Source organism: Macaca mulatta, chromosome 6 (assembly GCF_049350105.2).
Source record: "Macaca mulatta isolate MMU2019108-1 chromosome 6, T2T-MMU8v2.0, whole genome shotgun sequence".
NCBI classification, from domain to species: Eukaryota; Metazoa; Chordata; class Mammalia; order Primates; family Cercopithecidae; genus Macaca; species Macaca mulatta.
In genome coordinates, this window is record NC_133411.1 from 95,812,851 (window position 1) to 95,884,939 (window position 72,089).

A 72,089-nucleotide genomic window follows, 5' to 3' on the forward strand; every position below is an offset into this window, starting at 1 on the left:
GGAAAATGTGACAGGCTTCCAAGACAAGGAACAGGCACAAAAAAGAGTACAGCGGCACAAACAACAGGGCTAGCGGGAAATGCAGCTTTTGCAGCATACCATGGTAACTCATGTGACCAGTGAGGGAGGAACACATTTAACATTATGCATCATGGTAGGAAGTAAACCCAGTGGGCTGAGGTATTGAGACAAGGCTTGAATTAAATAGGTTTTCTGATGACTCATGAACTTTGGGTATATTTATTTTGATCACACAGATAACGAATTGTCAGTGAAGATAAATGGGATCAAAAAATACTTAGAGACAAAGGTGTAAAACCAATATAGTAGGTTGGGGAATGTACATGCCAGTATGGTAGATCTGCTAACTTTCCATTCTGACGATCAGTTGTCATATACAAACTTGAAGCCTGTTAATCACCTAGAGACAATCCACCTCTAAAATTGTAAATTTCACTCCCTGGCAACAACTTCTTAACTGTCCAGGTTTTATTGTTATCCTCATTCTCCAAACTGACCAAGACCTTTAATCCCTTAATCTTCCAATTTATTTGTTTCTGTCAACCATAAACTATTTAATTCCTGACTGGTTTTGACTCCCTGGCCCACCCCTTAAGCCACTCCTCTTGACTCAAATTCCTTGCCTAATTTTACTTTTAAATCACACATTCCTGCAAAAGCTTCAAGATTGGATCAATTCATTCTTATTTCTCTAGCTCTCTTTTCCATTATTCAAAGAAATGATTTTCATGACCATTTCTCTCTATGCCAGTTACCTTCTGACTCTCAGCTCATTATCTCTTCACAGAGAGAATGGAAATTATCATCAAAGCACTACAAACAAATGGAGATAGTGTCCACTGCGTCCAATCACAAGTGTAGAGGTATTATTCCTTCAACATGAGGTCAATCTTTGTATCTGTGCTTTGGATTCTCCTTCCTTTGTCACCTGTCTTTCTTCCCTTTTTTTTTTCTTTTTTTTTTTTTCAGATTCTTACATATTTACTAGCTCTTTCTCAAGAATAGTTTCTACATATACTTAAGCCTTTTCAATCACAAAAGCAAAAAACACCCCTTTCCTCAAGTCACTCTTTTGCTACTGCCCTATCTACCTCTAGCATCAGCAAACATCTTGAAAAAGTGGCCTAGAGTCATTGTTCTATGCTTCCTTCATTTACAATGCATTCTTCAACCCATTGCAAACTGGAAAACACTGCGAGGAGTTCTCTGAAACTGTTTTTGTTAAGGTCATCAAAGAATGCCTCGTTTCCAAATCTCTCATAGGTATTCTCACTTTACTTTACTTGTAGGACTTGATATTGCTAACTAACCTCTCCTTTTTAAACGTGGTTTCCTTGGTGTAATTATACCACTCTCTCTCATTTGCTTGGCAGACTTCTTGCCCACTGCCATTTCCCTAAATATTTGTGTCTTCAGGGATATCACTTAGGTCTTTAATGCTTATCTTTCAATACATTCTTCCTGATTAATATCATTTATATCTTTAATCATAATTTACACACCTATACCATCATTTATCATTTACACATGGGAAAATGTGATCCAAGGAATAAATCCTCAACTAATGTCTTTTTGATGAGTTTTAGTTAGTCCTATATGTTTAAATAATTACTCAATTTCTACCCTTGGAGAAGATGATGCATCCAACTTTAAAACCGTGCCTTTCACACAGCCATTGAAAGGCCACAGGTCCAAAACTGGATGTATCATCTCCTTCTCTCCTTCTTCCAGCCAACTTTCCTAAATATTCTCAAATCCATGAACTTCTTTTCTAATAACGGTATTCTAGTAAATGACTAGAATTTGACTAGAATAATGTTGCATTTACTAATGTAAAAAAAGAAACCTAATCACTTAAGACATCTGTAATTGAGTATGAAATATGTAATCCAGGTGAATAGCAAAAAATTAAATTTAAATGAACTAAAAATTATACCCCTTTTAATTAAGTTGAAACAATTGAGTGAACTACACTTAAAATGCTAAATTTCAAAAGCCTAACTCATAGAAACAAATATTTTAACCAAGTTAAGAACAGAAAGCACATCATTTTAATATTAATACTCCTAGTTCCCAGCATCATGAACTATAACAGAGTTGCTGGTCAATTGATATTTGTTAATAAATTAGTCTGTTTGTTCTTCAATACTACAAAAAAGTGAAAAACCTTACAAGATTTTCAACCAAGTAATTCATACATGAATACGATAGTTATAATTTATTCTATATACTAAATGGATAATAAAATAAGAATGTTACAACTGTCCTGATTTATGTCTGACAGAATTATATATTTAAGTAGAATATGGTAATAATACAAGGAATATCAGGTATTAAAATGACTAGTCAGGTTAGCTTTGTATTCAACAAAGCTCTATTTTACAGCCTTAGTTTCAGTGCAAAAGGGACCACTATTCATGGGGAAAAACATTTTGACCAGCTTGACCCCACTATAAATGCAAAACTAGTATTTTATACATCCTGCTAAGGAAAAAGGTTGACTCTTCTTCAGCCAAAACAAACTTTATATATTTTTTCCTCAATAAAGTCATTTCCCCCCTGAGCAGTGAGTATGGACTAATATGCTGATTAAGAAATTAGTAAGTCTAGTTCATATTTCAGTAACACTCTGGACTTAAAGCAAATAGGAATGAATTTTACTGTTGATGTCGTTTGGTTTTGTGTCCCTGCCCAAATCTCATGTCAAATTGTAATCCCCAGTTTTGGAGAAGGGGTCTGGTGGGAGGTGATCGGGTCATGTGTGCAGATTTCCCCCTTGCTGTCCTGGTGACAGTGAGTGAGTTCTTACAAGATCTGGTTGTTTAAAAGTGTTTAGCACCTTCCCCTTCTTTCTCTTTCTCCTGCTCCTGTCATGTAGAATGAGCCTGCTTCCCCTTTGCGTTCAACATGATAGTAAGTTTCCTGAGGCCTCTCCAGGACCTCTCCTCACACCTGTGAGCCAATTAAACCTCTTTTCTTTATAAATTACCCAGTCTCAGGTATTTCTTTATAGCAGTGTGAGAATGGACTAATATGACTATGGTCCCATCCTCCTTTTATTGTAAAATACACAAATACAAATGAAGACATAAAAAACATAAATGCACAACTTAATGAATTACAATAAAGCAAACATCCATGTAATTCACAAAATAGAATTTTGCCAACAGCTCTACCCAATTTTAACACCTTTTCTCCCACTCTTGGATACTATTGTTTGGATATTTACAGTAATATTTTCCTTGCTTTTCATTATAGTATTATTATGTGAAAATCTATCATTAAATTACATAATTTAGTTTTACTTGTTTTGAACTTTATTTGAATGTAATAATATAGTATGTATTTCTTTTGTGTGACCTCTTCCATTCAATGTTAGGTTTTTAAGATTTGTCCATGTTGCTAGACATAACTGTAGTTCCTTCATTTTAATTGCTGGTGAGTAATCCCCTGTATAAATACACCTTAATTTACTTTTCCATTCTATTGCTGATAAATATTGGATTGCTTACAGCTTTTGGCTATTATGAATAAGGATGCTATCACATTTGGGCATATGTATCCTAGTGTACCAAAACATGCCTTTTTGTAACATATACAATTAAAAGTGAATTTCTGGTCTGAGAGAGAGTGTGTGTGTATGTGTGTGTATGCATATATATATAATATATACATATATATGCAAATAACTTTACTAGAATCAAAAACAATAAAAATAGAAGAGAATTTTGAAAATTAGTTATATCAGTTTAATTAGTTTTATTTAAGAAAGAGTATCTTAAATTCTATAGCTAAATTCCATCTAGTATTTCATATTTTACAAGAAAATAAGTGAATAGTCTGATTGAATTTTCAAAATAAGATACAAATAAAGTATGAATGTCTAAAAGAGATTAGCAAATACAAGTGCCTTTTTCCTGATTAAAAATGCATATTTTCTCACAAAATTGGCAGGAATGCATCAATCACATTTATCCAAATTCTTAATCAAACAATAGTGCAAGAAGAAACAGGTAGAGCCTGTGAAGATTCAGAAGTAGAATATAATGATTAGATTTTCATTTTATGGAATCCACGTTTCTCTTATAATTTCACAAAGTTTGGAAGCCTTGTCCAACATACAATTAAACAAATATCATATGGGCTTATTAAAGAACTGATTCTTAAAATATAACTTCTACTTTTTTTTCTATTTATAAAAGTTCGAGCATGGGAAGCTCTGCACTGAAACCAGTATATCAAATCAGTGCTCTTGGACCTGGGAACTAGCAGCTAGTTCTCTTGAAATGGAAAAAATAAAAAGTCCCCATGCTTTGATTTACCATGAAACAAAATCCCTTTTCTTAAATTACTTCAGAATTTTTGGAACCAGTGTAGGGGAGATTTAAAAAAAAAAAAAAGGATTATGAGTGTATAAGTATGAGATGTTTATAAGCATGAACTTTTCCTGTGAATAAAAAAAAGGGAGGAGGCAAGTAATAACAACAACAAAAAATTCATCCTGGAAGTTTCCTCAGGGCCTGGGACTTCAGAAAGTATGTGCCCTGGGACAAAAGATGTCACCAAGGAAAGGCCGATTGGTCTTTGCTCTCACACATCTTACAGTCTACAGGGAGATGAAAAGAAGGAAAAAAACAGAGGTACTGTATCAGAGTGAAAGGCCCATAAAAAGGGCACTTGATTAAGTAGGACTCGAATGATGAGAAAGTTATGATAGAGAAAGAAGGGCATGATTTGTTCTAGGAAGAGAACAAAAGCCCAGAAATGAGAAAGGAGGAACAGTAGGATCAGACATTAATAGAAGGATCTTTGAAGTTGGGCAGCCATGGGATAAAATCCTAAGTATTCCAAGTAATAACTGTGTGACTTTGGTTAAAATCACTTATCCTCTCCCTATAGAGTGGAGATAATACTACTTAACAAATAAGATTTTCGCAAGGATCAACTAATAGAATGTTTATAAAGCATGCATAAAAATTCTTCCACAAAGGTAGGTAACTACATTTATAGCAGAATCAGACATTTTGGGTGTGGGTGGGGGTTCACGTGAGTCAAGAACATGCAGAGAGAAGCAGTTTATGTCACCCACAGCATTTGGGCTATATGAAATAATTCAGTCCTTATGCTAAAAATAAGGAAGAGAGCCGCCAACAGATCCGTGTTTCAGAAAGGGTGCTTGGGCTGTAGTAGGAATGGTTGGAAGAAAAACAGAGGCAGGAAAACTAGTGAGGATCTGAATGCAGGTAATGTCAGGGAAGAGGACTGGAATTTGGTGTATTTAAAAGATGTTGGAATGCAAGACACCCATTTCTGTTCGTTTGGCTGGCAAGAGGAATAAAACTTTTCCCCAACATACCTAAGTAATTGTGTATGTGGGTATGTATGCATATACCTATATATTTATGTCAGTATTTGAAAACAAGTTAATTTTTAAGTAAGGAAGGGAAATGTAAATAGGGCCAGAAATAAATCATTGGATGAATTGAAGGGAGTTAGTAAGCTCTGAGGCTAATGGTTGTCATGAGTATATCTACTGCTCTTGGGTAGCCTAGAGCTTAGGTTTCAATGACAGGCAAATGTGGAGTACAAGAAACAAAGCCTTGTCCCCACAACCCCAGCACTCCACATGGATTTTGCACTTATAGAGACTTAATCTCAAAGAAAGGGTGACCTAGAAAACAATTCTGTGCAGTATTAATATCAGACAAATAGTTCTAAAGGCAAAACTATTGTCATTGGAAATGAAGAAGGTAATAATATAATGATAAATCTTTTAATATATCAGGAAAATGTAGTAATTCTAAACTTGCAAGCACCAAATAATATAGCTTCAAAATATACAAAGTGATAGTTGACATCGAATGAGATATTTCAACATGGTGCTCTCACTATTAGAAGAGGAAGATGAACTAATAAGTAAAAGCATGAAAGATTTGAAAGACACAATTAAGCAATTAGTTATTATTTAATAAATAAAATATATGTTTAAAGCACATATAAAAAACTGTATACATATAAAAAACTTTTGTGGTGTATGTATTCTTTTGAAGCACATATTGAACTTATTGTTTCATAAAGTCTCAAAAAATTCCAAACAATCAATAACACACATACAAAAATTGCTTAGTATTAAATTACTTAACACATAAATTGCTAACATTTAGATGCACTTAGAAATCAACCAAACCAAAAATATGTTAAAATTGTTTACATTGTATGTGTAAACCACTAACGGGACGAAGCAGATTTCAAAATGGAACTTAGAAAATATTTAAACTTGACTAATAATAAACAATATTTCAAATTATGTAAGATGCAACAACAAAAAATAATTACTAAAAAGGAAATCTATAGTTTTTAATATCTATCTCAGAATAAAAGAAAGGTTAAAAATTATTTATCCAACTTAAGAAGTCAGCAAAAAGCATAAAAAGCCTTAAAAGTACATAAAAGAAGTAAAACTAAGAAAATAATACAGTTAAGATTAGAAATTGATGAAATAGAAAATAAAGCTACTGTATTAACAAAGCCAAAAATTCAGTTATTGGGGCAACTGAGAGATGACAGAATTCTAGTAAGTTTTCACTACTTCGATTTATCTTATGCTAGATGTCTTGGACCTCTCTGTTAAATAAAAATAAATAAGCATTGGAAAGAAGGAAACCGAGCTATCATTATTAGCAGATGACATAATTATCTCCATGAAAAACTAAAAAAAAAAAAAAAAAGATATCAAAATTAATAAGAAAGTTTAGGAAGTTGCATATATAAATAAAGTACATCATGATCAAAGATAGGTAGATTTGATGCTGTAAAGTTGTCAACTTTGTGCAAATTGATTTGTATCTTCAATACAAATTTAATCACAACCTCAATAGGATTTTTTGTAGATTATGGTAAATGTTTTTAAAATTTATTTTTTAAAGAAAAATGAAAAATACTGTCAGGGAATTCTTAAAGAAAAACAAAGTAGGAGGAATTGCTCTACTGCATGTACAAACTTATGATAAAGCTATAGTATTTATTGGGAAAAGAATATAAAATATACCAACAAAAGAAAGTTAAGAGGTAGACCTACCTAGATATAGAAACATGATATGAAATGGGAAAGGGACACATTGTACAATCAATGGTAACAGAATGGTTTGCAGTTTTAACAAATAATTTGTTCCTTACATCACATAATACACAAAAATCAATTCCACATGGGTTAAAATCTTAAATGCTGAAGATAAGTTTTTATAGGAAATTGTGGGATATTTTTATGACTTCTGGGGAGTGAAATTTTTCTTAAGTCAAAATACCAAGTAAAAATATTGTTTATGTAGTTTACATTAAAATTTAGAAGTCCTGTTGATCAAAAGAAAGAAACAACTTTTTTTTTTTATTGGTTACAAATAAACACAAAATAGCCATCAACTGGCAGTAAGAAATTTGCACATGCAAAACTGAAAAATGATATCAAGCTACATATATAAAGAACTTCTAAAATTCACTAAGAAAAGGCAAACTACCTAATGAAAAATCGACAAAAATATAAACCCATATATTTCACAGAAGAGAAAACAGATGACCAGCAACAAATAAAAATATATCTACCTGCATTAAATTTCAGAGAAATTAAAACTAAACCACAACAAGATACTATTTATACCCTCCATATTGACAAAAATAAACGTCTTAAAAAATCAAGTGTTGGCCAGTATACAGAGTAATGGGAACTCTTAAACACTGCAAGAAAAAGTTTAAATTTTTGTTTATATACTTGGAAATAACTTGGCATTAATAGTAAAGTTGAAAATATGCATGTATAAAAACCCAGAAACTCTACTTTTGGGTATAAACTTTACTACGACTCCTAGTCATGTGGATTGAGCACATGAACAATAATTTCATAGAAAACAGTGTAATAGTAAAAATATTCTATTTGAACAAGTGACCATTGTTAGGAAAATTTACAAATAAATTGCTATATATTCAGAAAATATTTTTCTATACAAAGTTCAAGTAAACTCCACCTACAAACAACATTATAAATATTAAACCATAGTGTTGAGTGAAAAAAATCAAGTTGTTGAAAGCATAGATACATTAGAATACCATTTTTACAGATTTTAAAACCAGATAAGGCTAAACATTATATTGTTTGGGAACACATATAAAGATCAACAAGACAATGATTAACACAAAATTTAGAATAGTAATTAAGTCTGGAGGAGTGAGGAGGCACTGGAATGCTTTTAGATAAGCACAAAGTGAAATTAACAGAAAGTAATAGTGAGTTTTATTTCTTAATTAGAATACTGGGTTAATGAATATTAATTTTATAATTTTGCTACAAATATACACTGTTAATAACTCAAATTTTAAATGTTGTGAAGTTGAATGCTAGTATTTGATTATTGTAAATGGTAGGGAAGAGGAAAGAATGAAAAATCAGCTCCACATAGGTATTTCTATTTAATGAGAGAACGAAGAGGATCTGGTAAAAATGGGTATGAGCTGATGAGAGGGCAGATGGTGAAGAATACAGTTTCCAATTGTTCAGATTCGGATAACTGAGGTTCATCTTAGTAAAATGTTGGGGAATCAATTTAATGTAGGACTGAATATGGCACGAAGGCTCTGGGCCTTAAGTTCTGGGTATCACTGACATTGTCTGAAGCCTGAGGAATGAATGAAATTGCCCGGTAATGGGGACAGAGATTGAATAGAAAAGATAAGAGAAACAGTTAGTATACACCTTTATTAACGTTACAAGTTGGATGTTCCAGTGAGCTCTCATCTCAGGAGGTTAAAGATCAATAAATGTAGGTTCTTGAACTGAAATTTATGTTCAGTAATTATGCAGGTCCTTCTTTGAGCTCCAGAATACAAGTGATGAAGAGAGATTTACTACAAGGACAGGAATCAGCAATTCCTGGTTTCGGACTGGCTGCAAGAAAATCTTTGATGGCAAATGATTATCTTTCAATAAGTTTCTTAAAACCAGAGCCCAGAGTCTTCTGAAATGTTCCACTTTCACTCCTTTGCTGGCCTTAATGAAGCAGTCATGTTGTGAACCACCTATGAAGAGGCCCATGTGTCAAAACACTGCAGGTAGCCTGTATGACCTCTGGGCCTCAGCCATATAGCTACAGGGAAATGAATTCTGCCAAGATGTAAACGGGTTTGGAAGCCAGTTCATCGCATCTTCCAGATGAGACCCCAGACCTGTTGGCATCTTGATTGAAATGTTTGAGATCTCAAGAAGAGCAAGCTAAGCCTGGCCCCAACTCTTGTTCCATAGAAACTCTGTGATGATAAATGTGTGTTGTTTTAAGGTTCTAAACTTGTGTTTTAAGGTTCTAAATATGAAGCAATAGACAACACATATAATATTGTGTAGGTGATATATGTATATTGGATATATTCATCAGGATGTATCTGGTCAATGAGGAGAACAGTGGAAAATATGGCAGTTGGAGGCCTTCATCCAGGTAAATGATTGAGTCAGAAACATCAGTTTCTTGATGGACAAAGGAAGAGTGCAAAACTTTGCTTGCATATTGATTATTCTCTGAGCTTTCAATTTGATCATTTTGGGTTTCTGCCCTTAACTTACATGTACCTCTCTTCTAAGATATGCATTCATAGGTTGTATTAGCTATTGCTAAGGGCAGCACACTTCTGGTTGAAGTGTTATTTACAATGAGTAACATTTTCCTCCAGTTAAATGCTAGAAAATCCAAAGATGGACAGTTAGATAAATATAATTAGCTCACTTTTTCTGTGCATGTGGCATTATTCATTGGTTGCTTTTACAAAGTGGTTCAAATTTGCAACTTAATAAAACTCTGGAAGGCTTGGGGAAGTACATAGGGAAACAGTATTATTTGGTAGTATTGTGAATTCTTTAACATTAAATTGTATTTAATAACTATTACAAAAACTGTTTATATCAGGTGCAAAAGAATATAAACCTACACTTCACAAATTCTTAGTAAGATAAATTCTCTGAATGAAGTATTGGGTCTCTTAAATTCCTCTCTTTTTCATGTGTTTCATTGATACTACAAAGATCTCACTGAAGGTCGTTCATTCTTTTTGAGGTCTCTATAGTAGCAGTGATCCTAGCCACATCTTTGATTTAGAACATCAAAATGTCATAATTGATATCAAACTCATGAACACCAGATCAGAGCATTGGAGTAATATTTGATGCCACATCAAATATACTTGTTTTTTCTTTGTGTGTTCTTCTTGTTCTTGGCTCTCTTTGTCTCTTTAACCACTTTCCTCATAAGGGATCAAACTTGGAAATCTTCACATATTGACAATGGAGAATGTCTCTATAGGCTGAAATATACTAGACAGAGAGAAGGAGCTGATGTTACTAAAAATGAAACCTCTACTGCTGATCTTTACAGGGTAATAGCAGCTCATTGGTTGATCCATTAGGTGAGAATAATATAAAAATTAGGAAAGCATAATGCAATGCTGAAAAGAAAGCTTAAGTGGAGAGGTTAAGTTAGAGGAGTAATAGAAAGATAAGAGAATGAGAATATTTACTGAGAAAACAAGAAAGAACAAGTCAGAGAAATAAATGTAGAAGGGTTATATTAGCAAATGAAGTTGGGAACTGCCCATAGCAAAGGCTGGTAAGGTCAAGAGACAGCCTCAGCTTCAACACAGCTGCTCTCTGGCATTATTAACGGCATAAGAGTGGATCTGGGAATTGGTAAAATAGTAACAGCTAAAACATCAGTTTAAAAAATAGGAGTAAATCTCCAAGTCATTAAACCTATCAATGAATCATACACAAAAAGTACCTTCTTTTTGCTGGAAATAAAGAGTGAGCAAAAACCTTTAGCTCACCTCAATGTAAAAAACTCAGTCTTTAGTTAACTTTTTAAACATTTAAAATAATATTTCCAGCTTTGTTGAGTTACAATTGATAAATAAAAATTGTGTGTATTTATGGTGTATTTTGTGATTTTTTGATGCATATGTACATTATGAAATTATTACCACAATCAAGCTAATTAGCATATCCGTCACCTCACATAGTTATTTTGTTTCATTTTTTTTTTTGTTGCAAGAACATTAAGAATCTACTTTCTTGGTAAACGTCAAGTACACAATATAGTATTACTAACTACAGTTTCCATACTGTATGTTAGAGCTCCAGAACATTTACTTAAACCCAGAGTAATCTGAATATCAAGCTTATTGTTTAGAACCACTTTGGGATTCAGCTCAATTTCCCCTAAGCCTTGCTTTCCACCTGCATAAGGGGACTCTGGAAAGATGAGAAAAGTTGTACTATGAGGCATTCAGTTGACCAAGTACTAAAAAATCCTCTCTCTTCCCAGTTATCTGTTACTTACAGTTATACCATATGAATATTGTGCCCTAAGGAAAAAAGAGAAGTGAGAAGAGTATGCTGCCTATTGAATGCTAAAGTTCAATACACCATAAAACTCCCTGAATCTTTCAAAAAAGACAGGAATGGGCTACCGCAGTGCTAGGAAAATTATTCCAGAGACCAGTGCACCTAAAACCCCGGTGTGCTCAACAATCATCTTTGTTAGAACAAAGACCTGACCCCTGTGCCCAGAGAATCTAACAAGTTCTCAGGTCGTGCTCACGCCAGTTCATGGACCACTTATTGAGAAGCAGTGTGACAGACAATTGCTCCCCTTCAGTGGAATTCTTTCCTAGGGGAGCTGTCTGCACTTAGCTATGTATCGTCTTCTTCCAACCTTCAGTCTGTACAATGATGACTTTTACCAACGCAGTGGGTTGAGGAGCCACCAGTGCCATCTTCACAGGAGTTCTCTCCTATATCACTATCACTCAAGGCTGTTACTACCTTTTTATTCAGGAAAACAACAACATCCACACAGAACTTTGAATATTCCTCTCTCCAAAAAGGACAGCAGGCACTGAGGCATTCCACTCACTTAAGGTAATCTGATGGTGCCCAGCAACATTCAAGTTATTTTGCCACCACTTCAATACCTCCTCACTTGGCAGACATCCCCAGTGTTGGTTTTTTTCATAACTGTCCCACACTAGTGTAACCCTCACTGTGAGACTTGGCTAGAGATAACTCAACTGGGCTAGTGGGTGATTTTTTGTCTCTCACTCTTTCTAAACACAACTCAGTAGACACATCATGGCTTCATGTTACCTTCCTAGCTGGAGATTTTTTTTTTTTTTTTTTTTTTTTTTTTTTTTTTGAGACAGAGTCTCGCTCTGTCGCCCAGGCTGGAGTGCAGTGGTGTGATCTCGGCTCACTGCAACCTCCGCCCCTCCAGGTTTAAACAATTCTCTGCCTCAGCCTCCAGAGTAGCTGGGATTACAGGCGCGTGCCACCACGCCCAGCTAATTGTTTTGTATTTTTAGTAGAGACGGGGTTTCACCGTCTTGGCCAGCTGGTCTTGAACTCCTGACTTCGTGATCCACCTGCCTCGGCCTCCCAAAGTGCTGGGATTACGGGCATGAGCCACCGCGCCCGGCCTCCTAGCTGGAGATTCTAAGCTGGTTTCTTTCAAAATTTCCCCACATTTCTAAGGGAATAAAAAAGGGTGCTGATACTGACAGATGCCAGGCATTGTACTACTCCCTTATTTAAATTATCTTATTTAATTCTCACAATAGCCCTTATGAAATAGGTATTGTCATTCTCATTTTATAAATGCTGTAACTAAGATACAGAGATTAAGTCACTTCATGAAATTGCATGGCTCAAAAGCAAATAAACTGAGATTTGAATCTCATTTCTCACTGTTTTGCTACATAATTTGTCCCATTTCCTGAATTGTCTTAACTTGCAAATTATACTTACAACATCTTTTCAATCTTAAAAGGTAAGACATCTCCCAATTTATGTTAGATAATCATTTTATCCTATCTTAAACCCAGAGCCTGAAGAAGCCAATATTGCCTTTCTTTTTTTTTTTTTTTTTGAGACGGAGTCTCACGCTGTTGCCCAGGCTGGAGTGCAGTGGCGCGATCTCGGCTCACTGCAAGCTCCGCCTCCCGGGTTCCCGCCATTCTCCTGCCTCAGCCTCCTGAGTAGCTGGGACTACAGGCGCCCGCCACCGCGCCCGGCTAATTTTTTGTATTTTTAGTAGAGACGGGGTTTCACTGTGGTCTCGATCTCCTGACCTTATGATCCGCCCGCCTCGGCCTCCCAAAGTGCTGGGATTACAGGCTTGAGCCACCGCGCCCGGCCAATATTGCCTTTCTTGTTCATTATCTCTTATTGCTCAATGGCAATCTAGAGAAATTACAGATGAAAAATGTCTGTTTCCTACAAAAGTGGGTCAACAGTTCATTTCTTCCATGCTAGAAAGAGTCATCACCATACTCTTTAATTTATTTAAAATGCTTCCTAAAAATACATAGTAAGAACTTTCTAAGACACCTTTTTGTATGTTAAAGCCAAATTTATTCTGTTTAGAAAGAAAATCTTTTAAAATGCTTCATAAAAATCTGGCATCTTTAGACCATAATATAATTATAAGGGATCTGTGTGTTTCCCCTCTTTTTTGTGTAAAGATTAGGATTTTTCAACCCCATTACAAATTAACGCATCCTTGCAAGAAGATTGAGACTGGCACTTTTCATATTCTCAGGAGTCTCCAGTTTCTTAATCTATTAATAAAGTCAGCAGAACTTTATTGAACTCCTACTGTGTGTTAAGCATAAAGGACACATCGATGAACAAAACTGACCAGATGTTATCTCCACTTTTATGAAATCTGAAGGCATATGACTATCACCAATTCTTCTTAAGTTTTTTGTATTAACTGTAGTAATAAAAAAGCTAAAGCAATCTTATGAAAGATTTTAATTTAAACAGAAATGTTAATAAGGCCAATGCACTGATCCATAACAATATTGCCTTTTTAGCATCATAAATTTATATGTTAATTATGCAATTCAATCACAAAACTAAGTTTTTCATGGCATTTTCCTTTTCTCTGGGGTAGAGTTTCAAGTGCCTCATAATAGTAATAATATTAAATCCAGTAATATTAGTAGGAAGAATGAACTATTACACATTTTATATACTACAATGTCAACTTTTGACTTACTAATTAGAGCAAATCTTCAGAAATCAAGGTAAATATTATCATACTGCTTATCTTTAGGTATCTTTAAGTATACGGATTGTTTATAAGGAAAATTTTTTATCATTACTTCAAAGTTAACTGTCTTCCTACCCAAACTGTTTTGGTAGATTTGTCTCTGGGTTTCCAGTAGCATCCTACTTGCCTTCTTAACACACCTCCATCTTTCACCCTTGTGCAGACAGAAAAAAAATCAGTGTGTCAACTTTGTTTCATGAAGATCTTATAAAGAGGCATTTAAGGTTGTAGTGACTTTCTAAACAGAGTAATCAAGGAAGAGAAGGTACAAACCGAACATTGTACAAGTCCAACAAATATCATAGGCATATGAAAAATAAAAATTGGTAAAGTAAATATATTCATTAAAATACTTATTGGGATTATAAAGTTTAATAAGAACTATAAAGAAACACATAAAGATACTTTTTGTTCTCTTAGACTAGATAAGAATCACTCATTTCTTTAAGTCAGAAATTTATTTCTCTAGAGCAATGAAAAGAAAGAAACAAATTGAACATCTTTATAGCTATAGAATTAACCTGATTCTCCTTAAAATTTCACTGATTTCTGTCATTGGGCTTATTACAGGGATTTTGTATATGCTGGAAGTGACGGATGTGTCATTACCTATGAAGCAGGGATACAGGATGACATTGCCCATGTTTTAGTGGAGGAAAGTTAATTTCTGCTTCACTTTCCCAGGAAGGAAAAGTGTAAGAGGACTGCCTTCTGTTTCCCTACTTGCTCTCTTCTACCCTCTCAGTTGGAAGTGGAGCGACTTACCTGAGTGATAAGTTTGAAAGAAAAAGCTCAGTGTGCTTGACATAGGCCCTGGTGGCCTTTTTCAGAGTCAATCTGCCTGCGAGATGCATGTGTTCTTTCTTGCTCTCCACATTATGGTTAAGCCCGTGGGAGTAGCCTGTATTCCAATGCAGGCATTCGTTGCTAACTATTCAAATCTGATTAATTTAGGAAATTAATAGGTCAATCATTTGGTCACATATAAAAAGCCATTGTCTCCAATATAGTTTGTCAGAAACAAAGTTAAAATTTTGAGCTCCACTTGTCAGTTCTCAATCAGTTACAAACTCGGAAGTAAGGGGACAAAAATGGGTGCCATTTAGCAGACCCCTAAATCACTTACATTACTTAAATATTCAATTTGTTGGCACTAGAAAAGTCAATTTTTAAAAGAATTATAAGTAGATTGTAGGCAACCTAAAGCATAAAATTCAATAAATGATCTGGGCTTAGGAAAAGCTTGTAAAAATAACTATACTTATATAGATGTAAGTTTAGTGTGAATATGATTAATATATAAGTACCACTGATACAAATATAGAGAACAGGAAATGACAGTTTTTTCAATGTCCTTTTCAATGCTATTATCAAATTTTTCAAGAATGGACACATTAAACATATGCAAAATTAATCAAATTTTTGAAAACTCATATTATTGATGGAGAAACACACCAAATTTTAAGTTGTTTTACCATAATACATTTTAGTTTTTGATTATTGTTGTTTAAGTGTTTCGCTATAATCATTAGGCTCTTATAAATTATTTTCCTTCCACCAGCTAAAAAATTGTGTGTGCATGTGTGTATACGTGTGTAAAATGTGTGTGCATACACACATACACATGCAAGCACACATATAAATGTGAATATGAAGCATAATTTGCAATAAAATTATGTAAGGGTTATTTGCTGGTGAGATCTTTCTCTGGACAAGCACGCTCTCTAACCTCTATATTAGTTAAATAGGGATTCCCTGGGTGGCTTTTAAGTTTAACTTCACACTGACTGGAAGCAGAACTATAACCAAAGTAATCATCCCCACATAACAAACACTTCCTCATCTCCCCAAAACTAGTGTTCCTCTTAGCTCTTAAGAACAAATTTTTAGTGTTTCCTCATATGCATTTATTCAAAAAAATTTTACCTATCTAAACACCCATATGTATACAGTATGTATAGTATGTTTTGTTGTTGTTGCACTCTCTGGCTTGCATGTGCACACACATATATACACCCAGGGTTATATTGCTCCTCTTTCCTTGGTAAGTGCATTTAAAAGCACAAACAACTATAAGGGATCTAATCCATTAAGTGCCAATCATTTGCATATAATGCTTCTTTTTTTTTTTTTTTTTTTTTTTTTTACAAATGAGGTTTTATGTATAAAAGTAAAAAATAATCCTTAGTCTATGGCTCCTTGTTTAACTAAAGTTTTGAATTTCAAATAGGTTAAAATTAAAGTATGTTGTCTGGGTCTCTTCTCTATCTTTTCCCTGGGTAATCTACCACCTCACCAACTATGTACACACTGAGCTCTTTCACATACGTATCTTCAAAACTGCATATCTTTCTGCCTGCTGAGTGTCTTCAACATGTCTAAAGTTGAATAACCAAAATCAACATGCCCTGAAGTGAATACCAGAGTTTTTCTGTCATACACACTCACTTTCTTATGTTCTCTATCTCAGAAAGAACACCTTCACCCAAACCAGAAATCTTGCTTTCATCCCAGTTACCTTCCTCTCTCTACTTCATTCCTTCCCCCATATCCTATTAGTCATCAAACTTTAATCCCCCTAACCATATTCTTTCTCCTTATAGACCATCAGTTCTCACTAGATTTTGACAGTGGTTTCCTGATTTATCTCATCTGCTCTTCCCACAGACCCTACCAATCCACCCTCCACATAGTGTGAAAAGCATCTTTTTAACATGCAAATCTGATCGTATTTACTCTCAAAGGGCTATGGGGATGATCTCTTTACTGATGTCACTGCAACATGTAGAGATTAGATAATTTAGTGACTTAAGGATGTGAAGCCTCTCACCTTCCTATCTAGTACTGTAGCTTATATCAAATGTGAAGTTCTAAAACAAAACAAGAGTGAAATTATCAGTACAGAAGGCATTCCTACAATGTGTGTTTTGGTTTATGGATGAAAACTAGATGCGGCTTTTTCTATTTAGTGGAAGGAAACAGTTGAGGCCTCCCTGAGTCAGCAGTTGTGCAATAGTATCCCAATAATTTTAGGCCCTGATTTCTACAACTTGATATAAAGCTGTAGTTTGCTAATCATCACTTCACCAACAGACTGCCAATTTATTTAGCTTCACATTGCCTAGTCACTTCAACATAATTCCTGGAAGAAGGAGGCCCAGGACCTCTTTTACCCAACATGCTCTGTTTTCATTGAGGAGCTGAGCATGTAAAAGGTAAATGTGCTGAGGGACAGTCCTCCAAAACCTACTTTTCTAACGTGAAGCTGTTATCAGCAACAGAACCAAGCAGAGGAAGCAAGTTTACAAGATCACAGCAACATCCCAGTCCCCAGTCAGGCCTCTGTGGTTTCAAAAAGCTGCAAATTCTGTCAACAGCAAAGTCTTCATATCCTGTTCCTGTTTTACCATGGACTTCTAGTTTATTTCCCAACTCCAGTATCCATCAATGTTTTATACCAGTGACTATCAAAAGTGAAAGTCAAATGTTCTCTACTTTACTCTCTGATATGTGAATTTTGATCCAACTACTTCTAATTCCTTAGACACACTTCAGTCTTCTTTACTCTCACCCTTTTCCCGATCTTGTGAATTCATTTTTCTATGCCATCAAACACTTTTCAATTAATATGCCTTTATAGGAACTTCACTCTATGTTTTGATTTAACCATTTTCTTCATAGCTCTTCACTAAACTTATAGGAAAAGAGGACTAGACAGTACACCTTTTTTCTTCTTATTGACAATTCCATACTCTTGCCTCAATTTCTGAGTCTCTTATGTTCCTCATTTGCCTTATGGTTTCACTTGCCACCTATGCCCCTGAAACCCAATAGCCAGACATGTATAATGTTATGAATCACTTGCTAGATTCCCATGAATGACATACTTCCTGATTTGAATCTGTAAACACATTGATGCCTATATATGCTCTATATTTCTAAAGTAAATTAAGTGTAGAATATAAACATGATTGTTTTTATAAAAATTGACCTGTGTAATCTTTATCTCCTTTGTTATCATTTTACCTCATCTCCAGGTATGATCTTGTTGCTGACATTCACCTCTAACCTCTAATCCCACAGTTTGCTCTGTACCTAACATTTACATTCTCCTTGGAGTAAGACTGAAAGTTTAGCGAGTGGTCATTTGGGAGTGGGATAAGGCAAATGCGATGAATGGGACAGAACCTAAGAATTGAATCTCAGATGTGGGATGGAGATCAAAGACATAATGAGCGTCAGAATTAGTTCCAGGCTTGAGAGTTTGTTGGAGGTTAACGATGGAGTTAACTTCAAGGAAAAACTGAGGCTCAGTGATGAGGTAAATATCTGAAATGTTGAACATATTACTCAATACAAGAACTATGAAAGTTTATTTATTTTTTTATTTTTTCTAACTATGAAATGCTTATAACATGAACATGGTCTCTTTAGTCCTTTTTACCTTAAGTACCTCACCATTATATTTCTGTAATGTCACTATTTCATGTGTATATGAATGCGTGAATAAATGAATATCTTTTTCTGCCCCTTGATTACTGTTTCTTTGTGGACCAGAGATATTTTATAAATGCCACAAAAAGTTGTCCTATTCCCAGTTAGTTGATGCCCTTGCACTGGAACTTCCAGTTCCAGTATTACAATTGTAGAGTATGGGAGTCTGTCAGCACTATGGTGTTGGTTTTTTGGTTCTAGCCCCACCATTTACTTCTTGGTCATGTTTGTGAGCTAGACACTGGGGTCAAACTTCAACTGTAGACAATGAGGGCTGACTTCAGAGGGATGTTGTCTCTAATTCAGAAGTTTGAGGGTTATGGATTTATCTGAAGCCTACACAGTGGCCAGGATAAAAATGTGCAGTTTCTAGGCTGAAGTTTTATCACAAGCTTTTTTGTAATTTTCAAGGCTGTTGGGACTGGAGTTGGTAAATTTCTTTTATTTTCCTTTTAATCAATCTATTATTTAAATACATGTGGCCATATTAACTATATGAATTGAAAATTTTCTCAAAAGTTTGCTGAAAAATTCTAATTCTTAGTATTTTTGCTTAAGTAAGAATACATACATAGGTTTTAAGAAAAAAGGATATAAAAAAATCAATAAAACCAAAACTTGACATATTTTATATGTATATAACATCTATCCTATAGTTTAAATCTTTTCAAGAATAGGCACTATGTTTTATATGTATTTAATTTAAACACTCATAAAATTCTGAAATTAGCTATGATACTGATTTATATTCTAACACTGGAAATAAAACATGATTATTTTTCTTTCTTTCACAAAGAGCAAAGGGTTTCAGAATCAAGTTTGTCTTCAAGCAGCAGCAAAGGCTTGCTGACAAGATATTTTGGAACAACTTGCTATTAGGAAGGAAGTATGAGTGGGAGGATGAGAAATAGCTCATGCCCATATGACACATACAAGTTGTGAATGTGTTAGAAGTCCATGATGTAGAACATAAAAGGGTGTAACAATTTATCTCAGTGACAGAAAGGACCTTATTCTAATGTTTTGTTTTTGCAGCTCTATCCTGAATTAGATTTTTTTTTCTCTCTCTACTTTGCTCTCATTTATTTCAATCAGGTCATAAGATGATGCTTATAAACATTACAAATCATAACATCATGAGAAAATATAGAATCTGTCAAAATATCTTAAACAAACTGCATGGACTTTCATGTTGAAGCCATTTGCCCTTGTTACTCCATGCAAACATGGCAAAATCATTGCTGCATGAGAAATGTTAGTGAATATTATCCTCTTTTTTTCACCTAATAGTAATTTATGCTTTTCGAGTTACTTTATCTAAAACTGTCACAGTGGCTTTATATGTAAGCTTCTCTGCATCCCACAGAAATTGGTAGTTAAAAAGACACTGTCAAATTATTATCCTAGAACAAAAGATAATCAAGTGATTCTTTTCCAACAATACAATACACAGAAATTGGAAATCCATCCAATAATTTGTTCAACAAACAATTATTGAGCTGCTATAATTTTCAAAACTCTTTGATGGGTACTTGAGGAATTCAGACATGAAGATCATGGTATTCCTGTTCTTGAGAATTGTGAAATCTACTTTGGACCCAAAACCAATATAATCCTAGTTTCATCTCAGCCATATCTCCTACATACACTATTTGTTATAACTTGTAACAAATAAGCTCTCTCCTTTGAACCCTTGTAATACTCTGAATTTTCCTTATGGAATATAATTTTGTCAATCACATATAACAATAGCATATTTATTTATACAAGTCATCAGAGTAGTTTGTAAGACTTTGAGTTCTTTGAGGACACAAATAATACCTTATATATTTTTGAATCTTCTGCAGCACATTGCATTGATCATTACAATGTAATGTGAAATCACTAATACCTATTAACCAAGCAGTTTATGGGGAATGCCAGATGAATGGTACATTAAATTAAGAGTTATGGGGAGAAAGAGGAGGGGAAAGCAACTTCTAGCTCGAAGTCACACGGAAATGCTTATTGGGTGATGGCATTTGAATTCTAGATGAATTACCACCCTTTGATTCAGAACATTACGGTGTTTACTCCTCTAAGTTTTAAATTTTAAATTGCCAAACTAGCAAATGGAAAAAAGGGACATTCTCAATCTATTTTTTTAAATTTCTTTATAAAATTCGTACATATTTTTTAAAATTACAGACTGCATATTGTTTCAGTTATGTGTTGATTCCATCCAAAACTTGGTGGAATAAAGCAACAACCATTTTATTTTATTACTGATTTGGTGGGTCATAAATTCAGACAGGGTACTGCAAAGATGGGTTATCCCTTCCACATGATGCCGGCACCTCACCTGGGGTGATGCAAACAGCTGGAGCTGACTGGGATGAGGGTTTGCAGAAGTCCTCGGTTGTCCCTGTCAGTTGAATTCCTTGGTTGTTCTCCATATTGGTGCAGCAGACACTGGCACGTGGGCTGGGAGCCTGGCCCAGCTGGGTTTTGGTCATCACCTCTGTCTTTCCACTCAGCCTGCCCATGTAGACATTGGACTTCCTTGCAGCAAAATGGTCTTGGGGTAGGTGTGGTATCAGGATAACTAGAGTGAACATTTCCATTTAAAAAGGAGGAATGAGGAATGAGTAGTGCTTACTAGTGCTAAACTTACTAGTTTAGCAGTTCTGATCCAGCCAGTGCAACAATTCCAGTTCCTTGATTAGGGTCCAGCTGTGCTCCCTGGGAGTGGTTCCCTGTGGTTCTTAACTCCTCTCTCCAGCCAGGTGGCTCTGCCCTCTGAGTCTTCCTACCTTTCCTACAGGGAATGGCCCATGTTTGTAGGTGATTAACTTTCTCAGCCTGCTTTCTTCCCATAGAAATTTGAGAAAGCCTATGATGTTTTTGCTTTGAACTGATCCTCTCTTATTTAATACAATTTGTTAGTGCTTCCAATGCAAATGTCTTAAAAACATTGTGGACTTCTCAGAATATTATTGATGGTTACATGATTAGGCAAAAGCATACACACAAATGTCTTTACAACAGTTCATTCTCTATCTCGACCTGAGGCTTAGGGTGCTGTGGTATAACACCCTTAAAATCCAGAGACACCCTCTAGCAGAGAAGGTCTAAAGGGCAAGTTAACAAGCTTTGTTTTTCTGTCTACAAGGCATGTCATTAAGTCTATCTGTAGTCCCAATGCAGAGTTAAAACTGCATTTGACTCCATTTTTAAACTGAGATGATATTTTACTAGAAGGTTCCTGAATTTGATCATTACTCTGAGGCCATTTCTTAATTTAAGAGCCTAAATCTCAGTGGAACAACTGTCCTTGACCCTTTATAACCTAAGTTCTGCCAAAGAGTTAAACACTTCCTTCATAAGTTTATCTCTCTTTTCTCATATTTCATCACATATGGTTAGAATAAACCAGTTAGTACTTTCAACATACTATGTAGCCAGCCAGATCAATGAGTTTTCTTGGGTACACTTTCTATTTTCCACATTACCACAGATAAAGCTGGTATTTCTGCCAATACTTAACTTGAACCTTCTTTCCTGCAGCTTTTTATTGCAGAAGCAATTGAGTTCTGGTTCCAATAACTATATCAGTTGGGATTCAATCAGAAATACAGAAACACTGTGCATGGTAGGAAAAATAAATTTATTATAAGAATTTGAACTTACACAGTTGTGAGAGAAGCTAGGAATGTAAACGTCCAAAAAGAGGGAGTAGTGATACTAGAGAAAAGTTAACTAGCCAGTCCTGACACAGATGGATGAGTCAGTTCTTACATGGAAATTTGGAAGCTATACACATACAGCTGCAGAACAGGAGCAACAAAGGGAAACAGGTATAGAAATATATGGAACATCATTGGCTTTTCATGGCTGGTGTCTCTGTGACTTTGCAGCAAAGCGAACTACAGCCTAACTGTTGGAAATCACCTGCAGAGCTGCATCTGTCTCCCATAGCCTGACTGATGATGACCATTAGAGGGTAATGGTTGTGCTTTGCTTCCATCTTCTAGAACATTTGCAATATAACTTTTGGTCAGCTAGAACCTATACACACACATGGAAGTTGCTTTTAGGAAACAGTTCCCAGCTTAATCAAGTTGATGATAGAACAATTCTTAACCACATTCATTAAAGAAAATGTGGCAATTACAAACAAACATAGAATGTAGCAGAATAAAAATTACCCATGAGCTTATTACCAAGATGTAAATGGCATTAACATCTTAGCAGATTCTCACCTTTTATTCTCTGAAAACTTTTCTATTTTGTTATAGAAGATTTAGCATTAGCCATTTGCTTATGAAGTACTGTAGCATAGTGATTAAAAGCCCACATTTTGGATTGCTTAGCTATATTTAAACAACAGATTTGTCATTAAGTATATGTATGACCTTGGAAAAAAAAACAAACACCTCTTCTCTCTTTTTATTTCATGTAAAATGAGGATAAAACTAGTACCTACCTGTAATCGCTAGAATATGGTCTTCCAAAGATGTCCATATCTTAATTCCCAGAATATGTTAGGTTTTATGATAAAGGGGAATTCAGATTGAAGGTATAATTAAGGTTACTGGTCAATTTACCTTGAGAAAGGGATTTTATTCTGGATTATTCTGGTGGTCCCAAAGTAATTTAAAGGGTTCTTAAAAGTGGAAGAGGCAGGAGAGAGAACAAGAGATATGGCAGTGTGAGAACTCAACATAACCTTAATAGCTTTGAAGATGGAGAAATGGGGCCACAGGCTGAAGAATACCAGTTAGAAAGAAGCTGAAAAAGGGAAGAATATAGTTTATTTCCTAGAACCTCCAGAAGGAACACAGCCCTGCCAACACCTTGAGTTTAGACTAGTGAGACCCATTTTGGATTTTTGACATCCAAAACTGGTAAGAGAAGAAACTTTTGTTTTATTAAACCACTAAGGGTAAGTAATTTGTTACAACAGAAATAAGAAGTTAATACACTGCCTCATGGGATTGTTGGGAGAATTAAATGGGATGATACATATAACTATGATTAAAATAGGTCCTGGCACATAGTAGTTGCTCAGTACATGTGATAGTTTCTATTTCACTATGTATGTATGTATCAAAATACCATATTGGACACCATAATTTATACAATAAAGTTATAATCATTTAATTATATGAGATATGCTGTATATGTATATGTAAATATACATATTCCCTGTTGTTGGATAGTTAATCTGTGTTCAATTTCTTCTTATGAAAAAATGCTTAAGTGGGCAAAATCTATGGGGAATTTATCTGTCTCCACGCCTGTTGTAGACTTAGTGGCTAATAAAATATCAGCCACACAGTAAGGGCTCTATAAATAAATATTTATTAAGGAGATGAATAAATGGTCAGACTATTTGTCCCTATATATTTTTTATTCACATTTGTCTTTTGTCTGTAGGCTAGATTCCCAGAAAAGGAATTACTAGATCAAAATGAGCTGAACATTTTCATGCTCTTTATACCTACTGCCAAATGGATTTTCATAAAGGTTATGCCAATTTACACTCCCACAACATTGTATGAATGTGACTTCGTCATCCTACCCATGCTAACATTGAGTATCCTGCATTTTTAACATCTCTGATAGCTTTTTGCCAATTTTTATCCTTCATTTTATTACATTTTTGATTACTTTAGTGTGATACAATTCTTAATGGTTATTTTACTTATTATTGGTCATTTTTATATTTCTTTTGTAAATTCTTTGAGGATTGTTTTCAAATTACAAATTATTTTAAACATGGGGAACATAAAAAAAGCACAGAAAATAAGTCCTTCTGAACTTATCAGAAAAATTTGGCAAATAATAACAATTTCACAATATTAACTTCATTTATTGACTGCTTTGCTTTTGGAATACAATGTTATAGCTATCTTTAAAATGCCTTGTATTCTCCTTTCTCTTTCTCCCCAGAGAGCAATTCTGTTCTGCATATTCTTCTTGTTTATTTTTTTATATTCACACAAAACCCACGTGTATGCACAATTAGTACGTGCGATACTCTTTTTCAAGTTACCTCTTTGCTTTACCAAGGTGTTCGTATTTTTGATATTAATCTATGAGTTCTTCATGTCACAAGCATTTTAACTCTTTGCTTGTCATATTTGGTGTATTTTCCCAGTTAGTCATTTTAATTATATTTGTTAAAATGATTTTCAACTAACTGCATTTACTTGAAAATCAGCTAGTTCCACCGATTTTTTTTGTTTTGTACAGACTTAAGACTAAAGTTACAAGATTTTTATTCACATATTTGATTTAATAGTAAAACACAATAGTCATAATCATTAAAACTTTCTGATTTACAATGTCTAATCCTTTCTTACAATGAACTGTGATAAATAGAGACTGATAGCAGCTATTAAAAATCTGTTATCTGATTATCTTAAGGTGGAATTTGTAAAACTTAAGATCTCTAAAGCTCCTGTATCTTAATTAATTCTCTCTTTTACAATATTAGCTTATAGTGGAGGCTGAAATGATAGTAGTTTTTTTTAATTAAAACTTATCAAAAGGAAAAAATCATAGGTAATCTAATATTCATCAAACTGCAAGGAATACTGAGAGGATACATTTTTGTGAGCTGTTAAAATGAAGAGAGTCTAACACGTGCCTTTCAGTGGTAGGTTTTCCTGATCTTCATGGAAAAATGTTAGAATTCACTCAACGTGGTTTAAGGGTGTAATATTTTCATGAAAAATAAAAAATTATTTAATCAAATAGATGTAATTTATAATAAAATGGCATCCTTGTATACACAGACAAGAGATTATTAGAAAAAAATGAATTCAGAACTTCTCATTTAAAAATCAAAGACTACAAATCAGATGAAAATATTAAATAATACATAAGTACTATTACAAAACCTGTAACATCCAATCAATGGATAAAAATCTAGGAACTGCTTTCTTTTGAGTTTTCCTTACATGCAAACTACCACAAAAGAGAACCAGAAATGAGCCAGTATTTGCTGTGGATGTGTGTGGAGAAAGAGATTATTTTCCTCTCACAATATCTTAAAATTATGACCATTTGTTGGCCTAAGAGAATAAGTTATAATTTAAAAAATCTGTCATAAAAATGTGGCCAATTTGGAGTAGCTATGCTTATGTATGTTTAGAGATCAACAGATAAAGCTACAAGGGATATATTTCAATATTTGAAAATGGCAATTACTTAATACAAAAGTATTTTAAATTTTTTGAACACATGCACATAAGCAAAAGAAAAAATCTGATGCATCTATTGACATCTTTTTGACCATAGATAGATATAATAAAAGCAAAATAAAAATTAAAGGATTTATAGCTAAAAAGTAGGCTTAGTGGATATTAACAAGTGGAAGTGTTTTTATTTAAATATATATAAACTTAAAATATATTTCAGCAAGGCAAACAACCAGTACAATTAAGTCTACAGTGTTAAGTATATAATAAATATAAAAAATTAAAATGTGTTTTTGGTAAACTCTCCATTAAGAAAGTACAATATCTTATCCTATCCACCCTGATTTTAAATTAGTCCCCTTCAGCTTTCTCTCAGCTAGCTCTGCTGGAAACGAGCAAAAAGCACAAATGAAAAGTCGAATTAAATTCTACTGCTTTTCTTCCAAAACAACTCATCAATTTAAAGTACTTGGGCAAATAAAACTGACAAGTGGCTTTCTTCATTAAAGATGCCTAAGAGATGTGAAATTATAATTTGTCTTTTACTCCTCTAGACATGTAAATAAGAAAGGCCACAGTTTTAAAAGAGAGCACTATTTTGGGAAATTGTTTCAGGAATGAAAACATTAGAAGATAGATTATTTATAAGCTATGGCTTTCCATACTCCAATGTACATATGTATTGGCATTGGGGTAGCCAGACTTGAATTTGAAAACCTTATACTGTTACTCAGAAAGCATTCTGCTATTTCATTATAATGTTTTTGGTCTTTTTTTCCCTGTCAGAATTAAAGTATATGGCAAGCTGTCTTTAGTAAGCTGACCTAATGGTCTCTTTCATCCGCTTCTTCCCAAAAGCCCACCCTAATGGAAGGAACCTTTTTAAGTGCCCTGGGAAGAAATCTCCTTGGGAAATTCTTCAGAAGGCTATTTAGAGAACACATGGTGACTGAAATAGTTTCTGAGGAGATGCATTGGCTTTTCTGAGGGAGGGACTGTCTGGGCCTCCCTTGCCAGATTCTTCCGTGGATAGTTCTTTGCTCTCTCTGGTTTTCAGCCTGTTGGAACTTATCTAATTTGTTTACAGAAAGAAGTTTCATATTAAATGCTTATTTACGATATGACATTCAGAAGAAGATGTAAAAGGAAAAAACTGAAAAGAAAGGCCGGAGTCTCTGATTGGAATTCAAAAACTGTAGAAAATATAGGAAGTGTAGATCTCAGGTGCTGCCAAACAGACACAAGATAGACACCAGACAAGGTTTCTAAGCCACCTCCAGTTAGCAGCTCTTGATTCTAGAAAAGTAAAGAAATATTTTAATTTTAACAAATAAATATTTGGGGGTGTATGCAGCCTGTCTGACTGAGATTCGCACAAGGAAATCTGAGTTTTTAATTTCCTTAGGCTTACATCATTTTATTTCTAAATATATACATTTTTGGTCTCTAGCTCATTAGCAAATAAATGCCCCTAAAAACAGAACAGTTCTAAAGATATGGGCTTCCATTCCAAAAATGAGATATTTTCATTTTATTCTTTTTGCATGGCCACAGGTGGCATCCCTAACTATGGCTAGTCATTTGTGCTGCTACAGCCATGATATTTTAAAAATACACTTATTACATTTTAAAAAGAAACTTCAAAATTGCATCTCTCCTAAAGCTTTCCACAGGCATTCAGTTGTCTAGGTCTCACAACTAATCATGAAAATAACATGTAGAAAATGAATAAAACACATAGGATAATCTGGAAACTTCTATTACCTGTCCCATGTTAGCCTCAATTCCCGAACTGGTGATGGAAAGTATCTTGTTGATTGAGACTGACAATATCTAATTCAGGTAGTTCCATCAGAGAGACAAAGACTCTCCAAGTCAAATATTATCTACATAAAGGAAAGGAGGAGAGGCTCAAACGACAAGCTCAGCTCCTGACTAATTGCCACAATAATACAATGTGCAGCTTTGCTGCTGGAGAGCTAAATTGGCACACTGTACCTTCTTGTTGGAATTAAAAGATGGCTGGGGGAAATACAAGAATACTCTTATAAAAAAAAAAGTTATGAGGTAATCTCGTTATAAGTTTTCCAAACTTCCCTACTGAATGTTTGTTCCAAACTTTATTTAAATAGCATGTTACTGCGATACCTCATTTACATGGTGTGTCAAAGTGTTATAATTTCCACATTTCTAGACTCCCAGGTCCAAGACAGCATTGCATAATGAAGGGAAAAGATACAAGATTTCTAGGAATGAATTTTACTGTAAATAACAATCAGTTATTCTATCAACATTCCAAGGACAATGAAGAATCTATGATGTATTGTTTATTAGATATTGAATGTTTTTACCCTCTATGGATTGAGGCACTTTCTGTAAATATGGAAGGGGGATTCATTATACTGTGGAGTATTTTCTGAAAATTCTGTTACTTTTTTTTTCATTTGCGTTCTATCACAAAATTCATCTAAGCATAGAAGTGGTTGTTTCTCATTGGGGAGTTTATCTGCCAAAATGTTATTGCTATAGGAAATGTATGTCACATTGGATTATCACTTGGCACTGTTCAAGCCAGAACAGTGTGAGCTTTAAACTTGGTTTAAAAAAAAATCTAATTAGTATCAACTGAAAAAGAAGATCCCTCAAAAAAAAAAAAAAATCTTTCTTACTTTTCCTATTATGAAGGTGATTTGTGATTAAAAAAAATTTAATCTGTAATCATTTTTGCTGTGATAAATCAAATTTGACAGTTTTAGAATGTATTATTCTTAGTAATAGGCAAATTTCCTTAAAACATGCTTAAAAGTGGGGAAAATTAAATGAATAGAAAATATTATTCCTAGTGAAAAGCATCTGTGTGGGCAATAATGAATGAAAATATAAGAATGTAAGGAGTTTATTACTCTATTCAGACAGTTCTCTAGGTAAATTGAGAGATGTTTTTGATATTCAATCAATAATAATTTATCGAGTAACTATTATCTGGCAGTTACTGTGTTAAATAATAAAAATGAGAAGACTATGAAGACTGGATAAAGACTATGAATAAGACTCTGTCATTTCACTAAACTGCTTTATGATCCAATCTGCAGGCAGGTATAAAAAGACTGACTATAATCTTCAACAAAAAGCAGTAGGAATACACACACAAACACATCCATCTATACATATTTGCACATATATACACATTCATATATACATATGTATGTATATGTATTTGCACACATAAATTTCATGCATATATATTTGCATACAATCATGTGGAAAAGGATGAGATGAAAACACACACACACACACACACACGAAGAGCAAGCTACTTTTTGGAATCTGACCGACCTGGATGTCACTTGAACCATGTTGACCCTTGATTTCCTTATCAAATGGGTTGACAATATTTCCTTAGAGGGTTTCTGAGAATATTGAAGGAGATAATAGATGCAAAACATTTAGCTCAGTGCCAGCCATGTAAAAGCAATAAGAAAGATATAATTATTATTATATTTCATTTTATTTTGAAAGACTTCTTGGAGGAGGGAGCATATAAACAGACATTGAGGTATAAGGATATAAAGAAGTATTATTAGGAAAAGGAAGTAACAGGAGAATAGTATACCATAAGTAGAGAAGGAGAAAGTGATTCCAGAACAGGTATGCACTTCTATTGCCATTAACTAGTATATGGCCATTTACTATTCCATTTGATAAAAAAGAAAATTCCAAGAGCAAAAAGAGTGTGTGTGTGTGTGTGTGTGTGTGTATAAAAGTTTTTACATTGAAATAAACATCTCAGCTTGGATCTACTTAAAAGACATTAGAGAAATAAAAAATATAATTAGTGAAAAAATATTCAGGAAAATTTACTGAAGATGATGAAACAATAGGAATTTAAGACATTAGCCATAATTTTAAATATTAAAAATATATTTTTGTGATTAAAAATATTGAAAGTATTTTGATTTGAATACATCACAAAAGCAATTAAGCTAATTACACACATTTTCTCTTTTTCTTTCTGTTTTACTAAAATGTCACATTTCTCCTCATTTATCTTTCTTTTTTTGTATTTTTTTTTTCATAACACAAATCTTATCCTAATGAGAATTTAAAATTGGGAGTCTGTGTGACATAGAATTTCACCTATACATTATCTTAAAGACATGGGTTTGGGTGGGATCATTCTTAAAAATTTCTACAATAGTATTTCACGCAGGGAGGTTTGAAGGTTTATAAATTCCGTGGTCATGTCATCAGGGTGATATTTTGAGAACAGCAAACACTGTGTGTGGGTGTGCGTGTGTGTGTGTAGTATCTACTTCGTCATTGATGAAATTAGGTAGCGGCTATTTTACAGATATATCATAATTGAAAAATAGGAATAGATAAATAAATAATAGGTGATAGAGTAGAGATAGAGATAGAATTGAAAATCCATCTTGCACAAGCTGCTTGTAGAAAAGCCCTGACTACCTGGGGTCTCTGAGTGTTTGGATAACTGAGTATCACCACTGTCTCTTACAGATCTTTTACCTTCTTAAATCAAAGTAAGCTAATGGCTTAATACAGTTGTATTATAGGTAATTTTATGAGAGTAGACTTGCACTGGCTTTCATCCTTGATTGAAGTCCCCCTCCATAGCTCTTCATGTTGAATTCTTGCCCTAACATTACCATCTCAGATGCCAGCCCTGCCATGAAGTCTTTGCTGATGCTTCAGACATTTAAGACACCTGTGTATTCCCACAGCATTGTATTTGTATTTTTGAGTGATTTGTCATGTCTTTTTCACACACAAAAAAATTTGGATGTGTTTCTTTTGTATTCCTTCCCTCCCTAGAAACATTTTGAGGGAAAAATTGCACATTAACAGACTCTTGATAAAATATTTGTTGAGTTGCATTGCATTGACTTAAATTTGTAGACAATTTTTTAAGTGGAATCGTTTAACAGAACCTTTCTAAAAGTCCATCCATCTGTTCTATTGATAGTTGTTATGTATTATTAGAAAGATTTCTAATTCTAGGTATGTGTATGCAATTATAAATGAACTAATTTTTCATGTATTAGAATTACTAATGTTTCATTAATTTTTAATGTCATTTATCAAACACGTTATGGTAAAATTTTCATAATAGCAAGTGGTTAGCAGTATTCAGTTGCACTCTTTGCAACTGCCATATTTTAAATAGTTTAATGACAGAAAGGGTCAAATCTTACAAGTATTTTTATCAGCTTGTTTATCAGTATTCTTATTTGCTTTGAGGTGGAAACACTAAATAATATAAAAATCAATGTATAGGCAATATAAATGTTGCCATCATCATTGTAACTGGCCAAAGTGTATAATACTTTAAACATAATAGCAATATGCTGAAGAATTAAAACAATTTTATTGATTTTTATTTCTAGCTTTTAATGCATCACTGGTCTTCTTCCTTTCATGAGTCAATTTCCTTTACTGCTCTTGCTCATTCAGAAGAAATGTTTACTATCCAAGTTCTGTTACCATCACTAATAATTACAATATATGTGAGTATCCTAATGCTTAGCCGTAATGATACCACTACAGTCAATGCTCATGGAACTACCATTTATGGGAAACTGCCTTATACTTTGCTTTCCAAAAGTCATTTTTGGTACTGTCCTCTGATTGAGAGTCCATGCTTCACTCAAACAGAAGTCTATCTTGAAATTCTGGTCCATTACATAATTTTCAGAAGCTGGGAGAAAGGCATTTGCATCATTTCTGTTCCCAGATCTGTTCAATATATACTTCCAGTCTGTCATGCCTGAAATTAATTTTTTTTTTTACAATCTGGATCTTTACTATATGCTAAAAATTCAGTACAAAAAAGGACCTCCTTCTGCAGAGAATATGTAAGCCAGAACATCGTGTTCCATCTTTATAATGAAACACATAGTTCCAATCAAAAGGCAAATTTGTTTCAAAATGTTTGAAGAGAATAATGCTTTAAAGGATTTCAAATGGTTACTTTGTAAAAGTGAAGATTTCTATCTTGCTATATATTTTGACCTGGATCATGTAATTTGTATGTAAACTGTACAGTTTTTTTATTTATTCTAAGCTATTTACCCCTTTTGTGTTTCATGCTTGTGAGACTGGAAAACAAATGTGAATACTATTAGAAATAATTTCTCTCAAAACACTCACATTCAATTGTATAATCATTAAAAATGTAAATTGTGAGTATTTATCAACAAGTTCTAAGCAAACGATAATATACAATTTAGACTCTTCAGTGAAGAAGCTTATCATTACCACAATTTAAAATTTTGTTTCTCCAAAACTAGAAAATTACTCCTCTTTATTTTACAAACTTTTCAAAGAAGAATAACCCTAAAAAATAAATTTCAAATATTAGAAAAAGAAAATATGATAACATTAAAAACAAAACAAAGAAAAATCCTTTGTTAGATCTTGGGAATATTACTGACCTCTGAAATTATGTTCATTCCTCTGTAAAATGGGGATAGGCACATTTGAAGACTAAATGAAGTAAAGCATATAATGGCCATAATACAGAACCTGAATTAGATTTCTCTTCTCCTCATATATGTCCTTTTCCTCCCCTGTGGCTTCACCTTCCCTCCACCTTCCCTTCTCCTCTATCTATTTTTTTCATTTTCTTAGGTTGGGGCAAAAGTAATCCCTTTCTCCTATTTCTTCTTCCTCTTTAATTCCAAAATGAAGCTTTTTTATAGCATTTCACTTAGATCCAAGGTTCAAACTGGGACCTCTATCACATAAAAATTATACTTTCCTTTAACTTTTCAATTTCCTCTGGAAGTTCTATTGATTTTTGTATAATGAACCTGTCACAGACTCATAATGAGATTAAACACATTTTCAACTTTTGACAAATACTACGTTTCTAAAAATGTTTGCTTTATGCTTTTGGATACTATATTGTTTGGTACATGGATATTTGTTAATGTTTGGCTTTTATCATTTCTAAAAACTAGTAAAAATGGACTATTTACGTAGTGATTAATTTCTAATTTGTTTGATATTAATAATACTTATATGATGACTTTATACAAAGTTTATCAACAAGTTTTTGTCATTCTCTTTTTAACTTTCTGCATTCCCTTTGCTCTAGGTTCATGTCTTATACCTAGTTAGCATTTTTTTTCATTTCAATCAGATTTTTAACTCATTGTTTACATAGTATTTCCATCTATTTTAATATAAGGACTTCTCGTTCTCATCTAATGAACACTTTTATTAGTTAGACTTAACTGATAGTTCCATTTTTACCATAGCTTTGATGTTTACATTGTGTTGAATAATTTAAAAGGCATTGCACAAATTCTTATACCACGCTTGTATATATTGGTCTAAACTGTCATAGAGTGTAGAAAGTATTCTGCTTTTGCCCAAACCTTCTCCATTCTCTTCTAATGTTTTACTAACTTTGTCTGCATCTTCAACATTAACTTTTTGTTCCTTTTTGTATTTTGATTACTGTTGTTGTTCCCATTCATTGTTGAAGGTAAGTCTGCTTGAATTGCTTAATCAATCAAAATCCACTTATCTGATATAGATAGGCATCACAAACTTATCACAAAGGGGTAGTACTTAAATCACTTGGCTGCCTATGACTGAAAATTAAATTCATAGTGATTTAGTTAAACAAAATTTATTTTTATCACATCACAAATTTTTGCAGGTGAGAAGTCCAGGGCTTTTACAGTAGCTTTTAAAATAATATTTAAGACTTATTCTCCTTAACCTCTTCACTCAGCTGATTTTAACATGAACACTTGCCACTGCGCTTGCCATTCCATGCTTGTAAGATGGTTAGCCACCAACAGCTTTGTTTCTGAGTTCTGGGGAAGAAGAATACAAAAGCCAAAGACAAAGGGCATGTACCTTTGATGTCTTCCCTTTAAAAAGCTTTCTCCAAAGCCCCATCTGGAAAATCCTAGTTATGCTTCATTGTGCCAGAACCTTGTCAAATGACTATTTTTATCCACAAGAAAGGATGAGAAATATTATATTTCAACTGGAAGCACTGTTACCCCATACAAAATTAGGATTCTATTATAACCACAAAGTTGTAGAGAATAGACATTGCATAGGCAAGTAGCAAAGTCTTCCAAGAAAGTTAACTCTCATGTTAGTGTTATATGATTCTAATCCCCAACCTATCCCACCTTTGGCTACTAATGATTGGTTGTGTGGTGGACCCTTAACTTTGGGTCAAACAGATTTCTGTGGGTCAATCAGGAATGGTGACTCAAAGATGAAATCCGTATTGCGTGTTGAAATTCAGAATCAACACGGGGAACTCAGTGTCTACCATATGCATACTGAAATAGGGATAGCCTGGGAGAGAAAAGAAAAAAGAAAATACAGTTGCGCTACAGAAGTACTAGTATTAAAATGCCATGTAGCCTAAGAAAGATAAAGAACAAATTCCCTTATTGTTTCTTCAACACATTACCCTTTTTGGCCCAGCTAGTTTGATAGTGATTCTCTTTCTCAATTTAGGCATATAGGATAACATAGCATCTTTCTCTCTCGGTGGTTTTTGTTTAGTTTTGTTTTGTTACTTCTGTTTAGACATGATTCAAACTCTGTGGAAGCAGGTACACATATTTCTGTTCAATATTGTATTTGCTCTGCCTAGCAGATCATCTAATAGATAAGTATTTGTTTAATAAATGAGGCTTTACAAAACTAAGGATCTCTAATTTTTTTTTTTCTTATCTTTGATTTTGTCATTGGTTTCACTGGGAATTCCAGTTTTCTTTCTACAGAAGCATTCCATTTTAAGAGTTGCTTCTGTTGAATGATTTCTGCACAATGCTATTAATGATCCTGTAGGAAGAGTTTATCTTGGTGTGCAAATTTTCAGAAAGTAAACTCAAATGAAAAAAATCTTTCTTTTGTGTTCATATAGGTTAGGGTATGAGGAGACCAATAATTAGTATCTCTCTTCACCAGTTGAGAAATAACATGTGGAAAAAGACAGAGAAGGCAACCAAAATACCATTTCGATAGAAAACCTTTATGGAAGAATTGGCTTATATCTTATATGTGTTAGAGTGTGCTTCCTAAATGTTGAATTTCAGAATTAGGCATACTTACCCACCCAGTGGCTCTGGAACAAGAATGAAAGAGTGAATTATGTTATATTGCCCTTATGAGTTTAAGTTCAAAGAAATTAAAGTAAGCACACTCAGTCAGAAGGACTGAGTGGCCCTATGCATTCAGCATGTGGCAGAGACTATAATCCATTTATTCAAAATGTCTCATCTTGCAAAAAATTCAATTTGAGCCATCATTAGATTCTTCCATACATTTCTAAATTTGCCTTTATGGCATCTCCATTGTGAAGTCTTTTATAAAGTTCTCCTTTTCTTCATAGTCTATTCCAAACACCTGAATTCCCATTTTCTCCTTGGTTTTGTGTTTCTGCATTGTAGAATTGAATTGAGTGACTTTTGAGTTACAAAGCCCACACTCTCTTCATGATCAAGCATTTCCAGGTTTCTGGCACTATGACTGTTTTCACTGCCTCTTGTTACAGAATTGTTTGGGTCTAAGAAATATACCTATGAAGGAAGTTTTCCTCTTCATACATAATTAACCAGTCTGGAACCAATGTGTAATTGTGTAATAGAAGACAATTCTTAAGTCTTATTCAAAAATGATATTAATGTGAGATTACTCCCCTTATTTTCTCATTCCTGGTGCTGAATGCAATATGGATTTTGAGTTAGCTGATCTAGCACTGTCTGTACAGGGATAAAGCTTATAATTTTAATTAGAATCTCACTAGGGTACATGAAACTCATTTGTTTTTTTCAGTTTAAAAGCAGGGGTATTGTTCTTAATCATTGCCATAAAGACTCTTCCAGCTCACCCTCCATGATCCTCTTTCTGTTCCCAGGAAATATTTGCTTCAGCTGCTTCTGCTTGGATGTGAGCTGGGGAATGGAGTGTTAGGCAAATAGAACTCAGCCCTGTAGAACAGAAAATAAGCTCTTCCTTACCCTCCCTCCGTATATATGAATGACAATTTGACTTTGCATGACATTTGTGTATTACTGTTTTGCTTTAAGCATTCTGAGACTGGCTCCTCGTCATATTCTGGCATTGATTTTATCATAACTTTAGGTTTGGTTCAGATATAAATTTAGTTGCTATGTCTCTCAAGTCTTTTAAAATCTACTCTCTACTCTTCTTTTTTCCCCACCAATTGACCTGTTGAAGAAACTGAATTACTTCTCTTGCAGAACTTCTCACAATCAGGTTTTTCTTACTGCATTCTTATGGCATATGTTCCTCTGTACCCAGCACACTAGAAATTAGATAACACAAGCCTGATATGGTTTGGCTGCGTCCCCACCCAAATCTCATCTTGAACACCCATGTGTCATGGGAGGGATCCAGTGGGAAGGACCCAGTGGGAGGCAACTGAATCATGGGGGCAGGTTTTCCCCAGGTGTTCTCAGGATAGTGAATAAGTGTCACAAGATCTCATGGTTTTATAAATGGCGAAATTCTCCTACACTTCTTCCTGCCATCATATGAAAAAGGATGTGTTTTCTTCCCCTTCCACCATGATTGTAAGTTTCCAAAGACCTCCTCAGCCATACTGAACTGTGAATCAAACCTCTTTACTTTATAAATTACTCAGTCTTCTTTATCAGCAATGTGAGAAGACTAATACAGTACATTGGTATGGTGTAGTGGAGTGCTGCTGTAAAGATAGCCAATAATGTCGAAGTTACTTAGGAAGTGGGTAACAGGCAGAGTTTGGAACGGTTTGGAGGACTCAGAAGAAGACAGGAAAATGTAGGAAGGTTTGGAACTTCCTAGAGATTTGTTGAATGGCTTTGACCAAAATGCTGATAGTGATATGGATAGTAAAGTCCAGGCTGCGGTGGTCTCAGATAGAGATGAGGAACTTGCTGAAAACTGGAGTAAAAGTCACTTTTGCTATGCAAAGAGACTGGAACCTTTTTTCCTTGCCCTAGAGATCTGTAGCACTTTGAATTTGAGAGAGATGATTTAGGGTATCTCAGGGAAGAAATTTCTAAGTGGCAAAGCATTCAAGAGGAAACAGAGCATAAAAGTTTGAAAAATTTGCAACTTCTTAATGCAGTAGAAAAGAAAAAAACATTTTCTGGGGGTAGGGGGTGGGAGGGAATTTAGGGCCAGAGACCTTCACAGCAGCCCCTGCCATCACAGGCCCAGAGCCCTAGGAGGAAAAAATTGTCTACTGGGCCAGGTCAAGGGCTTCCCCGCTGTGTGCAGCCTTGGGACCTGGTGACCTGTATCCCAGCCACCCGAGCCATGGCTAAAAGGGGCCAATGTACAGCTCAGGCTGTTGCTTCAGAGGGTGAAAGCCCCAAGCCTTGGCAGCTTCCACATGGTGTTGGTACTGCAGGTGCATTGGAAGACAAGAATTAAGGTTTGGGAACCTTTGCCTAGATTTCAGAGGATGCATGGAAACACCTGGTTGTCCAGACAGAGGTATGCTACAGGGTCAGAGCCCTAAAGGAGAACCTCTGATAGGGTAGTGTAGCAGAGAAATGTGAGGTTGGAGTCCCCACACAGAGTCCTCACTGGGGCCCTGCCTAGTAGAGCTGTGAGAAGAGGACCACTGTCCTCCGGACCCCAGAATGGTAGATCCACCGACAGCTTGTACCGTGTACCTGGAAAAGCTGCAGGCACTCAACACCAGCAGCCAGGACAGGGTACTATACCCTTTAAAGCCACAGGGTGGAGCTGTCCAAGGCCCTGGGAACTCACCTCTTGCATCAACTTGATTTGGATGTGAGACATGGAGTCAAAGGATTTCATTTCGGAACTTTAAAGTTTAATGACTGCCCTATTGGATTTTAGACTGCATGGGACCTGTAGCCCCTTTGTTTTGACCAATTTTTCCCATTTGGAACTGGTGTACTTACCCAATGCCTGGTCCCCATTGTATCTAGGAAGTATCTAAGTTTTTTAAAAAATTTTTATCTTACAGGTTCATAAGTGGAAGGGACTTGCTTTGTATCAGATAAGACTTTGGACTGTGGACTTTTGAGTAAATGTTGAAATGAGTTAAGACTTTGAGAGATTGCTGGGAAGGCATAATTGGTTTTGAAATGTGAGGACATGAGATATGGGAGGAGCCAGGGGATCAATAACAGGGTTTGACTGTGTTCCCACCCAAATCTCATCTTGAAATGTAGTTCCTATAATCCCCACGTGTTGTAGAAGGGACCCAGTGGGAGGTAATTGATTCATAGGGGTGGTTTTTTCCCATGGTCTTCTTGTGATAGCGAATACATTTCACAAGAGCTGATGGTTTTCTAAAGGACAGTTCCCCTTCACTTCTCCTTCCTGTTGTCATGTGAAGGACATGTTTGCTTCCGCTTCCACCACGATTGTAAGTTTCCTAAGGCCTCTCCAGTCATGCTCAACTGTGAGTCAGTTAAACCCCTTTTGTTTATAAATTACCCAGTCTCAGGTATGCCTTTATTAGCAGCATGAGAACAGACTAATAGGTTCAATCAGATTGAAGTTTGTTTTCGACAAGAATTCTCCATAGCTGGTATTGTGTACTTCCTTCATGAGGCATACAATTTATGGGTATCTCAATGTGTGGTGTTAATTAGCACTGGTAATCATTGCCCAGTTATGTAACTTCATTAGACATTTAAAAAATGTTGATATTCTTCCATGTCTACCATTTTTCCCTCTTTTTTTAAAACTTAGAAAATTAATGATCTCCTCTCCATTTTGCATGTTTCTTAATTTTATTTCCTGTTTCATTGAGCTATTGTTCGAGTCATTGATTTTCACTACTTAGTTATTTTCATTGATGACTTAGACTGTTTTTTAACAAGATTTAATTGGTTCAGTTTTTGTTTTGTAGCTACTATGCTTTCTTTTCTTCTATACAAAAGAATAGCAATTGTTTTCAAAATCTACTTTTCTGTGGTTGTTCTGTATCAGGAATAGCACAGGCATATTTTTTCTCCCATTTTTTTCTGGTTCTTTAAAATTTTACTAAGTCAACTTATTATTATTGTTTTTCCTCTCTTCTTGTGATTCTTTGGCTAATCTCTACAGATCTAGTCTAGTGGTAGACAGATTTGAGATTTTGTGACAAGTGCTCAGTTTTTGGCTCAGTTTGGTGTTGGGGAAAATTCCACTGGTCCCATTCACTGTGAGAGGAAAATTTTCAAGATTCAGCTACAAACTCAAGGAATGGCTTAGTGATGTGACAAAGGAAACTGTCTGTTGTATTTCTGTGATGCTGAAACTTTCATTCTTATGTGAGAGCTTTATACCAATAGCAAGATTTTCAACGTGAAGTATCGCATGGAGATGGAATTAGGGAGCACGCTATCTTGGAGAGATACTTTCATTCCTCTTCTCATAATCTGCATAGTAAAGAATGCTCTATTTAATAGCAGAGTAGATCTTCTGTATTTGAAAACAAGGAGTATGTCAGCTGGATATGAGCATTTCACTCCTGCCTTCTTTTTAAATCCTTTAAATTGGGTTTAGGGTTCAGGCTGATTTTTGCATCTGTTTTCTTTTTCTAGCCCTGAAATTATTAGACATATTAGGGGCTGGAATGTTGAAACTATCCTCAACATAATATTTCCTATACTGAACATATTAAATTGATTTTACTGAGTCAATTTCTCTGAATTCAAGTTGTAGCTGCAGTAGTACCTTTCATTCCTCCCCTTATTAGAACAACTTCTGGCAGCATGCCTCTCCAGAAAGACTGCCTAGAGCCGCTTGACGGAAGACACCATTCCTAGGTATTAACTCATTAGGTGACAGATTGTAGAAATTCTTGTAAGAATTGAGAATTTATTTGGTTCTGTCATTGTTTTAAGCAATAGTTGACAATTATTTCTCTTTTTAGGGTATCTTTTCATGGATATATTACAGAGAAACAAGAAAAGATAAATTTAGTTATATTTGTATCTTCTAAAAAGACCATTTTATTTATAAAAATGCATTCATTTCTTAATACACATCCATTATAATTACTTTACTTTAACATAAGTATGCAGAATGCCTAGTAGGACAATCTTACCTTTTGTATTCTCCACCTTAGTTTGGTAACATGACTCCTTTTTAGTCAATCATACAAGAAAATGACTTTGTCCTGAACCAAAGCAGGCTGCTGCTTTGAGAAGTCCTAAAGAACAGCAGGGGTTTTATAACATCAAGTTAGTTCTTTCTGTGATAAATTTTACCTCTTTTGTTCAGGGCATGCATCAGAATTATCAACAAATAGTTAATTGGAAACAGTGCCTAGAATATAATTTTGAATATCATCCTTATTTTGTACAGAACATAGTTCTGTCATTTCCCACCCAGTTGAACTTGAGATTTTCATTTTGATGTTGAGAAAAAGAAAATTACAAGTAATGAAGTGATCAAAAGGCCATCTTCAGTGTAAGATGATTAATGCTGAGACTAGTATATTTACCATATAATTGTATAAGTAGAAGGTTTTTTATCTTTCTTTTCCTTTCTTCCTTTTTTGTAAGAAAGGAGTTTTAACTCTACATTTTGTGTTCACTCCTCACTTAAAGTAAAATTGGGTTAGAAAAAAGAAATGTGTGAAAGCTGTATTCGGAGTTGCTTTGTGTAATTAATGAGTCATCATCTCCCTCAAGCAGAGAATCAGGAAGTTAACCTTTGCTGACTGTGATTATTAGTCTGAGAACCTCTACATTCTGACTTGCTATTTTCTCATCCTTAAGATTGCAATCTTTAGTAGTGTTCTTATCATATGCTGAACCCAAAGGATTTGGCCCTAACCTAAAGGATTTCAGCACCAATCTCTTCCAGAACTGAAGGTCTCTAAAGAGAAATTACAACATTCTTTTCCAAATGCTACTAACCTCTGCTGGCTGAGTTACTGGACTAACTTATTAATGTTTAACCTCTCAGTCATAAAATGTTGGTAATAACAATTTTATTTAGTCAAAGTGCCACATTGAATTTTATGGGAATGAACTTATTTTTCAGTGCCAATAAAGAAGAAGTCAAATTAGGTAAATTTCTTTATGAGTGAAGAACACATTATATGTGATTCCTTTTTTTTTTTTTTTTTTTTTTCATAAGCTGGAGTGCAGTGGTGGGATCTCACCTCATTGCAACCTCCACCTGCTGAGTTCAAGTGATTCTCATGCCTCAACCTCCCGAGTAGCTGGGATTACAGGTATGTGCTAGCATGCCTGGATAATTTTTGCATTTTTAGTAGAGATGGAGTTTCGCCATGTTGGCCAGGCTGGTCTTGAACTCTTGGCCTCAAGTGATCTATATCTACCTGCCTAAGCCTCCTAAGGTGGTGATTCCTAATTTTTTTTTTTTTGAAATGGAGTCTCACTCTTTTGCCCAGGCTGAAGTGCAGTGGTGCAGTCTCTGCTCACTGTAACCTCCACCTCCCGGGTTCAAGCAATTCTCCTGCCTCAGCCTCCCAAGCCGGTAGGACTATAGGTGCATGCCACCACGCCCAGCTGATTTTTGTATTTTTAGTAGAGACGGGGTTTCACCATGTTGGCCAGGATGGTCCTGATCTCTTGACCTTGTGATTCACCCACCTCCGCTTCCCAAAGTGCTGGGATTACAGGTGTGAGCCACCATGCCTGGCTAATTTCTAATTTTTAAAACAATAGTATCTCCTTGAGTATCACATCATGTGTGTTGTTTACTAGTTCGAGTAACTTTTCGGCTGCCTTCTCTTTTGTGTTTTGTACTTTTTCTCAATGATTAGAATTCTCTTCTCTCACTGTGTTTACTTCACACATACTATTATATGATTGATGAATATAATAATCTAATCTACAGAGTATCTCTCAAATTACTTTGTCATTTGTTTCACTGTCAAATGTGCAACATATTTAATTAGCAAAAATATTACTTCTTTACTGATATGGATGCCCTTATTTCTTTCTCTCATCTGATTGCTCTGGCTAGGACTTCCAGTGGTATGCTGAATAGTATGTGAAAGTAGGTATCCTTGTCTTGTTCCAGATCTCAGTGGGAATGCATCAACATTTCCCCATTCAGTATAATGTTGGCTTTGTGTCTGTCATAGACAGCTTTTATTACCATGAGGTATGTCCCTTCTATGCCAATCTTGCTGAGGGTTTTAATCATAAAGCGATGCTGAATTTTGTCAAATGCTTTTCCTGCATCTATTGAGATAAGCGTATGACTTTTGTTTTTAATCCTGTTTATGTGACTTATCACACTTATTGACTTGTATCTATTAAACCATCCCTGCATCCCTGGTATGAAACCCCCTTGATCATGGTGTACTATCTTTTTGATATGCTGTTGGATTCAGTTAGCTAGTATTTAGTTGAGAATTTTTGCATCTATGTTCATCAGGAATTGCCAATGATACAACTTTATACCTAGAAAACCATAAAGACTCATATAAAAAGCTCCTAGATTTGATAAATTAATTCAGTAAAGTTTCAGGATACAAAATCAATGTACACAAATCAGTAGCACTGCTATACACCAACAGTAACCAAGCTGAGAATCAACAATAGCTGCAAAAAAATAAAATGAAGTGGTTAGCAGTATACCTAACCAAGGAGATGAATGATCTCTACAAGGAAAACTATAAAACACTGCTGAAAAAAATCACAGATGACACAAACAAATGAAAACACCATCCCATGTTCATGAAGGGGTATAATCAATATTGTGAAAGTGACCATACTGCCAAAAACAATCTACAAATTCAATGCAATTCCAATAAAAATACCATCATCATTCTTCACAGAACTAGGAAAAACAATCCTAAAATTCACGTAAACCCAAAAAAGAGCCCACATAGACCCAAAAAGAGCCCACATAGCAAAAGCAAGACTCAGCATAAAGAAGAAATCTGGAGGCATCACATTTCAAAACTTCAAACTATACTACAAGCTCATAGTTACCAAAACAGCATGGTGTTAATATAAAAAATAAACACATAGGCCAATGGAACAGAATGGAAAACCCAGAAATATAGCCAAATATTTAAGCAAACAAAAATATAAAATGAGAAAAAAATACCCTATTCAACAAATGATACTGGGATAATTGGCAAGCCACAGGTAGAAAAATGAAGCTGGAGACTCACCTCTATATTTCACCTTGTATAAAAATCAACTCAAGATGAATCAAAGACTTAAGTGTAAGACCTGAAACCATACAAATTTTAGGTAATAACATTAGAAAAACTCTTCCAGACATTGGCTTAGACAAGGACTTCAGGAGCAACAACCCAAAAGCAAATGCAAGAAAGACAAAGATAAATAAATGGGATCTAATTAAATGGAAAAGTTTCTGCACAGCAAAAGAAATAATCAGCAGAGTAATCAGACAATCCATAGAGTGGGAGAAAATATTTGCAAACTATGAATCTGACAAAACTGACATCCAGAATCTACAAGGAATTCAAATCAGAAAGAAAACCCCAAAGAATCCTATCAAAAAATGGGCAAAGGACAGGAATAGACAATTCTCAAAAGAAGATATACAAATGACAAAAAAAAAAAAAAAAAAGAAGAAATGCTTAACATCACTGTTTATCATGGAAATGCATAGCAAAAGCACAATGAGATACCATCTTACTCCTGCAAGAATGGCCATAATTTAAAAATAAAAAATTAACAGATGTTGGCATGGATGTGGTGAAAAGAGAACACTTTTACACTGCTGGTGGGAATGTAAACTAGTACAACCACTATGGAAAACAGTATAAAGATTCCTTAAAGAAATAAAAATAGAACTGCCATTTAATCCAACAATCCCACTACTGGATATCTACACAGAGGAAAAGAATTCATTATATGAAAAAGACACTTGCACATGCATGTGTATAGCAGCAGAATTCATAATTGTAAAAATATGGAACCAGCTTAAATGCCCATTGACCAACAAGTGGATAAAGAAAATGTGGTATATGTGGACCATGGAATACTACTTAGCTAGAAAAAGGAATGAAACGATGGCATTTGTTACAACCTGGATGGAGTTGGAAACATTATTTAAGTGAAGTCACTCAGGAACAGAAAACCAAACATTGTATGTTCTCATTTACTAGTTGGAGCTAAGCTATGAGGACACAAAAGTATAAGAACGGTATAATGAACTTTGGGGACTTAGGGAAAGGGATAGAGGTGGGTGAGGGATAAAAGGCTACACACGGGGTACAGTATACACTGCTCTGGTGAAGAGTGCACCAAAAATCTCAGAAATCACCAATAAATAACTTTCCTATGCAACCAAACACATCTTTTTCACCCAAAATGATTTAAAAAATACTACTAACACTAAACTGAACTTGTTTCATTTGTTGAGATGACATCAAAAATTCCCTAACTCTTGACCCCCGTGGTCTTACTCTGTGCTGTCAGAACCTCCCACTTGACTGAACTTTAGCATTTACAAAAGCTTCCTATCTATGTTTTCTGCCACTATTTTCTTCTACCCTACTTGTTGTACCATTTTTTATTACAGTTATCCATTTCAATAGCAAAAGTGATTATGTCACTCTCTTCCTTAAAAACTTTGACTTCTTTTTGCATATTAGTTTTCCTTACTCTGATTTAGGATCAATCTGCTTCAAACTTTGATTTGGTAGATAGGCAAATAGTCTCATCTAACAGTCTGAGTGATCCTCCTGTACTCAATAAGAGAGAAATACAGAACCAGGTAAAATTATGGTTTTGCATCGCTGCCAGGAGCAGAGGTTAACACACTTAAATGTCAGCTGCAGTGTTATCTTTCCAGAAAAGTTGATAAAGACAGATTCAAATAGGAAGTTCAAAAACCAGATAGTTTAGGATAAAAGCCTCAGATGTCACCACATCTGAGAAAAGATGGTTCAAAGCAGTGTCAAGTCTTAAATGATTCAGTGGTCAAGGTGACCAATGGCAATGAGTCCAACAGGTAAATCTGTGGGAGCAAATCTGGCGATATTACTCTCTTAAGTCTGCTAGTAACATTTTTATACAATTCAAATGTACTCAGAGGAACAGCAAGCTGACAGAGTATACTAAATGATTGAAAGATCAATAGTGAGTGTAAAATTATCTCTTGCATTTGTGTTAAATCGAATTGTATTGCTGTAACAAGCAACCCCAATATCCTAGTGACTTATAACAGTAAACATGTATTTCTTGCTTATAAGCCTGCAAGTTAGCACATCTTCTCATCCCAGGATCCAGGTTGAAAAAGCAGCCCCAATCTGGGATATGCTTTTCCCCTGACAGAACAAAGAAGCACCTATCCAAACCATGCAAACACATTTAAAGCTTTTGTCCAGTGTATGTCACATCCAAGAGCAAAAGAAAGTCACATGGCTCAGCATGGCAATGGAACAGAAAAGAATCTACCTGTTGAGAGGCACGGTAAGAGTGGGGGTGAATTATACTCTTAGAGAGGAGAGAGTGAATAATTAGGAACAATAACATCTACCATAAATATCAAATATACTATACCTGGTGCTTATTTTCTACCCATCATTCGGAATTAATCGTTTTAGTATAGTCAGTCTTACCTTCAGGTAATTTGAATATTTGGTATCATGGGAACTCAGGTTGTATATGATATCAGGTAATCAGCTATAGGAGAATGAATTAAGACTTCTAAGCAATGCGTGTTTATTTTTACAATCATTTGTGTGCATTGATTATGTCTTTACTTGGATTACTGCAGCATGATCTAAACTTTTCAGACATTAATATACCATTATAAGGCATTTTCTTGTATCTGTTTTGACAATTGCTCTGATTCATGCTTCTTCATTTTTCTGATAGTAAAGTGTATTTAAATACCATGCATCACTCCTCTTTCTCTATATGCAAGGTTGCCAGTGAGTAGACTTGGTGGATATAACACACAAGGACCAATATTTTATTTCTATATAATATTTTAGGAAACTAATTTGGAAAACTAATATTTAAAAAATTCCTTGTATTTCTTTGTTAAATGAATGTCATACTTTAAACATATTTTATGTGATGATCCATGTAAACATAATGATATTAATTTATCATTAATAATATTATGAGCACAGATTTGAGGCAATGCTATTATACCATATCCGAAGTCTCAAAATAAGCACATTACATTTAGATTCAGGGTGGACTGCCAATTTAGACTTGGAGGAAACTCTAAAGAATCTGAAGAATTTAATAAAGTTTCATGGGTACCTATCAGATACTTGACTTTACTTTCAAGTCTAGGCATTTATACAGAATAAATTAAATAGAAATTGGACGATCTGAGCTTCGGATAGTACAATTTTACATGAGACATACCTCTGAGTGGGTTAGAATAGCCTCTATAATGAGCAAATCTGAGCAAAAATATTAGAGATAATTGTTCAATAAAAGACTTGCATAAAATCATGAGAAATGAAATCTTTCTTTTACCCTAATTTGCAATTTGTTTCCTGTAAAATTTGTCTCTCCTTTTTAGTCCTGTTATCATTGCTATGCAGATCTTAGAAATCATAAAATAATGATAACATGTACATGAGTAAAACTGCTATAACAACATTTAGTTCATATATCAGGAAGGTGAAATTTGGAGAAGTGTTTACTTTTCCATTTATAAAGAAGAATCTCAGGGTAGAGTTTTTTTTAGTTAATTTATGTAATCATCTAGTTTGTGGATTATTCATTTAATCTGCTAATTTCCTACAGACTGAATTAAATCTATTCAATTGGGCATAAATATAAAAAGAAATATTTCATCTATTTATTTTGCTACAGGATAATTGTGATTATAAAATTTCACAATAAATTCATTATTGGAACTCTTGGATGAGATAACATTCCTGAAGAAAGGGAAGATTTCATTTCCCTTGATTTCCTTTTGCTGACTCTATGTGCATCCTCCATGATAATTTCACTACATTTTTTTATTGTTTGTTTTCAGGATATATAATAATCTTAATATACATAAGCCTCCAAATTTTGCACTGGTTGTTACTATTTACTTATGGTATTTTTGGAATGGTGAGAAGACAAGATTTGGGATTAAGTATTAAAAAACATAGTAAACAAATATTTATGAAGTATTTAATAATCAGCAAGATGGCGAGTTAAATACAGGACCTATTGATTATGTGACAAATGTAGAAAGGACACTGGCAGACAGACCACTTATAGGCTCTTTCAACTGCCACCCCCATCCCTCCCACCCTCACTCCCTAAAAAAGGCAAGTTTACTTGCTTGGTCAGTAAAGTACTCTCTATACTAATGGTAGGGAGGAGAAAATAAGTATTTAGCCACCTAAAAAAGAGGAAAATAATATCTAGAGAAAAAATATATGTATATATATGTATATATATGTATATATATGTGTATGTACATATATATGTATATATACGTATATATGTGTGTATATATACACATATACACACACTCACACAAAGATATATATATGTGTGTGTGTGTGTGCATATATATATATATATATATATATATAGAGAGAGAGAGAGAGAGAGAGAGAGAGAGTGTACACATACAAGGAGTGAAGAAGTTAGAGGAGCTTGGTAGAAGAGAGAAAAGCAAACCGAGTATAGAACTCCAGAGCTTAATGGTGGCATATCAAAGGGATACAAGAGCCAAACTGAAAGATCTACAGGCCAAACCTGGAAGTTTGAGCAACAAATTGTTGTATTACCTTTCACTGCTGTAACAAATTGCCACAAACCAGGAGACTTAAAACAACAAAAATTTATTCACTACCAGTTCTGAAGTTTAGCAGTCTGAAATCAAGGAGTTGGTTGGGTAACGTTCTCTTTCAAGGCTCTTGGGGAGAAGCTTTTGTGGCTTCTTTCTAGCTTCTGATGGTTGCCAGCCTTCCTTGGCTTGTAGACTAATCATTCCAATCTCAGCCTCTGTGGCATTCTCCCCTGTGAGTGTGTCAATGTCCATTTCTAATTTTTCTTCTCCTTAAAAGAAAGGACATCAGAAATATTGGATCTAGGGCCCATTGTAATCCAGTATGACCTCATCTTAACTTGATTAAATCTGCAAAGAACTTATTTCCAAATGACGTCACATTCACAGGTTCTGTTGGACAGAAATAATATTTCTAAATAGTTGGGGGTTCTACTTAACTCAGTACAATATTAGGTTACAACCTAAAGCATAAAACAGATAGATGTGAATACATACTGATGAAGGCAAATATTTAAATAAAATAAATATATGAGGGGGAAGGGACACATCTTTCTTACAAAAGAATTCCAAATATACACATGGAGACTACCACTCTTAAAGGTGTAGCTTATTTCCTCAGTATCTCCCACCACCACAACACCTTGAGTGTTTGCTGAATTTAGTGATTTATACCCAAAGACTAGAGTATAGGAAATGAAAACACAGTAACTTTACAGTAGTAAAGCCTAGCAAACATTGCCTTATTCAAATGATTGAGGTTAACATAACCCAGTGACAAGTCATGTGACATCACCCAGTGACAAGTCAAGTCATATGCACACCTGATATGATGTGATCAGGAAGGAAATTCACCTATGGGTTATTCTTCTTTATAACCCTTAATCCCAGTCTAAACATGAGAAGACAAGCCCACATTGAGGGATATTCTACAAAATAACTGACCTGCATTCCTCAAAACTGGTAAAACATTGAAAACAAAGAAAGACTGAAAAACAACTAAGGAAAAGATTGAGGAGGAAGACATGATGACTAAAAGCAATGTGGCACCCTGGAATCAATCATGGAATAGAAAAAGAAAATTCATATAAAAACTGGTGAAATTCAAATGAAGCCTTGAGTTTAGTTAATAGTAAATGTACTAGTGGTGACTTCTTAGTTTCCACACGTTTACTATGGAAACGTAAGACATTAACTTCCAAGAGACTGGATGAGGGGTCAGGGGAACTGTATTATCTTTGCACATTTTCAAAATCTAAAATTGTTCCAAAGTAAAAAGTTTATTTTAAAAAGCAACTGACATTGTTCTAAAATAAGAAAAATATAGATAATGATTTGACATGCGAGACTTTGGGGAAAGACCTGGGCAAAGAAGAATAAAGATATCTGATAGTGTTGATACAGTGGACTGTGGCTCGTTGCCTTCTTAAGAGATTGTGGACATTAATTTATCTATTAAATAATTTTTCTTGAATTTGTATTCCTTTGAATGCAATTACTATTATTTTTTGAGACAGAGTTTCACTCTGTCGCCCAGGTTGGAGTGCAGTGACGTGATCTCAGCACACTGCAACCTCTGCCTCCTGGGTTCAGATGATTCTCCTGCCTCAGCCTCTTGAGTATCTGACATTACAGGCATGTGCCACCATGCATGGCTAAGTTTTGTATTTTTTGTAGAGAGGGGGTTTCACTATATTGGCCGGGCTGGTCTCAAACTCCTGATCTCAAGTGATTCGCCCACCTTAGCCTCCCAAAGTGCTGGGATTACAGGTGTGAGCCACTGCACCCAGTCTCAATGTAATTCTATAATGAGATTGACCTTAAGGTGGAAGACAAAAGGCTCAGTTTTACTTAGATTGTATATATAAAATTTAAAAGCAATCCATATCTTTCATTGTATAGTTATAAGCATTGAAGAAATGGAAGCTCTCTTGCAGAAGAGTTTAAACTAGAAATACAATAAAAATTCAGAACACTATAAAATTTCCATCTGCCTTTCCTTTGATTAATAATATGACATTCTATCTTCTATTTAATATTCTGACCTCTCCATGTGAAGATTTTTCCTGATCCCTCTGCATCTTTCTCCAGAACCTTGCTTTGTTTAAAAGAAGTATACAAATATTGACTATCAGATTTGTAACAATCCAATATGACTATGGCAATGACTCTCAAACTTAAAAAGTGTAACCCTAGTGAGTTCTTTATTTTGATGTTAATTAAATTCCTGTTTTTCAGTCACCTGATATTCAGTTATCTGTAATTCTTTTGATTCTCAGGCATCCAAAATTGTCAGGTAGCATGAACTCTCTGAAACCAAATTGTAGGCAAATCCAGTCAGTATTAGTAGCTAACTACTATGAAAAGTTTTGAAGTGGAGTTTGCTTTTTTAAAAATAAAATGTACCTTTAGTTATTGAATTAAATCCTATTTTGAAAAACTGCAGAATGAATGAAAAGTAAAACCTTCCTTTTCAACCAATTTTCCCTAGCCTTGTGGAAATCCAACTACTGCCTAATTTTAAACCTTGTTTGTGAACACATTTGTATGAATGTTAGTTAGAGATGACTGTTTTACCTAAAGTGCTTACTTAAATATTGAAAGGGTTTTCAAAAATACACTATACAAGTAAATTGGGAAACAAATTTAGCTTTTAGGAGGAGAAGAGAAGAATATGCAGGAACTCTTTTAATTAATACTAGTATGTTCATGGCTGAATTTTCAATGTATACTTTAATTACAACTCAATGCAAATGTATTTTAAGATATATATATATGTATGTATGTACATAATTTAAAGCCAATATTTGTACAGATAGATTGGATAGAAAATGTTTAAATGTTGTTATAATTTACAAAATGTTTAGATGCATAGATAAGTAATAGAAATAATAGTTATCTTCAGGAAATTTTAGTCTTGGGTATTTAAATTATCATCACACTTTTGCCATCATCATTTAAAATTTTAGTCTAGAAACAATTAAAGATCTATGAATGAAACATGTAACCAAGCATATAACTACGTTTGTGGTGGAATGTAAATTATCACTGGAAATTTCGTGTTCTGATGAATCCCTGGGTGGGGGAAACGAATGAGATAAATCAATGGTAATAGAGGAAAAGGTAATCATGGTAAGGAGGTGTAAACTAATAAGCTGGTTTTCTGTACATATAAATCTCTGTGAAGGATGAGGTAGGGCCATGATTTTGGAGAGAGTTGGGGAGGCAGAAATAGACATAAAAAGGTGAGCGTAAGAGAAATAAAAGGGTACTGGGAATTTAAAAAGCAGAAGGAAGTGGAGAGCAAATTGAAGTAAAAACCATTCCAAAAGAATCACTGTCTTGAGTAATCAGTTTAAAATAACATCAGTACAATTTTATTTAACCTTTAGTTAAAAGTCATTTCGTACCACAGAATCATTTTTTGCTGATCCCATGGGTTATCTCCTCAGACAGATTTAATGGAATGTCTGTGTGAAATGTATGTACAACCTATAGACTAATTTCTAAGGCTATATTTCAGTGAGGATTAAATGTTTAGTTTCATCAATAATATTTGTAACTATTTTGAGAAGAAAGATCTTATTTATTTTATTATTTTTGTTTCTCCTTTAAACAATCCATAGATCCTTCATAATAATTCATGTCTCTGTGGGGACATTACTATGGTTTTGAAATCTTCAGTGAATCATTTTGTGGTATTCTGCTAGTTGTCAGGAGAGTTCTAAAAGGTATATAATTTATTTAATCCCCATTAATTACTATAACTTCAACAGACTTTTTAAAAATATTATGATTTAAAATGATGCTGTGATGGAAAGAATCATCAAGATTGGCTGAGGATTGGCAAAATAAATAAGATTTTATTCTGAAAATTGTTATCATCCATTACTATTTAGCAACAAAATGGGATATTTACTAAACATCGGTTTGACTAATTTCGGTATCACTGAATATTGATATTGAATAATTAACTAATGGAAATTCCTTAAAATAATGTCTATCTGAATTAGAAAATCAAATATATAAAAATATATTTAATCATTAATTTTGATATGATCAAATAATTAAGTTTTCTAAATTGATTCTTAAAGAATCATCTTAAATAAGAATGAATAAAGTTATTTGTAAATTAATAGAAACACTTTTGAAATTAATAGTCCTAAAAAGAGTAAGTTTTCCTAGATGTTACAACTGTCTTTTATAATTTAATGATCAAATTATTAATTTACTCAAACTGTTTTTCCAACAACATTAAAGGTAAACTTAAGCTTCTAATTCAAATTGATCTAGTAAGTTCAAATCTGTCTGTATTTTCTTTGCCTCAAATTCTCCTTGAATTGACAGAAATGGTGAATTAAAATGAAAGAGAACATTACACTATGGAGAGCAAAAATAAAGTATACCATTAGTGAATCAAAATTTTATAAACATTTGGGATTACTAGATGGGAGAGTGTGGCAAGTGAGCAGGGGTTCTCTTGGGTACCAAGCTTACTGCCTGGGTGACAGAATCACTGGGACTCCAAGCCTCAGCATCACGTAATATACCCAGGTGACAAACCTGCACATGTACCCTTTAATCTATATTTAATCTACACCATCTTTTTGGGTGTAAAAGTTGAAATTTCTGAAATAAATAAGTTAATAAATAATAAAAACTTGTGAGAATAGCACAAATGAAATTATGATTGGTAGGGAAATAAAAGAAGATGAAATTTAGCAAAAGTCACAAGAGACCTCAAAGGTGAATCAACGAATAAAGAAGGCAGGGATAGGCGAGGGGGAAATCCTGGGTCATTATTTAAAAAACTATTTTCCAAAGAGCCGGGACAGTAGAACTCTTCCTTTCCATACAAGTGTAAATAGAGCTATGGTTTGGAAGCAAAGGCTTTTGTTCCAGGGCTTAAGCCCAAGGACTATTCTCAAAATCAAGTGCAAGTGGGTGATCTTTATAACAGTTATTTTTGTGAAGATGCCAGGGTCTGACAGACAAGTGGAGCACATCTTAACATGATTTTAGCCACACACACACACACACACACACACACACACACACACACACACACACACACCATGCAAAATAAGTTTAAAATAAAAGGCAGACGAGCACTTCCTTTGGCAGTAAAATGCACTGGACTACAGCCTGTAGGAGGCTCCTACTCTGAAACCTGCAATTTTTCCCAGGGGCACTTCAAAGAGACTGGCTGTGAAAGCATTCCCCTGACTCCCCCCACTTATACAGAACCTTCAGTCAGGCTTCTCTTTCAGGTGAGAGGCCTCATGGGGAAATGGTAGTGAACAAAAGCAAACAGAATATGTGTCAGCTCCCTGTGCTATTCAATATAGTTCATCATTTATAGAATCTTGAGAAAGTTGAGGTAAACCAACGATATGAAAGACAAAGTCTAACATGAACAAACAAAACAAACCTATCCATTTGTCATTAGGGCTAAGGGAAGTGGTGTAAAAGACTTTTTAGCAGCAGGGAGAGAGATTCGATATTATTTGAACTTTTTTGGAAGATTATTTGACTGCTATTGTGAAAATTAATTTCAGGAGAGCTAGACTCTAAGAAACCATTGAGAAAGTGTTTCAGTGATTCAAAGAGTTTAATGATGATTGGTGAGGTGTGCTGAAAGGACATTCATGAATATAAGGGAAGTTTAAGAGGTAAACTTGGTGTGGATTAGAAGTGGAAGTGACAGTAAATCAAGAATCAAAGTGACCTACATTTTTGGCTTATCCTTTCACCATCATCATCATTCTTCTCAGTTTGGAGGTCAGTGGCTTATTTTCTGACGTCCTGAGCCAAGTTATTTAGCAGGTGACCTTGTCCAATATGCTTTCTGCTGAAGCGGTGAGCAATGTACTAATGTAAAGACAGCCTTAGGTGGGTTAAATTCTCAAGTATCTGGCTTTGGCACCATGTAATGTCCAGTAGACCAGTTTGCATTAAGTGTCTGGATACAGTGTTCCCAGATCCCTTCATAAAGGAAGAATAACTTTAAAGTGCAATAATAACATAAATCAAAGAAAAATTTGACTTTGTAATAGAATAATTTTGACAAGGATTGAGATTGTTAATTTTATATACATGTGCTTATAAGTATTTATATATGTATAGATCAATACATATGTAATATATAATGAATATGTATTATAAAGAAATATTTAACATCTGTTTATGATTGCTGGAGAGATCTAATGTTTTGCATTTTAGAAAGCATAAGATCCATTGTGAAATATTTTGATACATTAGTATGGATAGCTGTAATTCAGATTTTTATCAAATAGAGTTATTGTTTAGGCATATAATAAGACACACAATATCAACCCAAGTCTGTAAAATTCCCATCTATGATGAGTTGTACAGCGTTTGGTTTTGCACTATGCCATCTTTTTGGGCGTAATGCAAAACCAAATACTGTATATATGCCTCGCTGAATAGATTGCTTTCTGCCTCTCTCTCTTTTCTAAAACTTCATAGACCGTTGGTGTAAAAGGACCCCAATGCCATTAATATAGAAAGCCTTACTCTTTCTTGCCTCCATTTCAATCTAATACAGAACCCGATTCCCTGAAATATTTCCTCAATTGCATCTTGACATTCCCAAAGGCTGTTTCTTGGGTTACAAAATAAAATAATATACTCTCATAAATGCTTTCTGTAATATAAAATAAAAACTATAGTTTTAATTTTAATCCAGTTTAATTTTAGTCTATCACATATGTTCAAATATCTTTGAATCCTTACCTGGAATAGTACTGATTATTTTTTCAGGGAGAAAAAAAAAACGACTTTGCCATGGATTGTGTTTAAGGACCCTGAGAAGTATGTTGAGTTCCCTGGCATTCTTAAAGGCAAGAGGGCAAGCAGTTTTATAAAGGTATTCCAATAAATACTTTATAAAATCTGAAACTTCATGTTAATTTCAGTTTCAACAAAGTAGTTCACATTTTGACTTCCCTAAATCTTAAACTAGATTTTGACAAGAAATTAGTTATAATAAAGAATTAAAGAAAATATTTTAAAGCTGCATTTTGTCCCATCTCTTAATATTTGGTAATTAAAATATGTCAAATTTGCATAATATCTCTAACTTTGTCTCAGCATGCTCACATCTATTCGTCCATCATTCCTCCAACAGCACCTTTGAAAGACACAGCTAGAATCATGATCCCATTTGATTCAGGAGAGAACTGAGTCAAAAAGAGATAAAATGATTTTCCAAAAAACACGGGGCTAGTGAATACCAGCACCACAGCTAGGAAGCTAGGGTTATGGTGTATAAACCTCATTTATTTCATTTAGAAATGAACAAAATGCATTTTAAGTCACATATAAAGGATAGAAAAGGCTACACCAATGGTGTGATTTCAGGAACTTAAATATTTTCTCAACAACCTTCCACAGAGCCTGAACTCCTCACAGTTTCAAGTCAGGCAGTATCCCCAGAAAGTCCCTAGTTGAATGCAAATACACGGTTTCTGATTTACCCAAAATCAATGTACACAATACCTTCTTTCCTGCCACACTTTCCCCACACACCAGTGCCTTGCAGCTGCTTAAATGGGAACCACAATGAAGACGAATGGGACTTTTTAGATTCTGTGGTGCAAAAAGTTAAGAATAAGAAAGCTGTGTAAATCACGAGCATTATAGATAAAAAGATGCAGAGACAAAAATCTAAATTGGTATGATCTTCTCATGTGCTAACTGAAAATAAATTTTTACATATTATCTGAATCTTTTTTACATCAATGTATTATGTTATGTTAAGGTTCTACAAATTCATGATTTATTTAGGTAGCAACTATTCCAACCTCTCTCAACCTTTAGAAGTTTAAGGGATTAAGAGTCATTCACACTTTCATGAATTAGTGGAAATTAGTACTCTCAGATTGTTTCCTATTAACAATGTTCTAGGAGTCTGACATTTCTGACTTTGGAGAGTAGGGAAACGGGCAGCTTGGAGGGGAGAAGGGGCACTAAACACTGAATATAGTTTGGTTTGTTTTTACTTATTTTCTGTGAACTTAGAAATGCTGCAACCGTTTATAAGATGATTTCTACGAAAAATTCTCTAAACAAACTATTTTGATAGGATGGTTATTTGCTCACATGCTATGTAGGATGCATAAAGTATTGACATCCTTATTACATTATAGCCGACAAGACTGAGAACTCTAGCAAACTTGTAATAATAGATGAGAATGCAAAATCTAGAAATTAGACACTTTCTAAAAATCTTAAATGTTCAGGGTCACTAAACTGTGGATTCCTGGGGACTTTAGGATAGAACCTAGAAAAATGTACTAGAATATGTACTAGAATAATACGAAGAGGTGTGGAAGGCAATAGAGCAAAAATATATTTTTACTCTCTATTTATATAGGGCCAGTTTTGACAAAGAATAATTTTCATGACAAAATAGACATAAAAGATATTAAGCATTATTTCTAGCCTCCATTTTCAATTTTGATTTCATGAGGAAATTCGGGACACATGCCCAATGAAAGTGCCATCTTTATTTCAAGGAAACGTGTAAACAATGTGAGAAACCTAACAAACATTATACTATAAAAGAGTGAAACACAGCTCTGTCAGTTTCATTTCAAGATTCTCCTTGAGGGAAGGAGGGAGAGAGACAGAGAGTAAGAAAGATAGAGAAAATGAGAGCGAGATGAGACAAGAACAAACCTCAATTTGTCTAAACATCACATGAAAACAAAACATTAAAAAGCTTGCCTGCATTTTTACAATGAAAACACGCATCCCACATTCAGTCGTCTTGATTAGCTCCAGTAAAATCTTGGTCTGACATTCCCTGTTATCCAGTATACACTTAAGCTACCTTACCTTGCTGTTTATGTGTTTAATCCTAAGTACCTTTAATTATGACTCAAATATTTAATATAAAAAACAAGAGGGGTTGATCTTCAAAAAAAAGTACTTCTTCCAGAAGCAAATATATGAGCTTTATCTTTACTACTATAACCTTTACATATAAAATAGTAGATGATTGTCTATATTTAAGTGAGCTTAATAGGAAATATCTTTAACTTTTGGGGGTCATGGCTATAATATATCTATTGTTTTGTAAAGAATAGACAAAGGATTAGATTATTGATGTAAGAAACATATTTTCAATCCTAAATAAAATTTCAACTGAATGTATATCATTTGGCCACTTCCAAAGGTAACTATCTAATACAAGTTCTTGGCAGATATGTGGGTCTACAAAATCTAGAAATGCTGAGGACAAGATTTCCCATAATATTCAGTGTGCTACAACTGCATTTTCTTACTAGAACTTTTCTTAGCTTAACTGCTTGGGTTGATAGCTTAGATGTCCAAAATTACAATTGATACTAGAGACACAATATCAGAGATTCTTTCTCCACTCTGCCTTACTGTTTCCATTTTAAAAATAGTTGTATTACATTTCTAATAAAAGCCTTTCTAAGGATTCTATATCATTCTTTTGCAAGGCACATTCACATCCTTCAATGAAAGTTGCTATTATCAGAGCAATGTAGTCTTACTATTTACTTATTACAACAGCCCTCATGACTGCTTACCCAGGCAAACACTAGAAATATCTAACTCATTACCACCACATAAAATAGCATGGGGTATTTTCAGAATGAAAGAGATCAGAGCATGACAAATTCTAAAGCTGTTTGTCTCACTGTTTCTAAAGAAAAGGATGGCTATTAAACAAGCACTGGTAACTTTAACTGTCAAACAAAGAGGATAGATTAGACTCTCAGTGAAAATATTGCCCATCCAAAACCTTGTTGGAAATACCTGTTAGTTTATTACCTTTTTTTTGTTTTGTTTTTGTTTTTTTGTTTTTTTTCATTTAAGGTCTCAACGTCGATGGATGTTTTGGGGCCATCTGATGAGTGAAAACTGACCCAGATGGAGTCAGAAATCAAAAATGCCTATTGACTTATTCAGCTGGAAGTTGATCCTGGTGGCTATTTAAATCTACTGCTTAAGTGTCAGCATACAGGCTACATTCCTTATCATGGTTCAGGGGGCAGATATTTGGGTCAAAATATTTCTACTCACTCTGTAGCTAATGCGGGCTTTACAATGTTTACAAACAGCTGTTACAATAACCCAAAGATCCGAAGAAAAATGTGACACATTCAAGAATCTGACAGTTAAAAGCCAAGCATTTGTTCAGATAGCACCTTGTGGTTTGAGGTAATAAGACCCATGATGTTAATAGTATTTGTCACATTCAAGCAGCTGTATCCATGAAAGTAGAAGGGACTAACCTCTTACACACCCAGTTACTACTTTGAACCCAGGTCTATATTTTGGCTGCCTTGGCAACAGCACAGTAATAACAACTGGTGCCATAATGGCGATGTCAATCCATTTGTCAAACATTTTTGGAGAAAGCAGAAGCCCTGACTTTCAACATAGAAAGACAGAAAGAACATATAAAATAAACTGAGAAGTTGGTGTCCATAGCACTGATCATACACTGAGACTCTAGGATATTTATTGTAATAGTGATGTTTTTACAAGCCCAATAATTTTCTAATGGCTGTTCTTTTGTGAAAACAACACAACAACAGCAACAACAAATAAATAAATAAAAAACAGGAAACATTTCAGGGAAATGGGTCTCTGCAAGCAGGAGTCTACTTTTTTTCTATTTTTTTCTGAAATGAAACTATGAAGGATAAGCTATGCGTTACTTTTGACCATATTAATCAATGTAGGTTTTCACACAATCATTAAGATGAAAGGGTTTGTAAACGACAATGAAAATAGACAAAATTCATTGCTCAGCCTTCCCATAGAGGGTCTCTTGTAATTGGTCATATTCGCTTTCCTTCTGGTCACGTGGTCAAAATACATTTCCCTATCCTCAGGACATGGTACACACTTCGTGTCCTCATTACTTGCTTTGGTTAATGAAATGTTAGGAGAAGTGACAGGTGTCTCTCCAAGATGGAATCTTCAACAGGAAATTCGGTTTGCTATTGTTCCCTGCCACTGTCAAGGCAACCAGCAGCATTCCAGATGATAGAATCTTCATCAACCTGGAGTGAGAAGATGTAGAGCAGAGTTCCCAGCTGTCCTGGGATGAGCATGTAATATGATCAAGAAATATACATTTGTTGCACTTATCTACACAGTTTTGGAGGTGTTATCTCAGTATAACCTAGTCTATCCTAATTACACTGAGTGCATAATTTTTAAACATTCAAGCAATGCCTTTCCTTAATTTTTCACAGAATCAGATGCTATAAAGAAGATAATGCTTCAAATCTCTTCACCAGAAAGAGAAAGACTTCTTTTCTGGACTGGCTAGAGAGAAAGTGTAGAATCATGAATTTATGGTTAAACTATGTTCTTCAGACAGAAACTCACATTCCCACTTTGACTAATTCAGATGAACTGTTTTACTGCCTGAGCTACTCAGAAAAATTGCTCTAATTTATTGTCTTGTAAAACAAACCAAAGTGTTATAAAATATTCATTGTCAGTCCCTTTTCACTTTCTTTTGTTAGTTTTGTTGTGTGTGTGTGTGTGTGTGTGTGTGTACCTTCACATCCCCTCTCTTTTCCCTACAGTCACTTTCTCTCCACCTTACTTATGTGGTATTCTCCTGTCAGACAACAAGAGAAAGTGATTATTACTACTTTATATAACAGATTCTGGCAAAGTAATTGTGCTTCTGTTTCCACGGTAATTTAGGCTGTTTCTGCTGTAAATGGAAAGCAAAGTTACATGTCAGCCTTACGGAATCTTTGCTAGTGATGTCAGTTCCTTTAGGTATTTCTAGACTCCAAAGACCACCTGGACCATTTGTAATATAGGTGAAATAGAGAACATATAACGTTAAAGCAGTCCTACTGTATTTCTCTGCTTTTTTTCTGAGATCAGCCCAGAACAACAATTCAAGTGGTGTTTCTGCGAGCATAGTTAAATGCATAGAAAACATGGTATATGTGTATATGTGTGTGCATGCATGCATGATCATATGTTTAAAGTAGAAAAATACACTTTAATCAGCTAGATATGATCATTTATCCATTTTAAAATTATGATGAATAATGTAATTAAATTTGTTCAAACAGTCCCCAGAATTAAACAAAATAAAAGTCATACACAGACGTATTTGGTAGAAGGCCATGAGGACTTCCAGAAAAATCCAAGAGGCAAAGTGTGTTCTTTATATTACTAATAAGAAGTAAATTATTTTTCTCAAGTCACAGAGTTGTTTTTTTTTTTTTTTTTTAACTTTATGAAGCATTACGGTATGGTGTAATTTTTTTGAAAAAGATTTCTTTATTTTCAGAATATCATTGTTTTTCTGTAAAATAATGGTTTTATATAAGATTTAATAATTTTCATTTGCTTCTATATCATATATATCAATATAGAGTGTTTCCAAAGATATTCATAAGGAAACAAGCATGTATTATTCCAGAGGATTAAAATGAATGGCTAGAAATAAGCTAATATCTCCTAAAATTAAACATATATATTAATTTGAAAAGCATTTTACTTGGATAATTTATTATCTATTTATTACAAAGATTAACATAAATTTCTCAATTTAAAATAATTTAAATTCATTTTTCACTATCAAATATTAACAGAAAAATTCAGCAATGATTTTTTCTTAATTCCCCTATTGCCCAAACCTGTATAGTTTTAAAATGTATTTGACCATAACCATACCATAAATTTAAGTATTATTTGAATGGACCACATTCCATATTCACATTTTATTCTCTGTGAATCTGTGGCTTATAATGGTATATATATGAATTAAGGAGAATTAGTTAATAAAACAATAATTTTGATACCATTTTAGACCTCATAATAGTTATGGTTCTCAACAGGGGATTTTTAAAAGAAAACTCCCCTACCAGAGTTACCCACATGCCCACCTGCATCTTTTTCACATGAAAATCTACTTCATTGTTCATAGTCTTTATTAAGAAGACTGTTGACTTCAATGCTAAAAATATCCTAAAGGATTTCTGATTGTTCCAGGAAATTCCTGAGCAATCATTTTCCTAGTGATTAAACTGGTCATGTGCCTCTAGTAGTCCAGGTCGAGGTAGGCATAGGTTGGGAATGTTACATTTTATGAGCACCCACTATGGGTTCAAACCCCTTTTGGTACTTAACATATCACATTTAGTATTTATAATCAGTCCATGATGAAGAAATTATCCCCTGATTTCAGAAGAGGAGCTGAAGCTCAGGGAGGTGGGTAATGTGACAATGTCCACATACCTGGTAAGAAATAGAGTAAGAATTTATAATTTAAGTCTGTTTCGCTTTGATTTCAATATTATTCCATTATCTCATGTTGTTTCCCAGAGGGTACAATTGCTGCTCCACTAATTTAATATTTATTTTCAAAATAATTGTTTACAGGTAGTTGACCAATTATTTTCCTCCTGTGAAATTAAAATATGCAGGAGATGTATGGTTCAAATTATCTATCCATTTAAATTCATCAAGAATTTGACACAATAAACTAAAAAGTGTCAAGGAGAACTTTATTAAGGGAGTTGAAAATGTTTAAGAAATGGCTCTACATTTTGGACAGCTGCACTTGACTTATATCCTATTTAAGGAGGTTTGAACTGATTCTCAGAACTAAATGTGTCTATTCCCTGGTCTTTTTTTACACACCCTTTTCTTTTCTTACTTTTTAAAGTGGCTTGATGTATTAGAGATGAAGCAGGTCCTTGACTCCTACCCATTTATCCGATATTTGGAAAAATCTGAGTTAGAACTATAATTTATTCTCTCCCTGTCAGCCAAAATGAAACCATAAATATAAGGGCATTTTATCTACTGTCTCTAAAGTCTGCTGCTTTGATCCTGCCTCCTTCTCAAATCAAATTCCGGAAATATTTCTAATTCTAGCCTTATGATTCTCAGAGGGTGCTGCGCTTTTTATTTTCAAACTTATATAAAATCTTTTGGTATTTTTCCTCTCATGTTTATAATTTTGACTTTGATTTTTGCATTCACATTTTCTGAATTTTACAGTAAGACCTTTTTACCATACCTTGTTCCTCTTTTAAGGTTTGTTGCAAAATTCTAATTAACAGATTGAACAACAAAAGAACCCACTGAACACCCACTAGATTTTTTTTTGAAGGAGGGGAAACATTCTATAAAAAAACACTGAACACTTTAAGACACACACTGATGAACACCTACTTCTTAATGAAATTCATCACCACCTAAATTCAGTTCCTTCTTTCCCACATCATTGCTTCAAACCCCTACACACAAACACCCTTGTAAGACCAGTTTTAATAAGCATATACACCATAACATACATTTTCAAAAAAGCGTTTGTAAAACTGGAAATCTTGCTTTGTATTTCAAATAGATGAGACAATAATTTCTCCAATGTTTGACTTCCATTCTGTTGCGTCAACGAGATGATTTACTCTGTTTATGCCATCATAATTCAAAGATCATTTAAAAAATTTTTTTTCTTAAAATTGAAACAATATAATTTACCAAAATTTTTTGCTGTAGACGTTTTTAAGAAACAGATTTTTGAAAGAAAATTAGTAATGAAGAGAGGAAGCTGACAGCATACTAAAGAAAGATTTATGATGGTCAACAGAGAAGAGCAATGTTGAGTGGAGATTTTTGTTTCACATAAAATATATGACAGGTAGTGTGCAGCCATTTTGTAGCTTAAGTCCAAGAAGACATCATTTTGGGTTATACTTAGTATAGGTGTAAGCATATATAGTATAGGTGAAAGAATGAAGAAACACTTGCTTATACATAATTTCTTAAGTTTCGGGGGGAAAAAAAAGCCTAACAATTTTTACACATGCAAGGTTTAGTCCATAAAGAGAATAGGAATATCTTATCTTTTATTCAGCTAACAGGTTTTAGCAGTTTTCTGAATACTTATGAGTAGCTCAGAAATTCATATAAGTTCATGTAATTCACACAGCATCTGTTGTGAAAAAAATAAAGTGATAATTTACATCCAATTAAAATATTTTTCATTAGATAAAATGCTTTAATAAACCAACAAATTTATATAAGAAAACATTATTCATTGAGAATAAAACAAATCTTTCTATAGAGTATGCAAAAAATCCAAGATTGGTCAACTAGAAAAGGTGTGAGTCAGTCATTTATGTGAAGTTTTAATCTGTTGAGTACTTTTTTTTTAAGAAACTGTGTGTCCTTATTGTCTTACAATTTGTATAAGTTATTTAAAAGCATACTTGCTCATTGGATGCATTCTTACTAAACTGCTAAAACATTATATCTACCAAACCCTTTGTATCTACTATAGAAGTAGAAATTTCAGGAATGCTTCTTAAACATAATCACCTTTCTGTCTTTTAAAAACTTGCCAATTGTACTACATAGGAATATATGCAAGCATGGTTTAAAAACAAGTTAAAGGGTTTTTTTTAATTTCTTTTTCTGATATAAGCCTTCTTTACCTTTAAAAATAGGCTTATATTCAATTTGGCAGGAAATTATGCAAATACATTCTGTAAGGGCAGATTCCAATGGTACAACATGAAATAAACTTAAGAAAAAGGGGGAGTCAAGTAAAGAGAAAGTTGGTGGGTCTTGCTATTTTTTTGTACTTTAAATATTTTTAGGCCTCTTCACCACTGCTGTTGGGTCACTTCTCTTAGCTATACTAAAGAGCCTTTGTCAGTCTGGAGGAGGCAGCCATGTGTCCATGAATGCTTATTTAGTACGGTGAGGACAGATGGCCTGGAATTGCTGAAGAAGACCTTAAGATATATTTAAAAGAGGAAAGGGAAAGAAACAATAAGGGAGGAAATAAATTAGAGAAGAGGCAAATGTGTGGCACAGAAAAGTACACACACACATAAACACACACACATGCAAGCCACATGCACACAAATGCAGACAGACTATAAAGTGGTAAGTAGGACCTGCTTTTTTATAGATTTGTCTTTTCTGTAGAAATTTTGGTTTATATTATTGTTGATTTGTTGTCTTTTTAGCAGAAACCTGACAATAACCATCACCACCGTTCTGAGCTTACTCTGTTCGTTGATGTGTAGTATACCTTTCACTTTTTACAGCATCCAAACTTGAAATGTGGATTTTGAATTGTAAAAGCTTGGGGGTTTTACTTAAATAAATATGAGTTAAATTGAAATCCCTGACAGTCTAAGAGTCAATGCTTTAACATAATTTATGTTAGAGTCTATCATAATTAATCTTGCTTAGCATTTCCACCTCCCCTCCCTGCCATTTCCTGTTATTTTAAGAAAATATACACACTATTGCCCAATCAAAACCTCATAAAGGAATATGTTATGTACATTGAGAAGGGAAGAGGAAGTGAGGGTGGCGAATGGATGGGCATGGGGACATGTGTTTTCAAATATAAAATGTGAGATGTTGTGAGATGACAAAAGTGACATTAGTGGATTTTTATTATGTATTTTTTCTTTTCAAGTTATCATATTAACATGTTCCTGTTTTCTTCAGATTTATTCCATTTTGACCATGGTCTGACTGGCAGGTAACAGAGGACTATTTCTTCAACTGGCAGGTTTTCTACTGCTCATAAAACAAATATTAGATTCCAAATTTTTTTCTCATTGCCTTCTGAGTTGTCATGGTTATCAAATGACACTTTCTCTAAATTCTCTCTTTTGTAACTGTTTTCTATGCTTTGTAAAAACAGACTGCTTAAAAAATAAAAAACACACATCAAGTTTGGGTGCTAGAAGAAGCAAAAGCAGCAAGAAACACAAGAGTAAGAAGGAAAGAAACCTTTTGTTAACCACAACTTGAAATTAAAAAGATTTTATCCAGAAGTATTAAATGTCACTAAGTACAAGAAGGCTAAAAAATACCTGCTTTATGTAATGATTCTTTATACAAACCCTTGGTAATTTGCTGCCTGCTTAGTAAATTACTCTTGCGTTGTGGTTAGAGCTCTTCTGCAACAACCCCCACACCCCATATCCCCACCAACCACCATCACCACCAATGAAAAGGCAGCCAGAATGCTGGATCGTTCTGAAATAAATATAAGAGATATATATTTTTTAATAAAGCACCTTTAGAAATAGAATAGCAAGAAGATTCATAAACAGAGCATTTGAAAATCTACAATACTTTTGTCTCACAAAAACATCTGTTGCTCAGATGAGTATTTTGAGCATTGAGTGCTTTAGATTACCCCTCAGAAGGTGTGTTGGGTGGTGGCTCTCTGTGGACTTGGCTTCAGGGAGGTCAGCCTGACTCCTCGGCCTGTTGGCTCAGCAATTTCCCAGTGGTCAGCCAGTCTTACCATAATCACATGCTGGCGCCCCAAGCCTGTTTCTTAACTGTACTCTGTGCCTTCTAATGAAAGCATCCCAAAATATCCCCAACCGCTCAAATTCTGGGGCAGCCGTGACCTCAGACTGGACTGCTGGACATACATTTGCTCAGACAGAATGGTTGATAAAAATCTCCCTGCAGTGATGACTGAAATACTTGCTCTATCTTCGCTAGTTTTTGTCACTTCATAGCTTATGATTCCATATATGATTTCTAGTCTTTGACATGCAGCTGACTAGGAAGCTCTAACCCAACACACAGCACCACAGTTTCATGAAAGTTTTGAGCCATTAGTGATAAAGAAACAAAGAAAAGCTAACTATAAAGTAACTTTTTGTGTGAAAAGCAACAAAACCAATAACAGCAATAAAAAGTAACCTATGAAATTTAAAATAAATAAGTCATTTGAAAGTTTTTTGAAAAAATGTTGTTTACTCTTCCCTGCAGATAGAAAATATTATGATTATTTTTAAGTAGCATTCCCAATTTAATTTATGGAGGACCTACACCAAAGTGGCTGTGGATAGACAGGTGCTACTGGACTTTAGTAGAGTCTTTTTGGTGAGCCTTCAGAAGCTTTGAGGATAATAAAACCAAATGAGGAGGGGTCACTTCTCATGAAAATTTCAACTCCATTAGCAGGCAAGCAAAAAGGAGCTGTATCTGAACGCAACAGGTGTTCCTCAGGGTACTTCTCAAGCTTTTGTGTGATCAAATAAGGTAACAGTGTCTTTCCAATGTGGCTTGAACAGAAAAGATGTTTTCATAGTTTGTTAAGGAAATGAGCAAAAGATAAAACTTAAAGAAAAACCAGAGACATTTATATTGTTATTTCACCATGTTTTATGTGTATTTTGAAAGCTTTGAAGCCTCTTTTCAGAAAAATGCTTATAGATATACAGCACAATTCACGCAACTTGATTCTTACATTAACTAGAGCATATGTTTGAACTAGCCTCTTGGTATTAAACCTTTTATTTTCTTCAATGAAAAAGAATTAGTTGTTAAAAAAGGGTAACACAAAATATACTGACATGGTTTTGTTCAACCACAATACATTATCGTTTATATGATAGTGACTTTCTCCCTACAAATATGCTTTGTAAATGTGATTGAAGGAGAAGGGGAAGAAGTATTTTATTATCTCACCCCTGGAAAGCTTCATTGCTTAAAGCTACACTTACTTGCTCCTAAGTATTACAGTATTAAAACAGGTTAGTATGTTGTATAGCAAGTAACTAATGAGACACTAATAGGGATTCCCCCTGTACACTTAAATACAGCTTGGCAAAAATAATTCCTCTATTACTTATATAAAAAATATTAAAGACCTCAAATCTGATTTAGTCTTTCAATAACTAACTCATTTCCTTATAATAAGATTCAGAGTTCAAATTTATGCACCTCACTTTCCTGAGTCTGTTTTCTAAATGTAAGAAAATATATTTATATATAGTATGCAAATGTATATGATAAATACTAGTTACATATATTATACATTTACCATTACCTATATAATGATAGGCCACTTCTTATAACAAGGAAAAAATACACAAATTCAGTTTAACCTAGGAATTCTCTGGGTCTTTGGCTACCATCTTCTTGTTTTTCTTTCTCCACTGGGGAAGAGGAATAAGACAGGCCTGATAAGACTCACAAGTAGTGTTGAAAACAAGTAAAAGTCAATGTACTTCACTAATTTTTGATATGCTGCTTTCTTTCACTGCAGAACTCTCTTTTTTTCTTTTTAGAATCAGTTAATTTTTTTTTTTTTTTTTTTTTTTGGCAATCTATTTTTTCCCTTAGTAACCCCTTGTGTCCTACCTTAGGCTCCTCACTGAATGATCTCTTTTTCTTCTAATTATATTTCTTCACCTTGGGAGGGACTCACACTGCTTCAGGATAAGCAACCCAGCAGAGCCCAAGGTCAGGTGTGCCCTAGAATCTAGCTCTAGAAATTACAACCACGGAATAAGAGTAGGAGAGGGAAAGAAGAGGCAGAGTGGGGAATTTGTAACGATATTGAGGCTCATTCTAAGGAATAATTAACCGAACAACATCCTATGTTACATCATTTGCTTGAAATCTCAGAGGACAGAAGAAGGAATTTAGGAAGCTGATCTAAATTTGCTTTCTAAAAGCCACAGGGTCAGCAAATTAGTTGTACCAAGAGCGAACCCTTAGAGTTTTATTTCCTAAGTATGTTTTTGCTCTGGATTCCAAAAACCGGAGTTCTATTCATGAACTGGCGAAACACAGGGTGCCAATAGCATATTACGTATTTAAGATACTCAAATTAACAATTTCTAAAGAAGAAGAAATAGACTTAATTTGATAGGTGGCTTTCATTCCTCTTAAAAAAAATGGAGCTCAATGAAGCAACCGTAGGGGCCCGCAAAAGGGATTTCCAAGATAATTCCTGAAGTGAAAGGGACTTCTATTTGAGGAGAAGTATTGGGATCTTGTGAAACATAAAATCTTCAGGTAGAGGAATTGTAGGTAGAAAATGGAGAAACAGTAGCAGAGCTTTTAAACCAAATCTTCAGCTGGGCTTTTGTTTAACACATATGCAAATTTGTGCACTGCTTCACTTGAATATTTATTTACTGCATTTGTGAAGGAAATTGGGGGATTATAGCCTCTTCCCAGCTGTGTTTTAGTTAATGACTGGTCAGCCTATTAGCCTGCTCTACTAAACGGATTCTCTGCACAAGCAACACCTTTTTTTACCCTGACTAGAAATTATTCACATAAACAACAGTGGGGGAAAACAGCAAACCAGATCCAGGGAGAGTTGTGCACCAAAGATGAAAATATTCCCCCAAAATCATTAGGAATAAGCAAGAAAGTTATTTGATGATGATGACTTCTGCATCTTTATAATAAACAAAGCAAACATTTGCTATCAAATGTTGTGGGGGAAAGAAGGAGTTTCCCAGTCAAAATGTGTCTTTACTGAAAGGGATTCAGGATGCTGTCCCAAGGGGCCTTTTTCTTCTTTTTCTTGTACTTGCTCATTTGCTGCCCCTGTAAGCACAGACACATTCATCAATGAAAGTTTCATAAATTACTTGGGCAATTACTAATATTTGACATATTCACTGGATGCCTGAATTCACTATTTTCCCCTATCTTCTTATTGCCAAAGAGACAGAAGGAAAAAGAGTAAATAACATTTCTCTAGCAACCAAACACTGTGTACTGTCATTGTTCAAACCAACTCATTTGCAGGCATCAGTCCTGGTTTTGAGATAAAAGACTTGGATCATGACAAGCTCATTTCTAAAGATTACTAGTGAGCAAATCTTTAGATCAAAAAGCTCTAATATAATAACCTTTGTCTAGCATTCTAACGTTTATTGATAAGGAAAAGTAGCATCTATTTTCTAGTAAGTTTGTATGTATCAATCAATAGGAAAGAATGTATTTTATTCCTAAAGTGTCTGTCTTCTTTAAATCCTTTCAAATTTTGTTTAATGTAGATCCATCCTTCTGGGTGAGAACATGCACTAATTCTAACACAGTCAGAGTTAATCGATGGCAACTAATGAGCCAAATTCTCACCACCAAAGTTCTGAATTTTTCTGGCTGGGTCTAATAAAAACCTGCTCTTTGATTTGCTTTTATGAGTAAGGTGATCTCTGTAGAATAAATTTAAATGAAGTACTTATCAAAAGTATTAATACTTAAGATGATTTGTATATACAACTCATTTGTGCCTGTTGAAATAGGAAGTATTTCTGCAAATAAAGAGCCAGCAACAGAGAAATTGAGAGCTACTTAGATATGAGAAAATGTTATTGGTGCAAAATGATAATTTCTTACAGTTGGAAAATTGAATATTTTGTGTTAGACTGACAACTTAAATATTTACAGAACAACAACAAATAATACAGGGAAAGATGCTATCCGACTTCAAGATAAATAGAAAAGTAACAATTAGGTTCATAAAAGAATATTACAATGATAAATATTTTACCTAAGAAACCTAATTTACCTATTTAATTGCTAAGATCATATCGCTATTACCCATAATACTTACAATGTCCTTTCAAGATAGCAGAAAAGTTTCAGGTATATAGTTTATGCCATACTTCTACATTGGAAGTGAACGGAATGTATATATCAATGGCATAATTTTTCCCCTTCAAACATTAATTTCTAAACCATCTCATAAGCTCATCAGGCATATTTCTTGTTCATTCCTTCTGTGGGCAGAGGCAGACAGATTGCTGGATCAGATAGTGCAATACGCTGTATACTGCATTTGAAATGTGCCTTTTTTTAATGCAGCAGATTTATTGATTTTCTTAAGTAGAAAATATGCACCCGGACATTAGACAAACACAGACTAAACACAGACTGAGGAAAAGCTGATAATTTGATTAAACTGACTGAGCTTTTGTTGTCTGTGTTTGGGGAATTTCCAATAATGTACAAGTGCCAAGCGCCCCTCTTCTGAATTTAACAAATCTAATCCCTAAGCACAATGAAGTTTACAATTACCCTGTATTTGGAGAATTGTTTATCTTTAGAAAAATATTTTGTTGAACTAATATATTCCTTAGGTTGAAAGGAAAGTAGGGTGAATATCTTGCCTTGCTCAAGATACAGGTCTTTACTCAGAAATAGGTAATTATTAGCAAGACAGCGTTGGATATTGATGCTATAGCTGCTGATATATGCTTATACCAGTAATAACATGAATTTTATTTTGTGGATATCAATGTGTTATTTTGTTTAGTTGCATCTTAACTAAAATATTAAATGTCTAAGAAATATTTTATGTCTATATATTATTTGCATAAATGGAAATAGGGTATCATTATTTAAAATTTTAAAACATCACTAAGTATTTGAACAATCAAGAATACTAAGAAATAATTGATAAAATGTAATTTGTTCAGTTTGGGGGGCCAGATTGAGTATTTCAGTTTCATAATGCTTCACTGTGTAATATCATTTCACATATCTTAGAGAGCTGTTTGATTGTCTTGAGATGTCAAAAAGCTCGGGTTATTTAATTTACCTTTGCAGATGCCTGCAATGAAATTAGTGGCAGCAGGTATGTGTGTGGGTGTGGAGCTACAGGGATGAGGGAATAGCAGCTATGTGAGGATTGCTGAGTTTTATGAATTAGTTGAAGAAGACCTTATGAACTTTTATTGTGAACACCTCTGAACTGTCCTTGTATCTCTTTTTTTTCTCATTTATACCATGATATTTAGAACAGAATCTAATTTCCTAATATTCTGTAAGCACCATGCTGTAAAATAACTATTCCCAGCTGCTTCACCATAGAGACTCTTATCTTTACTATTTCCAAAGCCTCCACTTGCTATGTTTTTAATTTTTCTTTTTGCACACTGTTCTGAACCTCCTATTAACCATTATTTCACAATGATATCTACCACTGGCTGGATCTTGAGATTTTCAGGTCTTATCATAATGATATTTCCCCTCTTTCAATTTCTGCCAACTCGATTCATATTAGATAGCTCTTCCAGAACTCTCCACTCTAGCTCATTTGGCTGGTAAGATATTTGATTACAACTTTTCAAAAATTTCTGTGCATATATTTGAAAGTCTAGATTCTTTTCCTTAGCCTATATATACATATATGCATACATAAATATATATATTTATGCATATATTTATGTGCATAATTTATAAATGTATATATGAATGTGTATACATATACATTTATGCATACACACACACACACACACACACACACACATATTTAAGCAGAGATAGACCCTAACAGGTAATCATTACTGTGACAGAGTAGAGTCACAATGCAGAAGTCATCAGTTTTGTAAAAACTGCTGATCACTGGTGGGACACCTAAAGTATTAGCAAGATAATTTCAATCGTGCTTTTCATTACTTATTGAAATTAAAATTCAGTTACAGAGTCTACTGTACTTTTTAAATTTCTTTCAAATCTAGAACATTTATGGCAAGTTAAGGTAACACTGAAGTTTAAAATCATTTTGCTTTTCTTGTATTAAGATAGAAATTATTGAATGATTGATTTCAGTTGTTTTGAGGATGTTTAAACCAAGCCACATAACAGACAGATTTAAAGGTAATTTAAACCTATACTCTTTCTGATTTGCGTCTCTGCCTCTTAAGTGTATGACAAAGACGTTTTCCACTGACTCTTTTTCACCTGGCATGAACTCATTAAGGAAAATAATATATAAGGAAAAGCAAGCTGCCAGTTTTACAGAGGACATTTTCTTAGATATGTGAGTCTTATTCCAGTAACTTCCAATGGCCATTCAAATATGTCTCATCTCATTCTGTAATTTATATTTTTACATTTATAATTAATATATGTATACATGCACAGATTCTTTTCAGTGTTCTAAGAACTCAATCTAATGTAACCAAATTGTAGCCTTTTTAACTCATTTTCTTGCTCTTTTAATCCACCCTTGTGAAAAGAATCTGGAGGAGAAAGTCATTCTCACTAACCACATCAAGTATGACATTCTGGTGCTTAATATTGAGATGATAGTTTTCCTTTCAGAAGTCAATCTATTTGGTTGAATGACTAGAACTCAGGAAACCCTGTGATTTCACCTTGGGCAATTTATGTATTTTTTCTCCATCTCTGTTTCCTCATCTGCAAAATAACAAAGTTAGACTAAATATTCCTTCCAACTTAACATTCTAAAGTAATAATATTTATGTTCTATAGAGTTTTATTTTCTCTCTGTTAAGACTTTCTTTTATTTAAAATGATGAGACTCTTTGAACTTGATAATCAGGGCTGTCATTAGTCTCGAATCTCTGGGTATTGAGTCAAACTCCTATGACCCATACTCCATGAAACCTAATTCAAATCACAAAACAATGCTGTGGGTGGTATAGGTGTTTGCTCTAGCAGCATGTGGGAGGCTTTACTGGAAGGTATCAACTGAAAGGAAACATACATGGAAATATCCCGTCACCCATACTGAAACCTTCCGCAGTAGACTGAGGCCTTTCATGGGATCTCCCAAGCTTGACCGCCCACTACTGCCATCCTGTCATCAAACTTCTCTTCTCTCTTTCAAAAATTATTAAGCATAGACTCTTATAATGTATTCTTTGCTGGTGATGTATCTTCCAAATACCTTGAAATAACTAGCTTTTCATACAAGGTTTTAATGCATTTATTTTTTTTTTACCCA